We start from the raw sequence: 72,089 nt of genomic DNA on the forward strand, positions 1-72,089 counted from the left end.
TCCGACTTTCCTAACACTTCCCAGTATCCAGTGTTTTTCTTATACGAGCACACTTGTATCAATCTCGCATCGACTTCCAGGCCCCATCGTGGCTTTTGGTCCCAGCTGAGTACTTAACTGTCTTGATGTTCCCCTCCGTCACCCCTCTGATTCCACTTTGGCTCAGTTAATGTTCCCTGAAGATGATGGCAACCAGGGAGCCTGTGTGTGTGTGTGTGTGTGTGTGTGTGTGGGTGGGTGTGTAGATGATCTGGCTGCTGTAGTGTTTGGTGACCAGCGCCCTGCAGGAGGTTTCCTCTGTGCGGCTCGCCCTCTTTCATTCTCTCTGCGTTCAGGGTTTTTCACTTTGGGGGGCTGGAAGAAAGATGAAAAAGAGACTGGAAAACCTGAGAGGACAATGAGTCACAGCCGAGGACATTGAACAGGAAAATATATATCATTTTAAATAGTAAAGTCAAAAATAGGTTCCGTTTTTCCCCCACGCGTCATCTTCTGACCAGAGCATGAGAGGAACATTAAGGATCCCATCGTTGTCAAAGTTAAGCATCATTCAGTCACTTTTCTTTCATGACATTTCATTGTATATATTTTTCCACCTTGTCTCAATACAACAAATTATATAGATGCATAAAGCAACTGATGGACCAGGTCAGGGGCGTCCACGCCGGTCCTGTGAGGACCACAGCCCTGTAGATATATTTGTGCTGTGTATAGTTTTAGCTATTCTTTGCCATAATACCAAAAACTAGCTGGTAACAAACTTTGAATACAAGCCACTGCACCCAATATGTGATGGGTTATATCCATAATGTATTGATGCTAATGTCCAGTTGTGGAGATAATCGTCACCAATGGGAGACGCTTCCATCTACTAACTTTAATCTTTACATGCGTTTATACGTGTTTACGTGGAACTCATTGTAGAAACGCTAAAAGCAAAAGCTTTATTTAAGACTGAAATTCTAATCCCTGAATAAGAGCATTTTCTCCTAATTGCTCTCATTTTAGCTGCTTAAAGTTAATTGAAGTTGTTTTTAAAGCAAATGTGTGATTCTCTCAGCAATAAGAAAACAACCCACTACACAGCTGCTCAGTCCAAGTCAGCCCACTTCATAGATCCTAGCGTGTATTTACAGTAAACTCTACATTACTCTTCTGGTCTTTACCCTGGTAGCTGTTCCACTAAATGAAGGGTCTTTATAGATGCCATAACAGGCTTGATTTTCCACAAGAGTCAACGGGACCTGTCAGGATGTTTGGGGGGCAATTGTTGTTCCTCTTTCAGGGGCCGACGATCCAGAGGTAATAGGATGTTGGCGGTGAAAAGGAAAGCAGCTGGTGGCTGCACTCACACTCTGGTTGTATGGATGTATGTCGGGCTGATTGATACGCCACCCATCCTGCATTTATGTGGAGAGGTGGAGGAAAAATGGGAATCTGGGAGGAAGACTATGGGAGATGATTATCATACAGGGAGATGCATTTTAACAGGAGCAGCGGTGTCCGTGAAGGACGGCCTTTGAATTGTCTGCAGATGTGAACGTTTCTAAATCGGGCAACATCTGGTTTAATTAATCAGTTGAACAACATTAATTAAAAAATCACAGTTATTCAGGCACCAGTCAATATCCCAGATAAGGTGGTCTGTCAAATAGGAAATAGGGAATAACAGGAAACAGGGAATGCTGATACACATGAGTTTTACATGTGCTTACACGCACCAACGATAGAGTAGTTGAGAGGCAACCTCTAGGGGCAGGGGTGGGGTGGGGGGGTATATATAGACTGCGCGGTATAGTTAGGAGAATGTTAGCCCCCATATTTCCATCGGTCCACCTTTTGTAGAGACACTCCTCCTGTGCAGACAGAGACGGAAGAAGGAAAGAAATTTCTCCATTGCCGAGGCAGTCAGGCAGGAGACAGGAGAGAGGAAGAATAAATCAGCCCCAGTCTGGTCTCCAGTGACCACCCGCAGCCAGAGAATAGTCTAATAAAGCAGAGTGGGCTGGGGATGGAGAGTGTGAGCAGAGGCTCGGACTTTAGAGGAATAATGTCCTTTTACTGTAAGTCCCCCTGCAGCCAGACCCATGGCATTTTATTCAATTTCATTTTTCCCGGCGCCGTTTCGCTGCCACGTAGATGCTGGTGGTGGGAGCTGGTGAAAAGGTCGGTTTGCCATTTTACCAGCGTCTCTCCTTCCCGCCACACGCAGCTTCCTCGTCCTCCGTGCTTAAGTTTCTACCCAGGGCCCCTCCGATCTCTCAGGCCTCTCGTCTAATGCGAGGGTTTTTTTTGGAGGCAGCCGTTCTTTCATGAAAGGAGGAGAAGCACAGTGAAGCCAAGAGACATTAGCAGCCTCGTGAGCCCATAGGGCACATTTCCAAGGTAATCTTCCCCAGGATGTCCAGGGCCTAGTGATGGTTACCAGACCTGCGGAGCCCACAACACGCATGTAGGTAGCTCGTACAGACACACACATACACACAGAAACAAACACACAATCCATTTTTATTGTATTTGGGTCTGCTGCAGTCTGTGTCCTTCCCTCTCTTAGCGCCACACACACACCGCACTCGAAAAACAAAAATCCATATTATCGACCAGCCAGTGTCACCACAATTATTCTTTTGAAACAGCCATTGAAAACGAATTACATCTGCACTGTGTTTTCATCCGATTGCTCTGGGTGAGCAATGCTTACCGGCTGGGTCGGGTTTCCCCTTCAACCCCCCAGACCCCTCTCCCTCTAGGTTCACCGTCTGTTCCAAGCTGCTTCTAAAGGCTGGTCTCGGTGTACCACCACCGGTTCTGTTGGATGGTGTTTGTAAGAGAAGTGTTTAAAGGATGGCACAGAGTTAAATGAGCCAATCAAAGCTTCAAATAAGTTATTTCTGCATTGTTTATCATTTCCGAAGGACTCGCTCCAGTAAGTTTGTTTTGAGCTCATTGATTTGGCCACGTTTACCCTCAAATGTGGTTTATTTGCATATAGCCAACAGGATTAATTAGTCTTGAAATCCATAATTATTAAGCAGACAGGTTGAGGCCACACAGAGTTGTATAACTATACTTGATCCTGACAAATCCAGAATATAAATCTTACTGTAGAATTGCGATGTCTGTCAAGCCTTGCAGCTCCATCAATTGAGTTAAAGATCTTTAAAACCCACATGATTCTGATAAAATATCAAGGTTTGACGTCACTTTCAGCAGGACAGCTGGGGCCGATGTTCCCGTTTTATTCTTATGACATTAGGTATATCCACAGTGTCTGAGGAGGTGCCTGAAAAAGTCTAAACAACAATAAAAATTCAGCAATACATTTGGTGTGAAGTGATGTTTAGATAATTGATGGAATTTTGATGTTGTGTTGGAGGCAACAAGCTAATCAATTATTCTGGGGAAACCAAACTGGGCAGAAACACCACTGGCCCAGTATGATCCCAGCACTGCTACATCTAACCGTGTTACTCCATCTAACGGCATTAGCACTCTGAGCTGCTGTGCAGGAGCTGCATCCCATCCCCCACCCCCCCGGTCCGGCGGTGCCATGTGACAATGGAAGAGGGAAAAAGCAACTAATATCCAGCCAGTCCAGTTGGTAATTAATCCTGGTTTGGATTCCCTCAGTCAAGTACAGCAAAGGCTAGAAGGCAGGATCCCTTTGTTAAGCTCTGACCACACAAGTCACCTCACTCACCCTCCCAAAGCGGGGAAACGCCAACTTTGGAGTATTAAGAAAACCAATAGCCTTGTTGACATGAACACGGAGGCCTAACCCCCGCAGCCTCCTCATATGAAACATTGATTTTTCTGTCGGGCTGCAACACTAAACCCATTCATTCTCTATGGCCAGACCCAAGATTTGTGCAGATGTGGACGCCTTACAAACACGCTCATGCACACACACACTTGCACACACACACACACACACACACGCAGGCACGCACAAGACAAAGATCAGGCTCAACTCTCCTATAAACTCCAGCCTTTACCTTAGTAAAGTTGTCCTTCTTGATTCTCCATCAACCCATCGATGAACACACACACACACACACACACACACACAGGAGATAGTTATACATGATTATCTCTATCTCTTATTTATTTTAGTTACATGGTACATGATTGTCTACCTCTACACAATTTTAGGACCTGGGAAATGACAAATAATCTGAGTCTTTAAGCAACTATTTCTCTTTTTCCCCTTTTAATATCCATATTAGTCTTACTCTGTGCTTTTGAATCACTGAGTTCTAAATTTCCTGCTTCCCTATTTTTATCTGTTTGTTTTTTTCACACTAACAGCAATAGAAGACGCACAAACCTATTTACACATTCTATATTTGGATTGAAGCCTCACAAATTATACATTCTTTATGACAAGTAGGCATAAATGTAGCAACATAGCCTGGCTGTCAGGGTGATGAAGAAAGAGGAAATACATGGACAGAGAAGGGAATAAAAGAGGTAGCATGTGCTCCAATAGCATCGGTACATTAGAACCATCTGAGAGCCTCACGGTTTCCCCGGCTCCCTCCAGGAAACGCTGCGAGATGTTTGTTCACAGAGTGTTAACGAAGAAAAAAGGGGGGAAATTAAGAGAGCAGCACTTTTTCAAGGCACCCGTTGTATCCAGTGTCATTAAAGATTTATAGGAGGCTTCCCTTAGCATGACATGCATCATGAGTGGGGAGGAAAAGTGTTGCTGAGCAAGGTGAGGGGAAAGAAAAGTCACAATTCCTTTTGCTTCATTCTTTCACTTTTCTGTTGGGTTTCTTTGGATAGCTCGTGACTTCAGTGGAACTTCAAGCAACTGATCTGAGACTTTTAACCTGCAGGCACCTGCTTGGGTCACAGAGGTCAACAATAAAATCCCAACAGAGCACATGGGAGAATAAAATTGCATTTGGATGCACATCGAACTTCAGCTGATCCCTGTGAAAATGCACTTGAATGCTCACAATGGCCATTTGAACACACATCAATGCATCAGATCTTTGGATCACACCTAAAAACCATTAAAAAAGTGACTTTGACTTATGTCACGTGTGACATCACGTGCCCAGGTGGAGACTGCAGTGGGACCAAGGATGCTGGTTCACTCCCGGCCCCCACTGCCCAAGCGTTTTTGAGCAAAACCTGAACGTTTCCTCAGAGCTGCAGCTTTGTTGTTTGAATGTCTGTGATCGGTTAATGCTCCTGTGGGTCCCGCTCAGCCACCAGTGCATGAATGTGTGACTGTAGACGGGTAATGTGAAGCCCAATGAGGGGTCAAAGGTGACTAGAAAAGCACTAATAAAATCCATTTACATGCCGTCTCCCTACTCAGTGAGGGTTAAAAAGATTTTATAGCACGTGTGTGTAACTGACCAACGACTGGAAACAGTGAGCAAGAAACCAGAAGTAAATCGTTTTATATAGTTTATGAATTATTCTGCATATAATATATGGATTGGTTATTTCATTTAAGGTTTGTTCAACCTATTCGACAAGTGTGTGTGTGACAGAGCAGACGGCCGGCAGACAGTCTAGACTCAAAGACAGGGCGTAGGAGGTGACTGATGACTACCATCGCATCAATATCAGCTCTTCATAACAGCAATAACAGACACCCATAAGCACAGAAGATGGAGCATTCCAGAATATGACACCAAAAGCAGGAGCAGAGCCACCAAGCACAGACCCAATGTGGAGTTATCTGTCATCCTTTAGCCTCCAACTCACCTGCTGTCACCATTTCTACCATTCACAATCGCTCCTCAGAAGTTAAAACTCAAATTATGTTTAGCAATTAGGTTAGGAATGATCTTTGCTTCTGACTGCATCATAATTAGAGATGTATAGAGATTTTTTTATTTATTTTTTAACCTCGGTCAGCTTACAGCTGCTCGTTTTCGAGCAATTTCATAAAATCCTGCATCTAAATTACAATTTTCTTTTCTTGTCTTTGGTCTTGAATGTATTTATTTATTTATTTATTTATTCTTTCCCCAGTTTCTGATGGGCCACTGAACCCTTTCCTGGGCTGTGTATGCACCAGCAAACATGCTGATACGATCTTAAAGGTCATGTTCTTTTCACGTTGACAGAGGCCTTCTAAAAACTCTGACGAGGGGTCCCTCTAAAGCGCAGTGCTCTCACGCTGCTGCAGCAGACGCAGTCATTTATGTTGAGGCTGAACTGATTAATGGTCTACATAAAAATCCCTTTTTTCCTTTCCGACTGGCATTTCCAGGAGTCAGCCATGCTGAACGTGGATGGCCCATCGGCCCGACTCTCCCACTTCCTGGTCTTACTCATTGAGACATAAAAGAATAAAGTGATTATCACTTATAAGCTGCACTTGGGTCCTCTAGAGCATCCAATCATGTAGAATTAGTTAAAAGCTCCATAGGTGGAGACCATATCAGTATATCATTAAAAACTATTGAGTGCAGCAATTGAAAAGGAACACGAGCGGTTTTCAGGGAAGTGAGTAAACACTATTAAAGTGCTTTCTATTCTTTTATTGGGTGTGTTTCAATTTGTAAGATGAGTATCAACCTGATGGGATTGCTACGCTTGTAGTCCGTCCAACGTGTGTCGGAATCTCTCGTGCTTGTCCGCGTGTTTGTGTGTCTACGTTTGTGTCAATAGCGGACTCCGTCGACAGCTCCTCTCTGTCTCGCCTCGGTTTTAAAAGGCAACTATAATGGCCAGTAAGGACAGCCTTAAGAGGCACCGGCAGCTTGAAGCGCGATGCAACCAAAGGTCATTGATCCCCCCTTCCTCCGGTTTTAAAACAACGCATCAAGATTTTGGCATTTTGCGAACGCGCGGGCCAGCTCGCCGACAAGCTGACCTTGACAGTGAATTGGATAAATAAACCTTCAATTTAGCCTCTCTCCTCCTCTTATTCCCCAACACAGCTCAGCGGCTCAGGCAGCGAGTCCCACCGGGAGCATTCACCTATCCATATCGCTCAACACATGCTCGGCACACCGGCGCTCCCTCCCTCGTCTCCGGCCTGTCTGGCAGAACTGCCCTCAGCACTGTGACAAACACAGCATTAAAGATAAGCTAATAGCCCCCTTGCGCTTCCGTCAAAGTCAATCCTCGCACCACATCGGAAATTTAATGCCAGTTCCATCTCTCAAGCCCGTCCATCCCATTTCCTAACCAACGCCGTAGCCTTCTGCTCGGTCTCTGCCTGCCTTCATCAAGCCACTTTTCCCCTAGACACAAACATATAGGGCAAAGCTGACACCCGTGCAAACACACACTCCTCCATACTCTCAGATGGGCTTCAGCATCCCAGGGGAGACACAAGGAGTGAGAGCACCACTCCATAACGGGTAATGACATGGCATTTAATGATACTGTCCAAAATGATCCGGGTCTCTGCCGACAGCTACAGCTTCTCTACATGGAGGCTGTGCAGTTGTGAGGACTCAGATAAGCTTGGCTGGGCCTGCTCTCGCATGTGTGTGTGCGCGCGCGTGTGTGTAGACGTGGTTTCCTAACACGGCAGAGGCAATACTGTATATTTCACCCATACTGTCGCTTGAGAGGATGTGACACATACCTCTGCCGCACGCCGCTGTCATTCCTTCTGCCACCTCGTGTCTCCGCCCTCATCTCCTCCTTCCAGACCTGTTTCTCACCTCCTGTTTGTGTTATATTACTTCTTTGTCCTCACATATAGCTGCTCAAGAATGTTTTCTGGTTTTGGGTAAAGAGATAAAGAGCGATTTTCAGTTCAGATCAGTTGGAAAACACGTTTTCATTCATTTATTCCATCTTCATTTTTAATCTATAGCGCAGAAAATAATTTGTGATCTTGAAATTCCGTGCTTTCCCCACGTCAGCCCGGTGCTCTCGGAAATGCCTGAGCGCTGGCTACATGTGTGTCACACCTCGGACTGTCTCTGACAGCCATAATGACACCTCAGGCTGTAGAAGGGAAAACACAACTCCACACTAAAACCTGTCTCGCTGTGATAATGTGCGGTTTGCTGTAAATGGACTGACAGGCAAAGTAGAGACCCACGTAGGCGACTCAATCGGGTAATGAGATTGAACCTACAATGTCAGGTAATAAGAGTTTAGGTGCAGCTAACAGCTACCTCGCTACATCGCAGCCAAGTCTATCCTGCAGTTGGTTAAGTGCAACTTTCTCATAGAGGAAAAAATGCTTGAATTCTGAAGTGAATCTGGCTGCACAATGGGCGATCAGAAGGTCTTATGTAAATACACGCATTAACAAGGTGTGTGTGTGTGTGTGCAGACATGTGTACCTGTTTGTATTACTGTGTGTGCACATGTACAGCTTCGTGGCAGTTGTGTGCCTCCAGAGTACGACGCCCGGAGGGCAGCCTGGGGGCTCGCCTTCAGCGTCTGTTCTCACAGCAGGCAAGAGCAAGTCACGTCAAGACACACGTGCACACGCACGTGCACAAGCCTACAGAGTGGGGGCAGTAACCACCTCAGACACATGCAGGATATTACAAACATTTCCAGAGAGATAACCTGGAACAGAATACCAAAATTCAGAAAAATCTGTTTTGCAAGGTGCAGAATATAAAAATACAAATATTTCTGCCTTTCGGAGTAAAATAGATGGAGGCAACATCAACAACATGTCTGAAGGCCTCATATCACAATTTATTCATCTGGAACGTAAATACCACCATTACATATATGTATAAAATAGAAGGACTGAAGGTTTTATCATTACTTATTGGGCTGTCAATCTCATCCCTCACTTTCTGTCTTTCATTCATGAGAAACAACGAATATATTACGGGCTGAATTATGGGCTGGCTGACATAAATGAGTGGGGCTCAAGACCCTGTAATAATTTAACTACAGCCCTGGTCGTGGCTGTTGTGTTGGACATCCTTCTGTCTTATACAAACTAAGCTTAAATACTGCTGATGTTGTGTTTATGTATTCGGACGTCTTTGTGGATGACCTGCGTATCATTTTACAATTAAAATTGGAATCTCTGTGTTTAAAGAGTCATTTATAATAGGATGTATGTTGTTATTGTCATATTGTCAAATTACTGAAATGAGTAGATAATTGAATTAGTGTAGTTTAGAGTGGAAAAAATAGTTGCACTATTTTTGTCCTAAATCATTTCATTCCAAGTATTCCATCATAAAAAAGCACGACAACTATTGTAATCCAGATATTATACTCAGGTTGCTCCTTCCTCTTTTTTAAGTTGCCCCCCCTGGTTGTTGCTGGCAAGTTTGGCTTTAGTTGGTTTCTCTACTCTGTTTCTTAATTGGTCTTAAAGATGCCGAGGGCTCGTGTAGCACACACACACACACACACACACACACACACACACACACACACACACACACATACTGGCTCTCAGTTGCAGAGGAGACTGGCTGACGTGTGTGAAAATTTGCCGTGGGTACGGAGAAGAGAGGGTGGGGAAATGGTCGGGTCCTCTGAAGCAGATTTAGCACCATGGAAACTGCAATCATAGCAGATATTCTGCTCTTAATTACTGCCTGTTTACTTTGCCCTCCTCCAAGCATTTAACCCCCCCTCCCCCTCCAGCCGCCATACCACTACCACAAGCTACCTACCCACCCTCAATCACATTTTGTACTTCCTCACTCCTTCTCCTCCTCCAACACATATTTGGGGACATGGGCTTTTATGAAACGATTTAAAAAGCTCGAAGCGCCTAAAGTTTCCCTGAAACACAAGAGGATGAGAGCATTTGTGGGTGGAGGTGCTGAGACTGTGGAGCCACACGGGTTCCATATTATTTCTCACATTTCTGCCTCCTTTGGCCTAATCTTTTTTTTAAATCACACATGATTTTCTTTCAATCAGAATCATTTAAATCACTTGATTTAAATCAGAAGTTCTCATCCATTAGAGATGAATTCCATCTAGATTTTTACATCAACGCTGGACTAGACTTGAGTGAAGGATTCACATCACTTTATGTGTCCCTTTGGGGTAATTCCAAAAGGCATAAAATGAGCTTAAGAAGACGCATCTGAAATCCAAACCAGCACTCAGAGAAAGGCACAATCACAGATAAAACCCCGCTGGGTGGCTGCGTCAGAAGAAAGTGCTCAAAAATAAATAAACTTAAAACAAATTCCCTTAGTTTTTGGTGCTGCATTTGTTTTTTTCCATCACCAGGGAGACCCATCGGCTGTGTTGACCCTTCTGCCCCAATCTTTTTCTTCGCTGTAACAATGGCAGCAGCTCCTTGACATTGAACCTTATATCTTCGGATAGCCGGTTTATTTCCAATTCAGAGGTGCCGCAGTTCAAAGAAAAATGACAAACGCATAAAAATTGCCAATTCTGGCAAACCTGAAACCGGACCCGGTCCACAGGATAACTTCAATTAGACGACCCTCAAAAAGATGGCAGCACGTCCACCAGAACCTGTGGAGGGACGTCATGTACGCCAATGGGGCCAAGGCGCCTATGCTGATGCTGCATAGCAACATTTATGGTGTGGGCAGGAGGGGGTGCCAGGCTATTGAGGCTGTGTGTGGTTCAATACACACTCCAACAACCCACCAATGACTAAACAAGCTGTTTGGTTAATTCATTATTCCCTGTTTTGTTCAAGTTAGAGTTTATTTTTTACACAGCAATTCCAGTTTTTGTCATTATGAGTGGTGTGTGTGTGTGTGTGTGTGTGTGTGTGTGTGTGTGTGTGTGAGGGAGGGGGCCAACAGATATTCCCCTGTCCCCTGGTGTGTGGATGCTGTATTAAAGCCATATTTCGTGTCACTCTCGGCAGATTTATGGGGTGTTTTAAACAATATGACCTATGTGTTAAGAAACAAATTGCTTACACGTTTAGAATCCTTCAGGAAACACTTTAGTCCAGAGCCTGAGACTTTGTTTTATAGTAGATCATTATTCATTGCACATTTTGACCAGTGTTAGCAGACACTGACTGTCAATAACCAAAGATGGTGGTGAGGGTGAGCAGAAGGAGGCTGGAGAGCCACAGGAAGGCCAGACGTCCATATATATCATTTAAATGTTCAGACAGAGTCTAAAACCTTCCATCAACATGATGGTTTCATGTTCATTTTTATTTTTAAAATACCTATTTTCAAGGACAGAAAACACAGAATTCTCCGTAGTTGTGCTTCATCAATCTTACATGCAATAAAGTCTATTATAAGTTGCTTTAAATGTTTCTACTTTATTCATCATAGGCAGCTAAAAGATTCAAACTTTAAAATTACTGTATTCAATAGATGTATCCTGGGTTTCTCTCTCTTAATAAGTAAACTGAGATATGTCTTAATAAGTCCGTGCTTTATTTGAAATCATCCCTCTTTATCACGTTGGTCAGCGGGGAAATTAGAAAGTTTAACCCAAGTTTAAAACGCACAGTGTGCATTTTTCGCGTAGGAAATCCCAAAGATGATGTTTGTGTGTACAGCGCTCAGTTCCTGTGTTTAACCATTGCACTAAAGGGAGTCAAATTACAGTCGAGTGCTTAAATTAACCCTTACGTTTTGTGCTGAAAGTTAAATTAATTTGTCAGAAACGAAAGAGCCAGCCTGGACAATAAAACAAACACATTTGTCAGACCCAAAGAGGAGGACGGGATGGGCAGGCTAACACGGTGCAGGACGCACACGAAACCACAGATTTAGTCCCGGTTTTGTAGTCCGGATAACATGAAAAATGAGAAATCAGTAAATCTGGGCAGCAGAAGGTAAAAATGGAGAGGAAAATTCTCATGGAATTGTCTCTCGTGCAACGTGGGACAAGTTTCAGCTTCAGAGCTACAAATTTGAATGTGAAAGCCTGTATAAAGGGAGCATAAACAGTGTGAAGGCTTAAGCGAGTAAAAATATATGTTTGGCTTTTAACTGTCAGGCTCGGAGGAAGCAGGACAACTGCAGGACTTATCAAGCTATGACAGCAACATTATGGGGCATTCTTTACAAATGTAGGGGTTGATTGAGTTTAATTAGCCACAGAACCTTAAAAAAAATCCTTTTTCTTTGGTTGTCATTGTACATCTGTAAACATGTCTCTCACAATGCTACATTTGGTTCCAATGATCTTATTTTACATTCCGCTTTTTATCACGTAGAGGACGACGATAAAGGTTTGTTGTCAGATGTTCCTTTGTCTTGACTATGGCATAATTATTCAGCGTTGCCATAGTTAAACATGCTTTAAATCCCCGACTTATCTGAGCACAAAGGAACCTCTAGAAGGCTCTCTCCAGCCATCACGTCCCAATCCCCCTCAGAGACACAACACTTGCCTGTCTAATATCTATGACTTCAGCCTCCCACTCTCACACCCCAAAACAGCAACGACTGATGTCAAACAACATTCAACACCACCCCCCCAACACATGTCCTTAAGATTGTTCCAGCCTGACACTGACACCAAATCCCCGAGCAGCACCATTATGCTCACTGTCAAACGCCAACACCGCCTCTTGTTTTCAGCCGTTTGTTTGGATCTCCAGCACGTCAAAGGCAGAGTGAAGCTTTGCAGCACTGAATCAAGCTTTCGCTGTTTGGACCGCCGAGAAGGAAGAGGTTGCCCCGGGCTACAGGTGCCCTGGAACCCACCGGGAACATAAACACATAGAGAAATGCGTCTGGCCATTTCTTGACTTCGAATTAGATTAAAAAAAATTCATTTCCTGTATCAAAATCGTAAGCAAAACTCGTTATTTGGGCTTCATGTTGGGGAAATTTCTATCAAATACCAAAGCCAAGACCTGGAATGACCCAATCTGGTTTTAAAGCGAGCATAACAAGACCCCCTTCTGGACTGTAGGAGACCTCCTACGGTACTTAGGAACGCGTGTGGACCTTTCTGCTCCAGCATTACACATCAGACCACATTTGACTTGAGGAAATAGAAAAACCTACAGAAACATTCTGTTGTGTTCAATACAGTGTTACAGTGGTTGTCTGATCTTCGTCCCCGAATGCAAGAAGCAAAAGTGTCCTTGAGCAAGGCACCAAACCCCAAAATCAATCCCCTAGTTGCGTCTTCGGGGCATGAATGTGCACGAATGGTTATTCCTAAATATTGGTTAATCTACCATCAGTGTGGAGGTGGAGTGTAAAGAACTTTAAATGGTTAAAGAAAAGCTTATAAAACCAGGTCATCTCAACAAGGACCACAGAAAACTAAAGAAAGAAATTATAGACAAGAAGAATGTTGGAGTTCTGGGCTCTATGACCCTCTACTCACAAAAAGAATTAAAATACATGAGACTGGAATTGGACTGAATGTATATTTACAAGCTATTGTTCTTTAGACAGATGAAAGAAAGGTGGAGCTCTTTGAAAAGCCTCGTCTCTTCATGTTCAAAGCAGGATAATTACTCTTTTAACTCTTCATTATCGACGCCCAAGAAGGGCAAAGAGCCGAACCTTCCACGAGTCCTGAACCCCTTGGTTGATTTCTGACTTTGTCTTGATTTTGGGTATCGTAACGAGATCTGAGTAACGTCAGACATTCGTGATCCCAAAAGGTTCGTAGCTGCAGCTCAGCGGTCGCCCAGGTGCTCAAGCTCTAGGGGCTTCCTGATTGGTGGAGGTACGGAACCAAAAGCCTTCTGAGATGAGAGTATTCTGGCTGTAACAGAGGGATTTAAATGATCGGGATTCCTTCACGTTTCAGGACCACACGTGATTACTTTAAATGATTTCTGAAATATAGGCTGGCATGATTTTTGTAGATTTTAAATTGGTTTTTACAATGATTCTGTTGAAGCAAAGTCTGTTTTTATTGGCTGAGTGAATGTTTATTACTTTGGTGAGTTTCAAGATGCAGAATTTATGTAACTACATATCAAATCAGTGTGAGCCACCTAATCTCGTTTAAAAACTGCCTGTTATCAATTATTAAAGTTTGAGGATGCTGGACTCAAGTTGAGTAATGGAAATAATTTAGCCCCCCTTAGTTTGAAAAAGAAGCATCCATCCATCCCTCCATCTATCCGTCCATCCATCATCCACCCACCCATCCATCCATCCATCCATCATCCATCCATCCATCCACCACCCACCCACACACCCACCCATCCACCATCCATCCATCATCCGTCCATCCATCATCCACCATCCATCCATCCATCATCCATCCATCCATCCACCACCCACCCACCCACCCACCACACACACCCATCCATCCATCCACCATCCATCATCCCCCATCCATTATCCACCACCCACCCATCCATCCACCACCCACCCACCCACACACACACACCCCTCCATCCATCATCCATCCATCCATCCAGCCTCATCATCCATCCTCATCCATCCATCATCCATCCATCATCATCCATCCATCCATCCATCCACCCACCCACACACACCCATCCATCCATCCATCATCCATCATCCATCCATCCATTATCCAACCACCCACCCATCCATCCAACCACCCACCCACCCACACACACACATCCATCCATCCATCATCCATCCATCCATCCATCCATCCATCATCCATCATCCATCCTCATCCATCCATCATCCATCCATCCATCCATCCATCCCCCCCCCACCACACACACCCATCCATCCATCCATCCATCCATCATCCATCCATCCATCCATCCATCCATCCACCCACCCACACACACACCCATCCACACCACCCATCCACCACCCACACACACACCCATCCATCATCCATCCATCATCCATCCATCATCCATCCATCATCCATCCATCCATCCATCCATCCATCCATCCATCCATCCATATATCTGCTAGTGGGAGGAAAAACTATGGATTACCTTGAAACTGACACAAATTTCCCTGAACAATCATATTTTCCTGAATATGAGTTTGAATATTTGAGTTTGAATACGTTCCAGATGTCTCACTGTGAGGGAAACACTCCCCCACCCTCTCAATTGCTCCCTTTCAAATGCAGCCAAACTTTTGGAGTCGTATTTTTTCCCCAGTTTATAAATCACCTCCGCATTCACTCCATCAAAACGAGCAGAGATCTGACACATGTGGCACCTCAGCGGATCCTCCAGGCTGCAGAACATTCAGCAGAGGCCTAATGACAGACCGACAGATGGACGCGTTCTCTCCATCAGACCGATATGAGTGATGGAGAGACGGGGGGAGACGGATGGTGGAGATAACAATCAGCTGAATGACAGACTACAGGTGTTTGGCTTTGCTAGACAACGTCTCCACTGACTCTTCTGCCTGTTAGTCTGAGGAACATTTGGCCATGACAGGGGGGAAAAAAGGAAGAAAAGTAGGAGGTGGAAGATGTTTGAGAAAGAGTGAGGGAAAAGGGCTTCTCCTGCGGAACATCCCTCCCTCTGTTGTTAACATTTGGCTGAACTTTTAGACGGGACCCTCCCTCGTGACCCTTGCGTAAGGTCAGCGCGAAGACTGGGACGAGAAGGAGCTGTAAATGAGCATGTCGGGGAAACGTTCAAAGGAAAGAGAAGGTGGACAGCTGTGATACCAGACCGGCTTTGGTGTTTGAGCTTTTTAAATGTACAGACGATTAAAAAAAACGACATGAGGAAATGTTTATGTGCATTTATGAATCAATATCTGCAACAGGCAGGCAGACGGCGATTAGCATAAAGAACAATGGACGCAGCACAGATCCACAACCTTGAAACATCAAAGAGAGGAAAAGATAAAAAACATATTTCATCATCAAGGGAAACATATTTCCACCGTTCTAGAGAACCAGCCATTGGCAGGTGCCCTCAAATAGTAACCATTTGGAGAAAAACAGGTTCTAGAAGTGGTAGACGGGTCTCTGCTCACCCCAAAAGAGGTTTTCGGAATTCTTGGGTTACAGCCAGGAGGAGTCTGGTCAGAGATTAACTGGATTAACGCCACTAATGGACACATTGCTTTGACAACTGTGGCTCCAGTCGTCTCATCGGGCGAATCGCATGGCTGCTGCGTGCTGCTCGACACAAACACCAGGGTGATTTAACTGGAGTCCGCAGAGCCAGAGCAGGAGAATTAGGCGCCGAGATAAAACACTGACCCCCTGTAAAGATTAGAGTCAGGACGAGGAGGGGAGGCGAATACACTTAATCCCTTTCTTCCATTTCTCTTTGCTCTGCGTTTCTCCTCAGAGTGATAATTATGCAGAATACCAGAGCTCACAATGGATAATCTGGTAATAGAATTGCCGGAGCTCAACTTAACACCAAAATGTGTCAGAAACGCAGCGAGAAATAAAAGAGAAGAATAAAAACAGATGTAAATGAATCCTGCTGTCTCAAAAGCTGCAATGATGGGTATTAAATTGTAATTTTACATTTTCCTCCTTCAGATTTTCAATAAAAGCGTCTAATAGCTGAAATTATATTTAGTAATACCTCAGGCATTGTGGACTCTCTCTCTCTCTCTCTTTCCCTCTCTCTCCATGACCAAGGTTTCAGATAACAGTCCTGATAATCCCTGTTTTAAACAGATGCTCCTTTCTCTCACTTTCATTGAGGAACCTGTTTCAGAAGATGCCAACCGTCATTCAATCAGGCAGCCACACGCACGTCCCAGCTGCCTTCCTCCCTCCTTAGCAGGCAGTTGTTTTTGGAAAACGTAATCCATCAATTCTCAAATGGTGACGCCCCACTTTTCCACGCAGGAATTTCCTGACAGGATCCGCAGGCAGAGTCCATGGAGCCGAGAAGATTCCGCTCTGCCCATTCAAAGGTCAGAGCATCAACAGATGTGAAGGGTTAAGGGACAAAACCTCCACATCCACACCGTGAGCCCCCTTGGATCCAATGATAAGGTTTATATTAAAATATCACATGCATCATTTAGATTCAATATGGCTCATTTCATATGAATTTATTCCAGCTTTATGAGCTGAATGCAGTAAAAATGGACAGTTTAAAAACTACGGCGGACAGAAGGATGGTTGAATGACACATATTCATAGTGACGCAGCAAAATAAAGTTAGGATTATTATTTCTCCGTGCACAAAGCTAATGAAGCCTTTTGATGCTCGTGGCTGATGGAAAGAAAAATAATGAGTGGGAAATTGAAAACACGGCCTTGTTTTGATTGTAGTCTACGTTTAGAAGTGCTGCGCGCGTAAAGATCGTTTCAGCTTTGAGGTTTTGTGTCTGATATTACGAGAGATAAAGAGGTGCACGTTATAGAGGAAGGGAGGGCGTCACCTTCAAAGGCTGCTTGGCTAATTAGCCTTTGCCACATCAGCAGTTTTAAATAAAACCTTCTGGTTATGCCTCCTCACGCAGCTCTTTGTTCCAGATATGGGAAACAACTCATGTAATTGGATGCATTTTAAATGACTTGAGGTATCTGGAACATTTGGTTGTGTGCACATTCTTTTTTAAAAAAAGGTTGGGTCTGTTTGTCTTTCTCTGTATTTCTTCATAACTTCGATTTTTAATTTTCAGGAGCCGCTCTTGCATGTCTGAATGTACCCCCGCATCAATCTGAGGATTCCAAGATCTCTCATTTAATCCAATGTCCTGACAAGAATAGCTTTACAAAGCGGTGTGTGTTTCCACTGAGGGACTGAACAGCAGCGTGCTGCTCTGCCTCTGTGTACAGGCACGAGATGTGAAGCAGCCCGCTAATCACACAAATTATTGCTTCCAATTAGCGCTGTGGTGGTAATTAATTCCCCCACTAGCACATCATTTAGCATGTTTTCATACCATGGCACCTGTTCTCCCCAATCCTCCCGACCCTGTTTGTTGTATTTGACTCAGACTGTTGGCGTTGCAGCCTTTAATGAACAGTTGACGCCGCGCACGGAGGAAGTTTGGGTCAGTACAGAAGGAAGCCCAGATCATCCCCACTGAGGGAGCTCAGACAAACAATGGCTGCACGCCCCTCCTTCTTCCACCTCGCTAATATAGATTAATAAAGTGATAACACTCTTTGTTAATTGATATGAGCGTGCAGTACTAATTACTGGGCTGTACGACAAGCTAGCTATTGAACCCGTAAGGGGGGCAGCGTCAGAATGGACTGGATGTGCAACACCACCATGTCCTGGAGGGTGAATGGGGGCCAGAGGCCAGAGAGGGGGGGGAGAGAGGGGGGGGAGAGGGGGAGAGGAGAGGGGGAGAGAGAGAGAGAGGGGGAGAGAGGGCAGAGAGAGGACGAGGAGAGAGAGGGGGGCGAGGAGGGGGAGAGAGAGGGAGGGACAGAGAGAGGGGGGAGAGAGGGGGAGGAGAGATGAGAGGTACCAGAGAGAGGAGGGACAGAGAGAGAGAGGGGGAGAAGAGAGAGGGGAAGAGAGAGACAAGGGACAGAGAGGGGACAAGAGAAGGAGGGGGAAGAGGAGAGGAACAGAGAGGGGGAGGGGGAGCGAGTAGGGAAGGACAGAGAGAGGGGGAGGAGAGGGCGGGGAGAGAGAGGGGGAGAGAGGGGGGAGAGAGAGGGACAAGAGAGAGGGACAGAGAGAAGGGCAGAGGAGGGGGACTTGAGAGAGGGACAGAGAGAGGGGAGAGAGAGGGACAGAGAGAAGGCAGATGAGAGGGACGAGAGAGGGGAAGGGAGAGAGAGGACAGAGAGCGGGACAGAGGAAGGGGGGGGGGGGGGGAGGGAGAGGGACAGAGAGGGGGTGAGCGAGGACTGAGAGAGGGAAGAGGGACTGGCGAGAGGGGGGGATAGAGGAGGGACAGATGAGAGGGGGGAGAGAGAGGGAGATGAGAGGGACAGAGAGAGGGACAGATAGATGGTGAGGAGAGGGAAGAGAGAGGGACAGAAGAGGGGGAGAAAACATGGGGTTTGTGTTGACAGTTATTGTCATTTGTACTTTGGGTCATTTTATCCAGGAACTAAATGTGTAAATAACCCAAACTGCATGTGAAGTCAACTAAAACTGGTTCCTTAAACTATACATCCGAGTTTTCCAGACCAATATTAACATTTCGGAGGAACATTTTGATTTGCGGTAAAACGTGGTCTGTTCATGACACTTTGTTCCAGTTAGTCTACATCCAACATTCCTAAATCATTAAACGCCAGAAAGAGTCCGAACACTTTGTCATCTACACGGTGACGCAGCTTTTAACAATCGGATTTCTTTTTATTTTTATACTTCAACGTTTTGAATCGCTCCAGTTCCTCCACCTGACGTCCAGGATGGCTGCCCTCAGTGGAAGAGCGTCCAATATCGTGCTATTGATAGTCATCTCCTCTGTGCTGTGACAGCGTCGCCTTGAGAGGGAAATATCAAGCCCAAGTGGGCAGGAACGTGGAACTTCTCCTTTTCCTTCCGAGGAACTTTCCCAAGTCTGTTTCCTGGCACACTCTTCCCCCTACTGGTGTGAATCCATAAGCATTGAACTGCTTATTCATTAACATGTTGATATCTGTAATCTATAATTCATGGAAGCATCTTTTAAAATTGATATTCAGCAATAAAAAAGCTGCTGTATTTTGATCCTGCAAGGCTGCACGGAGAGCAAACACTTGATGTGCAGCTGCGTGGTCGGAATTTGCACCTTGCCCGGGTGATTTCATCGCCAGGAAAGGGAACGGATGCGGAACCTCTGAAAGATGAAGAGACATCAGGAAAGTTTTCAGGACACGTGTGTGTGTGTGCCTTGTTTTCCTGTAAACTAACACACAAGCGTCAGAGGGTCCAAAAAGGAAGAGAAAATGGCTGCAGGCTGGATGAAGGAAAAGTTGGTCCTGTTTAAACTGAACAGGCAACATTTCAAAACTATCACGGCAGCAGGTCCATCGCTAATAAGCTGGACGTCCCACGACGGACGAGGATGAGGACGAGGAGAAAGGAGGGTGGCGTGGAGGAACACTGGAGGAACGTCCTCCGAAAGTAGGTTTGATGAGAATTAGCTGCACTAGAAGACGGTGATTTTTGACAATGGCTATGAAGAATTAATCAGGCCAGCACTCAATAATTCATCAGGCTTCCCAAAGTCCCCCATTAATTTTTGATCTGCTTCATCCTGTCGTTATTTGCATGAAATCACAGGAAAGTTCTAAATATTGTTGTTGTGGCGGCAAAGACGTCACCAAGTGTCTCGATGTAAAGCTCAGTATGAACGGCTGCAGGTGGACAACGCTGGGTCTGACACGGCTGCTAATGCTACTGTTACTACTGCTGCTAATACTACTGTTATTACTACTGCTGCTGCTGCTGCTGCTGCTGCTGCTGCTGCTATACTACTGTTGACTACTGCTGCTGCTGCTTGCTACTGCTAATTCTACTGTTGCTACTTGCTGCTGCTAATACTGAAACTACTACTGTTACTACTGCTGCTGCTGCTGCTGCTGCTGCTGCTGCTGCTAATACTACTGTTACCACTGCTGCTAATACTACTGTTACTACTGCTGCAGCTGCTGCTGCTGCTGCTAATACTACTGAATACTGTTACTACTACTGCTGCAATGCTACTGTTAATCTACTGCTGCTGCTGCTAATATACTGTTACCACTACTGTTACCGTACCACTGCTGCTAATACTTCTGTTACTACTACTGCTGCTAATACTTCTGTTACTACTACGCTGCTAATACTTCTGTTACTACTGCTGCTAATACTACTGCTGCTGCTAATACTTCTGTTACTACTGCTGCTAATACTACTGTTGTACTACTACTGCTGCTGCTACTACTGCTGCTGCTGCTGCTGCTACTACTACTGCTGCTACTGCAGTAGTAGTACAACAACAACAACAATAATAATAATAATAACAACAATAATAATAATGCTTACACAGGCTTCCTTTAGTGACTGTGTGTTATTTCCCAACATGAATCATGGATAGAAGATATTTGACACATTTTATAGAAACCATTTGTTTTTAGCTTTGTTTGCATTATTTGTGTGTTTGCTGCACACTGACGCCGGATATCAGCAAACACGTCTCAAGTTGTTTGCGTTTAATAAGCTCCAACGCTGCAGCTGGAAATTGTTGCATGCTCATTGTAATTATTTTACGCCTGCGCCGGATTCCTTTGATTTATGTGCTAAATGTGTTTTTAATAAAAGTGCGAGAGGAGATGGGAAGAAGGAGAGCTCCAAGAAGCTGCTCGGTGAGATGAAAAAGCTTTCACAACAGGACGAGATGTTGAAGATCCCTTTTTTAACGCACAGTTGTGTAAAAATAAAATCCACTGTCCAACGCTCCAAGGAGACTCAGGCTCCTGCTGTCTTTTATCAGAGACAGAATGGACCCCCTTGATTGAATGTAGCAGCCGAGTGGTCGTTAGGGTCTCATATGTAGCCTAAAGCAACACCGTGCGCTCCCCTATGTTAATGGGCACATGCCCTGGAAAAATTAGCATGGTGCTCTCTGGGGTGGGGAGATCACCTTGCTCTGTGGTGCTCCGCTGTTGTTCTCATTAAATATAAAGAAGAGGGATTATCGTCATTTTCAAACCTGACAGAATAGAATGTAAAAGTGACCTGACAACGTGAAGGTTTTCAGCACATTTACACACGTTTTTATTTGTTGTTTGGATTTCATGTTCACGTGGGATTTTTAAAAATATGTTCTTTAAAGAAAGAAAAGGATTCACTTATTTTTCTAGGCTATTTCTTTTGCTGCTTTATGATCCTGAATGATAACTTCTTGTATTGAAGACATATTGAGCTATATTGTTCACAAATTATTGGTTTGAATTCATATTTAAGACCGAAATGTGTACCTTTAATGAAACTCTAAACAGAAATATATAACAGCATTTTTGACAAAAAATAACCTTAAAAAAAGGTGTTACTGATGTTTAATGTCACGTGACCTTTATTTTATTTTTATTTTTTTGCAAAATATTAGGTCAAAAACATGCCACTAATGTCAAGAATTGAGACTGGCATTAAAATAACCACAGATAATTAAGTAAACCTCACAGACTCCGCCTTCTTTGGCCCTAAATGAGTGGAGTGGGTGGAGCCTAGCCAGAGGTGGGTGTTCAAGGATTCTGGGAACTCTGGGAAGTGCAGAGCAGCAGTGTCTGTTCCTCATCTCTTCATTCTGATGCAATTAAACTTAAAAGCCTCTGCGTGTGAGGGCACCCACAGCCTCTTCATGGTGCACGTTTGGACAGATTCAACATGCGCTGCCTCAAAGGTCATCATTTCTGGTGTAAGACAGCAGCTGGGACCCAGGCTGGTGCTCCCACAGCAGTCTTTCTAATCTATAGTGGTTTATTCCAGGTAGACTGTAAATGGAACAGTACCCTCTACGACCAGTAGAGGGCAAAGCTCGTGTGAGATGGTGCGGACAGTGCACGAGTGTGTCTGTGCAGTAATCCAGGTGAATAGAGATCAGTCTCTGAGTGAGGCTGCAGCCACTCACTACTGTCACCGGTCACGCCGCAGGATGGGTGATTCAGTTCTTATAATCCGTTCAGCTGGGCAGGAGGTGAGGAGGAGGTGAGGAGGAGGTGAGGAGCCTCCTTAAACATTAATAAATGTTGTCGCACTCATAAAAGTGAGTGAGATATTTTAAAGAAAGAGCCATTTGCTACCATACTTATGGTATTTTACCTGTTGTTTACCTGTTGTTCTTCTTTTTGGAAGTCTGCATTTATAAAATGTCGGTTTAAAGTACTGCGGTATTAGCCTGCTAAATATAGGTGGAGGCTGGTCGACAGTAGGAAGACCCTGATCTGCATCAGCCTTCTATAGATCCTATGTACATAAAAACGCGTAATGCATGAAGGTACATACCATAACCTGGTCCAGGTGGCTCCTCTCAGGCTCGATTGATCAGCTAAAATCATACTGAAAACAATCTGCTTTTGAATGTCTTCAGTTCACGCGTGATGATTCGGTAATAATCATGTTATAAAGACTCTGGGGGGAAAGGAATCATTGTAAAATAATCCTTCAGGACCAGAGGAGAAAATGGTGAACAGGTGAGTCGGGCCAGTTTGGACCAGATAACATCCAGTCTACCCACTCTGATCACATGATGCTACGTTTAACAACAAATATAAATAAAGTAAGTTATCACTTTAAGCAAGTTGGCACAATGAATGAGTGTTTCTATCGGGTCACTTTCTTCCACCCGAGTCGTCATCCTGAATCTAACTTCAGTTACAAAGCGATGAATGTTTCGAAATTTCACAAGATCTCAAGGTTAAGAAGGTGGATCCGTTCTCTCCTTTGATTTGACCTGTAGGCCAATTACTGTATTTCTGCCGAAGTCACAAAGAGCTGAATGAGATGGCGATTACAGTGAAAACACACACAACAACACACACAGGCTCTCACACCACACACACACACACACAACACACACACACAGGCTCTCTCACACACACACACACACACACACACACACGCGCAGCAGCTGCAGATCAGTCTGGGACTGGCTTGCTGCCGGCAGTTTCTAATTGCTCTCAGAGGAAAAAGAAATGCTTGGAAGAAAACTGGTGCAGATCTGCTTCCTCTCTCTTTTCATCTCATGTATTCAGCACTCCTTGTTTTTTCCTTTTTCTTTATCTTCGCCCATCCTTCACTTCCTCCTGTACCGCCCGCCTTTTCTCAGCAGCGACTCCTTCATTCAGCCTGATGGCAAAGTTAAAGGAAAGGAGTTGGGGATAGATAGATAGATAGATAGATAGATAGATAGATAGATAGATATATGATAGATAGATAGATAGATAGATAGAGAGAGAGAGAGGAGAGAGAGCGAGATAGAGAGAGAGGTGGGTGGGTTGTTGTTTATTGATTGCTGGCTGGATGGCTGGGATATATAGATCGCTCGCTCGATCGCGATCGCTCGCTCGCTGCTCTCGCTCGCTCTCGCGCGCGCGGCGCGCGCGCGCGCGCGCGCGCCGCGCGCGCGCGCGCGGTGGGTGGGTGGTTGGGTGGCTGGCTCGCTCGCTCGCTCGCTCGCTCGCTCGCTCGCTCGCTCGTCGCTCGCTCGCTCGCTCGCTCGCTCCTCGCTCGCTCGCGCGCGCGCGCGCGCGCGCGCGCTGGCTGGCTGGCTGGGTCGTTCGCGTCGCTCGCTCGCTCGCTCGCTCGCTCGCTCGCTCGCTCGCTCCTCGCTCGCTCCGCTCGCTCGCTCTGCTCGCTCGCTCGCTCGCTCGCTCGCTCGCTCGCTAGACTCGCTCGCTCCTCGCTCGCGAGCGCGAGCCATCGCGGGGCCGAGCGAGAGATAGTGAAGAGGGCCTTTATTAAACTTGCTGCTAATTGAGATAGCACAAAAATAATGGGGAGTGACACTTTAATGAAGACATGCTGCGTGCCACCACTCCTTCCTTCCTCCCTTCCTTCCCCTCCACCACCAACAGCAGGAGGAGGTGCGCCGGAGAGGAGAAAAAGAACTTGCCTGGGACAAACGGAGAAGGGAAAAGAGTTTTATTGGCAAAAGAACACAACGAAATAAAGACAGGATTGATATAGACTCGCGTCTCGGGCTGCAATATGTTTCCAGTGGCATGTCAAAAGTAGGAGTTAAACAGAGTTATCGGGGGGATATTGTTCCATCACGGTCTAACACAGTTAGATTTTATCAAGGCCATCGCTCGCACGCTTGCAATCGAGTGTTCTGATCCTCAACGTCTGCCTCCTGCCTGAGACAAAGAGCAAACACGTGATGTAGGACAAGCAGACGGTCGCAGGGCGGCGCTCCTTCATCCAGTGGGAGGTGAATACATGAAGCATGATAGCGATGATGGGGCTGGATCAGGAAATCTGCCATCCATTGTCACACACCTGGATGGCAGATTCTGCTTGCACTCAGGCCGATCCGCAACGCACACGTGCGCGTGCACGTGCACGTGCCTTTTCTCCTCCCTCCTGTGGATGAATATAAAATCAGAAACAGGTATAAATATTTATGAAATGCATTATTCTTTGGCTTCTGTGCTAAAGCAGAGGTGAACATGATTTGCCCCTGTCTCACTGTGATTTCTACTGTCTTCACAAAAGCTGGGCCCCAAGCAAAATCTGGAGCTCGCACACACACACACACACCACACACACACACACACCCGCCACACAGGCACACACACCCCGCAGTGAATGAATCCATATCCAGGAGCTTAACTAAAGCACGGTCTCTGTACAGGTATAAACATCTGTTACGTTCCCCCACAAATATTTCTTGCCGACCCGGCATTAATTACACTTTAATTATTGATTTAATGACTGTTTCTGGTGGAACCTGTGGAGGCTGAACAACAGTCATGGACACTGTGGTTCTGCTCATTTTCACCAGCCAGGTTACGTTTTGGGTGTGTTTTTAGCCTCAGGATTTGGTTCAGTTGTCTAAAAGTAAAAAGAAAAAGGATTTTACTGTTTTCTTATTCATGTCATAGATAGTCAGAGATGATCTAAACAGAGGCCCCTCACATGGACCCGCCGTCTGGCGGAGGATCACAGGGATCACATATGCTGAGGAACAGCACCAGAATCCTTGGTGTCTGTACTGTGGTACCGGGACCAGCAAGTGTCTGAGCTGGTACGGAAGCCCGATAGATCCCAACGGATGTAGTTGGGTTCACTTTAATACAAAGATCTGGCTGTCAGCTTTGGAAGAGCTGTGACCACGACTTCAGGACCGAGGGGGACGTTGTGGACAATAGTAGGACATTGAAGCCTCCAGCTGGTCCAAACAGCTGCAGCCAGAGTTCTGACAGTTATTGGCAAAAGAGATCTCCTGACTCCTGGACTGGGTCTCCATTGGCTGCTCATTTAATCAAGAATAGCTTTTGAAGTCCTTCTATGACCTCCAAGGTCCTCAGAGGCCGAGCTCCATCCTACCTGGAGGAGCGAAGAGCGCCGCTCTGCTCTCAGAACGCTGGTTTACCTGTGCTGCCCTGGAGCTTTCACAGGAGAATCAGCTGGTTCCACAGGCTGATGGCTGAAGGCTCCTCTCCCCTCCTCCTCCCCTCTCTCTCTCCTCTCCTCTCCTCTCCTCTCCTCTCCTCTCCTCTCCTCTCCTCTCCTCTCCCCCCCTCCCCTCCCCTCCCCTCCCTCCTCTCCTCTCTCCTCTCCTCTCTCCTCTCCTCTCCTCTCCCCTCCTCTCCCCCCCTCCCCTCCCCTCCCTCCTCTCCCTCTCCTCTCCTCTCCTCTCCTCTCCTCTCCTCTCCTCTCCCTCTCCTCTCCCCCCTCCCCTCCCCCCCCCCTCTCCCCCCTCTCCTCTCCTCCTCCTCTCCTCTCCTCTCCTCCTCTCCTCTCCTCTCCTCTCCCCCCTCCCCCCTCCCCTCGACCTCCCCTCCTCCCTCTCCTCCTCCTCTCCTCTCCTCTCCTCTCTCTCCTCTCCTCTCCTCCTCTCCTCTCCTCTCCCTCTCCTCTCCTCTCCTCTCCTCTCTCCTCTTCCCCTTCCTCTCCTCTCCTCTCCCCTCCCCTCCCCTCAGGTCCCTCCCCTCCCTCCTCTTCCCCTCCTCTCCTCCCCTCTGCCTCCTCCTCTCCTCTCCTCTCCTCTTCCTCTTCCTCTCCTCTCCTCTCCTCTCCACCTTGCCCCCCCTGGCCTCCCTTCCTCGTCACCTCCTCTCCTCTCCTCTCCTCCCCTCCTCTCAGCTCTCCTCTCCTCTCCTTCTCCTCTCCTCCCACCCATCCTCTCCATCCTCTCTCTCCCTCCTCGCTCTCCTCTCCTCTCCTGATCTCTCTCCTCCTCTCCTCTCCTCTCCCCCTCTCTCTCCCCTCCTAAGTCGCTCTCCTCTCTCTTTCCTCTCCTCTCCCTCCTCCCTCGCTCTCCTCCTCTCTCCTCTCCTCTCCTCTCCTCTCCTCCTCTCTCCTCTCTCCTCTCGTCCTCTCCTCTCCTCTCTCCTCTGCTCTCCTCTCTTGCCTCTCTCCTCTCCTCCCTCTCCTCCCCCATCCTCTCCTCTCCTCTCCTCTCCTCTCCTCTCCCCCCTCGTCCTCTCCTCATTCCTCTCCTCTCTCTCCTCTCTCCTCTCCTCTCCTCCTCTCCTCTCTCCTCTTCCCTCTCCTCTCCCCCCTCTCCTCTCCTCTCCTCTCTCTCGCTCCTCTCCTCGTCCTCTCCTCTCCTCTCTCCTCTCCTCCTCTCCTTCTCATCCTCTCCTCCTCCTCCTCTCCTCTCTCTTCCTCCTCTCCCCCCTCTCCTCTCCTCTCCTCTCCTCTCCGCTCTCCTCTCCTCTTCCTCTCCTCTCCTCTCTCTCCTCTCCCACCTCCCCTCCCCTCCCCCCCCACTTCCATTGTTGAGGTGGAGGTCTTGACCTGTGGTAGCAGGTTTGTTGGTGCTACTCACTGCAGAAACCCATGGAGTCCCAGAGGTCACAGAGGTCAAGGAAGGGAAGGCACATGCTGACCTTGACTAAAAATAGTGTGTGAGGACTCTTGGCGGGGTTCTCTTATCACTGGGACTGAGGTCATTAAGAGTGTTCAGCAGCTCCACAGTGGCAGGGCCCCAGAGGTGGTGAGATCCATCCTTGTGTTGCTCCTCAAGGCTTTGGGTGGTTAAGGTTTTATCCTGGCTGCCATGACTGGATGAACCCGTGTCCCTGGAGTGGTGGTTCCTCTTTTCAAGAGAGGAGGACCAGAGGGTGCGTTCCAACAACAGAGGGCTCATAATCCTCAGCCTCTCTGGGAAGGTCTAGACCAAGGTGGTGATAGGAGAGGCGGCCTGTTGGGCTGGCTACACACCTGATCACTTGAAGCCTAATTTAGGGTTGAATCTTGCCTGATTGGTTAAAAAAGTGCTTTATATTTGATTGATGCATCACGAGAGCTCGTCTGGGCCACCCAGACTCAGACGCTGTGGCTTGTTAATGATTAAACTTTAAAATACTATTATTATTATTACATTAAAAAGGTGAAGTGAACATCTCATTGTTGTCATCTCTCACAGTACCACCAGCTCCAGGACGGTTCTGCAGGTAACTCCTCTCCTCTTCTCTCCCCTTATCTCCCTTTATCTCCTCTCCTGTTTGTGGACACGGTGAAGCGTTCCTGATGCTATGACGACCCTCATACGCTCCAGAATTCCGCTCCTCCTGCAGCACTGAGGATAATCAGCTCTGTAAACCGCTGAGAAAATAAAGTTATTACCTTGTCTTTACCGTTCCCTTCTAATTCTTATGTCCTCCAGTATGATGGTAAAAAACGAGGCTCCTTATACAGCAAGCTGCAGCTTTTTGATTGAAATGAGTGATTTTTTCCAAGCTGAACACCTGCGTAAAACAGATGATAAAGCTGTTGAAGTCATTTACTGTGACTTTACTATGATGAATACGAGGAGCACTTTCTCATCATGCAAATGTGGCTGTGCAAAAACCCTCCCCTGCTCTCCAGAGAGAACTATTTTTACAGCATTACAAAGAAAGATTAGCTGTAACTGACTGATCTCCTTATTGGTGGGTGTAAAATCCGCCCGTAGTGTTGCCATGATGCTTGGTATTATTTGTTTTGTGTAAAACACTAGATTTAATATGATAATGTTGCAGGTCCTGGGTACGGGCTGCTGTGCCACCAAGCAGCCATGGTTAGATTGATAGACACACATCATCATTATTGCACAGTCTCCACTGTCATATAGCCTGCAGCTTAAATGTCTCTGTCATTCTCTCTGTTCAAGTCTATCCCCTCTACATCTAATAGCTCCTCATTTCCTCTGCCCATTGCCCGCCCCTGCAGGCCACATGTAATACTCTGAGTGACCCGGCTGGCTGGGAATACACCAAATCTCCCTCCCTCTCTCTCTCTCTCTCTCGCACACACACACACACACACACACACACACTCAGGGCAAATATAGCGGTCATCCTCATGGTTCATCTCCTGACACTAAATACCACGTGTCGTCCAGGACTGGGGGAGGAAGGAGCGTCTCCAGTAAACAACAACGGATCCAAAGCTGCATTGCTGATACCTGCTGTGATGGCAGAACCTGTCCGGGTTAAAGTATTTGTAATTAGAAAACTAGAACCGTTTATCTACTGATTATCGTGGCTTAAAGAAGAATCGGAAAATCAGGTTTGCTGACTGTAGAAGGCTTGTTGTTAAGAATCAAGGAGCTAAGCTAAGTTAGCAGAGCAGCGGAGTTTGGTGATGACGAAGGTCCGAACAAAACACAAGATTTAACGCTGTAGCTCCTGTTAATTAAACCTTATTTTACTGTGGGAGACAGGAATTCATGAGACTACCTTACATGACACATACTTTCTTGGATTAAAAATGTCTTTTATGTCTGATTTTACGGGAGAAAACATTGTTTTTTTTTCATTTGGATTTGAATAAACTGCTCCAAATATTTGCTTACAACATAACTTTTAAAATGAGGAGAAGAATAATAAGAAAAAACTACGTGCCGCAGAAATATCGCCTGTAATAAATTCCTGATTTTCTAAAGTTTGGAGACAGCAGTGATAAACTATCATCACCCAGATTCTGATATCATCACACACTTTAAGCCAGTGTGATAACGATGCAGCAAGACAATTCGCATGAGGAATATGGCTGTTCCATCACCGGCGCTATCTTGTTTCATCATTGTCATAAGCACATTTCTCATTTGCCATTTGAAAACATATTACCCCTGCATGCTATCATAGGTTTGATATCAAGAAGCTCCACTTCGCCGTTCCGATAGTTATGAATAGTTGCACTGGGGGATAGTACATTGTTCCCTCTATACCCAGCAACAGTATTCGTGTGTGTGTGTGCGTGTGTGTGTGTGTGTGGTGAGGGATGAAGCAGTGCATGTCATAAGTAACTGACCTGGGACTCCCCCATGTTTAATCTGAGAGCATAAGAGAACTCATCTGCAGGCTGAATATTGAGCATGCATGTGAATACACACACACACACACACACACACACACACACACTTAAACATCCATGCCAGTGTCAAGAGAATGAAAGTAGTGTTAGCCTCTGGAAAATCCTTTATGTAATGAAAAAAAGGCCCTGTTTCCTAATAAATTACCCTGTGGGATATGAGCTCTGTGTTTCCAGCCAGTCTTTTCTTCATCTCAGAAACTACTCAAGGTTCTCCATCTGCACTCATGCAGTGTTCTTACACTTTAAACTCTTTTTCCCTTCCTTTAAAATATGCTGGGAGTGTAAATGGACTCGGTGTAGCATCTAGAATGCGTTTGCCCCTGGAGACACTATCAAATATATATTTGGCTCGTTCACAGAATCTTTTAGCTTTCTGTCAACACTCAGCTGGATGGATGGATGGATGGATGGATGGATGGATGGATGGATGGATGGATGATGGATGGATGGATGGATGGATAGATAGATAGATAGATAGATAGATAGATAGATAGATAGATAGATAGATAGATAGATAGATAGATAGATAGATAGATAGAGATAGATAGATAGATAGATAGATAGATAGATAGATAGATAGATAGATAGATAGATAGATAGATAGATAGATAGATAGATAGATGATAGATAGATAGATAGATAGATAGATAGATAGATATTATTTATTTTATTTATTTATTCCTCTTCACCATAGCAGGTTCGCTGGTCTCCCTGAGATCATTAGGGGGGTTAATTAAAGACAAGAGGATTATTTTAGTGTCCTGCTGTCCTTCACCTCCATCATTTCCACCCTTCCCTCCCTTTGCTCTGTTTCTTGAACTCCTGAGGAGTGTCTCCTCCCTCACTCGTTCTCTCTCTATACATCTGCATGTGTGTGTGTGTGTGTGTGTGTGTGTGTGTGTGTGCATGCTTCCAATGTGCTTTATTTTATCAGCAGAGCTGTTTAATATGTGCAGCCATGCGTTGGTTGCTCACGTGTTTCTCCCTCTGTCTGATCAGTTTCTACAAATGTATAGATCATTATCAAATAATCCATATTTTTCTGATTAGATTAAACACAAATACAAAGATATTAAAGTTGGTTCAAAAAGTGGAAATGCCCCCGATGGTTGAGACCTGCACACAGGTTATGGTTTTTATTTTACTGCTTAATTTTGAGGGCTTCCACCCACACAGAGGAACACAGATTCATGATGGGATGGATTTGCTCTCCTGAAGACAAGAAGTGATGCTGGTGCAAAGCTACCTGTGCACATGTAGCATAGAACCGTGCATGTGTTCAGCCCCGTTTGCTCTCAGATCTGCCCTTTGCTAACGTCCAGTCTCAGGAAAGGGAAATAAAAAAACGGGCATGCTGATCAGTCTTCACCGTCTGTAGCATGTCCCCAACTCATGTCCTATTAGGTCCTTGTGCTTGATTGGGAGGACAATTTGGACTGTTAGAGTGCAGGACAAGATGAGAAATAGACACTGTCCGAGCGCTGTTAGAGAAAACACCCTCCTTAAATAAATGTGGTTTATGGACTGGTATATACAGTATATCTATATCTCTATCTATATATATATATATATATATATATATCAAATCAAATCAATCTTTATTTATATAGCATCTTTTACAATCAAAATTGTTTCTAGACCCTCTCCAGAATCCCAGGGCCTGACCCCCAACAAGCAACAGTGGCAGGAAAAACTCCCCTTTAACAGGAAGAAACCTTGAGCAGGACCAGGCTCATGTAGGGGGACCCTCCTGCTGATGGGGGGCTGGGTAGAGAGAGAGGAGAGGAGAGGAGAGTAGAGGAGGGGAGAGGAGAGGAGAGGAGAGGAGAGGAGAGGAGAGGAGAGGAGAGGAGAGGAGAGGAGAGGAGAGGAGAGGAGAGGAGAGGAGAGGAGGGGAGAGGAGAGGAGAGGAGAGGAGGAGAGGAGAGGGGAGTTTTCTATATCTATATATATAGACTGTTTGTCTGTTAGCATTGTGGGTGTGTGATGAGATATGAGATCTCAAGAACACTTACTGAGAGTCTCTGTGTGAAAACCATTATACAGTAATAGAAACTGTTTACTAGAATATTGTGGTACTTTTAATAAACACAATCTGAATGTTGAGATTGTGTTTTAACTGTTAAATTATATGTTATGTGTCGAAAATCAAAAAGACAAGCCAAAGTTTAGCACGGTGGGGTTTTAGCTGCTGTAAACCAGGATGTGTGTAATTGCTCTGAAGGTGTACAGATGCTGCATGCGGAGACTGTCAGCAGCATGGCTGATCCTAGCAGCACACACACCCCAGGGAGTACACACACCTTCCAGCTAAACACACCTGAGATTATCACTTTGTATATTACAGGCGTAGCAACGTCACTTCACTGCACCGTGGTGCTGCGTTCCTTTTATTATACAGGGTAATCTTAACCTCAGTCTAAGGAGTTTTGTGAAAATAAAGTCCGCCTGAATGATTACAGTGTCCTCACAGGAGCAGAAAATACCACACAGCCTTTAATCACTGTCTCTGTGACATCAGCTGTCCTCAAACAGTCAAAATCCCAAAGCCCTCCGGCGCTCCATCCATCTTGAACTTCCAGCTTTCATCAATTACATCGTCCACAGTGTCAGAGGACGAGAAGAGCAGACAACTAATCACACGCTATTAAAGTGTTGTCCTTTCTGCCTTCTTTGCCCCTGAAAAAAGAGGACAAAGACAACAAAGAAGTCCACGCTGGGGTGTAGTTTGTGCTTGGTGGCGTGCTGTCAGATGTGTGTTAAAGGTTCTGTCCAGAGTCAATCACGCAAAGACTCTTAGACATAAATCCACCCGTCCATCGTCCATCCCACCGTCCAACCAGCGGAGGCGTCTGTGTCTGCACACGCTGCTTTCATGCTCCCACACACGGGTCATTCGCATCTCACACACTTTGATAGCCAGGAGGTGTTTGTTTCGCTTTTAAACCGGCGAGACGCCATATGTGTGGTCATTAGTCGAAAGAGCGTCCTTCAGCCGCACCAAAGGACAACGTGTCAATGAGTAGATTAACTAGCTACCGGTGTTCCCGGGACTTCCTGAAGGACCTTGAAATATAACAACTTTGGCTTTATTTTGCTCCAATCAATTTAATGGAAATCACACACAAATCACAAATGCCCTGATGGATGCGTGGCTTAAGGGGAAAACACACAAGCATTTGTTTTGAACGGGCAATAGAGAGGGCAGAAAAGACTGACATGTTATTGCCGAAAAGTGGGGAAATAATTGGAAAAGGGCTTTGGTAAAAAAAAAACAGAATCAATTTGTATGTTTACTTCAACTTATGGTTCAACACAAAGCACTTGGCTGAGCTCCACGTGAGGTTTTTAACCCCTATTAGACTAAGGCCCAGCTGACACCGTGTCCCACTGCAACTGCGGCAAATTGCCAATTTAGAACCTCGTGTCTGCCCCAGTGCTCTCTGTGTCCATTACAGGAGAGTCACTGGTTTGGTACCTTGTCTTTGTCAAACACACCCACCCACACACAGAGACACACACATGCCTTCGCAATAAATGCGCTCGAACACGATCATACTCGGATTAGATTGCGAAAACAAAACTGCATAAAGACTTCCAGTGCAAATAGATGCTGGCAAATTGGCCACTTTATTTTGTGGCCTTTGAAATGTACTTTTTGTTATTATTTTTTTTGGAAATTCTTGTCTGGGTCATTATGTATTGATTAAGCCATCATTTGTGGGCTGGTCACCTTATTCTGTCGTAAATCTTGTATTTCAGCTGTTGACTGTGTCACTACTGGTCTTTAATGGGGTATTTAGTGTTCTTATTACAATACTGGAAAATGAAAGTTTAAAAAAAAGGATTAAAACTGTATTGCAACCAGCGACTTAACATTTTCAGAACAACGATTGAACAATAGTGTTGAAGCCATCTAGAATCATGTGACATAGTTGATTGCTGAACTATTGCACAGCCGGCACAGTGTAGGTTGAACAATGTTGTCGACCTCATGCACAACAACCTTTAGTGTTGTTTTAATGAGTCACTTTATGGTCCAATTCCATCCATCCATCCATGTTCTATCAAGGAGGAATAACTGGTGGGCTTGGAGGGAGCAATATGCCCCTGAAAGGTCACCAGAAAATCACAGGGACCACAGCGCTCGCTGAATAACTCCCCTTTTAACAGTCTCCAAACAATGTGCACGTGTTCGGAATGTGAGAGGAAACGGGAATACTTGCATTGTCTTAATTGTAAGCTAATTGAACTAAACATGTTGGTTCGGGGTCACTCACGCATGTTTCCCACACATACAGAGGGGCTTTGGCCGGCTCCTTTTTTGGGCCTGTCGGTGTGTATGGACTGAGCCATTTATCATGTAATCTGTGGAGAATGGACGGGGCACTATCAGCAATCTGCTATTGATCCACGCCTGGGGCCCCGGCTATTGTTCATCTGTAACCCCGGACTGGCACCCAGCATTAATGAAAGAATCTAAACAATACATAGCAATCAGACACCCCCAAAATCACCCGTCAATTTACTCTCTGTCTTAAGTGAAAGAGGACAGCAGCGGGTGGGGTTAGGGGAGATGGGGATCAGAAAGAAAATAAGTTTTTTTTCTCATTTTCTTCTCAGAGAGAAAAATACAAACTTTTGTTATTATGTTTCTCTTCAAGAAGGTGTGAGCAAGAGAAGGAAAACACATTTATCATGTCAGGCCTGGCTCATATCATCCCTGGCCCTGAGCACCAGTCAGAGCAGTTGATACGGAAGCCACCTACTGAATATTGCTCAACAGCAGGCCAGAAAACACAGATGTTGGGTGAATCCCTACATCTAAGAGCTCCACAGACCTATGAAGATGTTTTGTTCCCAATATTGGAAACAAGCTCATTAGTGGTTCAAATCTAAACGAGGCTGCCCTTTGCACTTTGACTACAGAAGAAGCAAAAACCAAACAACATAAAGAGCATGTCAAGGATTGCAGGTGCCCCCGAGGGGAGGCGGGCCCTGACGCCCAAGGGGAGGCGGGCCTGACGCCGAGGGGAGGCGGACCCTGACGCCCGAGGGGAGGCGGGCCCTGACGCCCGAGGGGCGGCGGACCCTGACACCGAGGGGAGGCGCAACCTGACACCGACGAGGGAGGCGGACCCTGACACCCAAAGGGAGGCGGACCCTGACACACGAGGGGAGGCGGAGGCGGACCCTGACAGCTGAGGGGAGGTGGACCCTGACGCCCGAGGGGAGGCGGGCCCTGACGCCCAAGGGGAGGCGGGCCCTGACGCCCGAGGGGAGGCGGAACCTGACACCCGAGGGGAGGCGCAACCTGACACCCGAGGGGAGGCGGACCCTGATACCCAAAGGGAGGCGGACCCTGACACCTGAGGGGAGGTGGACCCTGACACCTGAGGGGCGGCGGACCCTGACACCGAGGGGAGGTGGACCCTGACAGCTGAGGGGAGGTGGACCTGACACCTGAGGGGAGGCGGACCCTGACAGCTGAGGGGAGGCGGACCCTGACACCTGAGGGGCGGCGGAACCTGACACCTGAGGGGCGGCGGACCCTGACACCTGAGGGGAGGCGGAACCTGACACCTGAGGGGAGGCGGAGGCAGACCCTGACACCCGAGGGGAGGCGGACCCTGACACCCGAGGGGAGGCGGACCCTGACACCCGAGGGGAGGCGGACCCTGACGCCTGAGGGGAGGTGGACCCTGACACCTGACGGGAGGCGGACCCTGACGCCTGAGGGGAGGCGGGCCCTGATACAGTGTCATCATAGTCTGGAGGGACTACATTACCCATTTTCCCTGAACATTGTTGTTTTCTGGGAGGTGCTACAAGACGTAGTTGGGGGAGGATGGTCTGAGCTACCCTTCTGCTATCAATGCCTCTGTAACCCTGACCTAGATAAGCTGAGGACAATTGAAGAGAACCAAGGATGTTGAAACCAATAAAGAGAAATCATTTGTTTCAATGAAAAGTCCTCAACACGTGGAGGGGATTGAATTGTTTCTTGTTTTTGGCATATTTGCATATGTGCTCATGTTGGGATCCTCCAATCATATTAGAGGCAGAGTCAAGGAATTAACAAAACAGTGTGAAGATCATTTGTGACGCAGGAAAATCAACAGGAAGTGCGCTAAACTGAAAGCATAACTGACCCACTGGGACTGGAAAACAACCACGTTGGGTCAAGAAAGCCTTGAAACACAAGAGTGGCCCGTCAGAACAGGGATTAGGAGGTGAGTGAGAGCACAATGAGACTCTGGTGAGACTGGACAGGAGGGAGCACAGAGGAACTTACAATACAGCGTAACTAAATTATTCTTCCTTGTATAAATCCTCACCCCCTCTTTCACTCACTGTCGTTCACTTTCGAGTGTGATTGTCCATAGCATCGCCATCTGCTGACTGGCACAAAGTTAAACATTAAGCACTCTAGTGAAATGAATAAATGCGTAATTAAAGCACGAGCACTGCGCGTGTGACAGTCGGCTTGCGCATCACCACCGCGGCAAAGTCCTTATTAAAGTCAGGCAGTTGGAGGCAGGTGCACCGACTGACAAGACAGATGATTAGCCAAACAGATGCTCCGACAGAAGGTTTCAGTGGAAAATGCCTCCACGTTGGGTTTAATGAAGGCAGCATATCTCAGCCGATCTGATGCAAATGTGCTTTAATCCTCTGGTGTGTGTGTATGTGTGTTGTTCAACATATACCAATCCTGTTGCATCCTGACGGCGAGGGTCTTTGCGTGTTCAGAGGACCATCAGCAATGTTGATCTGCACTTGCTTAGATAATGTGAGATATTAGGTTGAAGGTTTCTTGGTTTCGGTCTACTCCCGAGTACAAACTGGCATCTGGGGCACGCGGACCTGCACAGAGGCCTTCTGTCAGCCTGTAAAAACCAGACAGACAGGAAGTAGACAAACAGACAAGAGTCACTGGGTAAGTCAGACAGTGAGAGGTAAGTCAGATGGATCTGAATCCTCCCCTGAGGGCTTCAGGGGGGAGAGACTGTGGGAGAGGCAGCAGGCGAGAGATAAGACTCTCACTTGGGCTGCTGTCGTGTAATTCCCTCTTTAATACAGCCAGGCCCTGGATCTCAGCTCAGTCCTGATCTGTACAACCTCTCCTGAGACTCCCGAGGCTGTCACACTCCAACCCTGCTACAACTCAGAGCCCATGTGCGCGCCTACACACACACACACACACACACAGAGTCAAAAGCTTAAGAACCTCTTTGACTCATGTGTGTCATTTTTCATGAGGAGCTCAGGCAAAGTGAGGCTAAAGCCAGACGGGTTCATAGAGGGAGAGAAGATCAAGGCACAGCAAGCGCTACATCTATGTGCTTACAGTATAAACATGTGTGTGTGTGCGTGCAGACACACACATGTGTGAGCCATGTCATCTCTGTTTGGTGGAAGAGACCAAACACGAGCCTTTTTCTGCAGTCGGTGTGGAGACAAAGAGATCCATGCCGACTCCTCGTTGATGTTTTATGCAGAAAGCTGCGTTGTTTGAAGAGGCTGCTTAAACATCTTCACTTTAAAGACGACGATTCATTAAGTCCTTAGCTAAATCCTTAACATCGAATCGCCTCCTCTAATGAGGACGCATAATTACATCAAGCCAGCGGGTCGACCTTGTTTGAACTTTGTACCATCTGAGTTTTAAATATGCTTTGCTGTTCTTCTGAAGACAATTATTGGTACCACCCCCGTGGTCATACATGCTGTATACTGCAGGACAGATGTCCTGACATGCATGTCTGTCCTTCTGGCCTCTGTTGCAGTCAAACACAGGTGTGTTTCTTTTATAGCGTGGATGGGACGGCCTAATGCCGTTCTGTTGGTTGCTTCGGCAACGTTGCCTTTTGAGAGACCGCTGGAACATGAATGTGTGTTTGTGAAATCATCCTGGATTCATCTGACTTTGAGGGAATAAGGGATCAATAGATGGATCTCAGTCACCTGACTGCAGAAGCTGTGTGCTGTAAGTCTGTCGTAGGGAGGAGAGGCTCCGGCTGAAAGGCAGAGCTGACTATGCTCGCTCAGGCTGTGTTCCCCCTCTCCTCTGTGTTCGTGAGCTCAGGGTAATGGAAAAAACAACAACAATGTGATTAGAATTACAAGCAGTTGAAATGAGTTTTGTCCAGAGTGTGTCTGGCCACAGTCTTAGTCTGGGTCAAGAGCACCGACATCTGAGAGCAGCTCCAGTTGAAAACGCTTCCCCGCGAGTTGGCCCTGTATAAGCAGAGCGAGGGACAGATGGAACCTTCCATCTTAAATGAGAGTCAATGGAAAAGCATGTAAATCAGACAGCTGGTGTTGAGTGCACAACCACCAGGCAGCCAGTCACAGAGCTGACAGCATGACAGGACATGCTCCAGCTACCGACGTGTGTCGATAGATGGGGTTAGAATATCATGTTTCGAAGGATCTCTTAACCCACTTTACTTTGATCTCTACTTTACGTTACCAGTTCCTGATACTCAACTAACTGGTCAACAGTCAAGGATTGGTAGTTTCTCCCCACCTGTATGTTTTGACCTCCTCTGTGCTACTCTAAATTAACGCTGTGTGTCTGACAGCCTGTTCGGGATGGATTCATCACACTCCTGTTAGGATGTTTAGAGCCACAGTATAACCTTTGTGTCATTTCTGGCCAATCCTGTATGAGGAAATAAGATTAAATCAAATAATAAATCATATGAAATCACATACGAATGGCGTTCTTTATGTTACTAACTTCACAGATAACCAGATAAACCCATCTTTAATACTTTAACATTTGACTAGCATCAGATATTTATACTAGAAATGTCCACCAAAGCATTTCTTTTTAGCCAAAAGGTTTTTATATGGGTTTTGTTCTTTTAAATCTATTTGGACCTTACTATAAAAGCTAGACAGCAGTTTGTAAATATCATGTTTTTTATCTTCTGTTGCTGTTTATATTTGATCAGAAATAACGGTCTTTGGTTCAGAAAGGGACGTCTGGACAGTGATAAAGGTCATTTAGATTCCAGGCAGGTCTTTCTTTTATTCAACAGGAGGCAACGGTGACGCCTTTCGCGGCATCTGCTGCGACATTTTAAACATGATATTTCCTCTGCTCTCAGCCTCCGACAACCCGGATTTAAATCCCACATCAGCTTTTATTGTCTCGCCCATCGCAGACACTTAACGTGGTTCCAAACGCTCCTCACGGAGGCTCTGAGGGAAATGTGAAACCTAAAAACGGAGGCACCACAAAAGCACCAACGCAACCAGAGAATTAGATTCAGCGAAAGAAGCCTGAATGTTTGTGCGAAACGAGAGGCACCATTTTCGATTGCTGGTCAGGAAAAAGGTCAGAGGGCAAGTGGTCAGTCAGCGGTCTATAAAAGAAAATGGAGTGGATTGAAAATAAGCTGTTATTCACATCAAATGCGGAGAATACTCTATGTAATTAATGGAATATAATCTATAATGTGTCTATAATCACTTATAATCACTTTATAGGATCACAGTAACCATGTAGTAAAGTCGGAGTTCATCGGGGGGAAAAATCAATCTCTTATATTATTTAGGATAATTAGAATATCCGTTGCTTTACACATTGGACGTGTTTATCTGCCATGACACACAAATACCTGTTTATTTATGACTATAAATAACACTGTCTGCCAGTCAATGGCCAGAATCCCCAAAGTCTGCATCTTTAATTAATGTGTGTGTACTTCAATAACCGACGTATGCCGCCTCACGCACAAACAGGATTCCAACTTTTTTCCCTCTCAACATTCTCCGCCGCAGCTTCCATAAGCAGTTTGCATTGTGTTCCTTCCTTCCTGAACATATATTGAACCGTGGTTGTTCTCAGCGCAGGGTCGTTATGTCCACATCCATTTTTCATTTGCATATAGAGAGTCTCCCAAAAAGCACGCTCTCCCCAATTTGCTACTCTCCTGATGTAAACACAACACACTAGAAACTGAATTATTTCTGACCTCCTCTTTGGTTTTCCCTGTTTCTGTCTTCTAAAAATGGGACACACGGCGTATAGACAGCGCTCGGAATTTTCGCGCTCCCACAGGACAAGGTGAGCGGGAATTACCCACAGGACCTTGCAGGAATCCTTCAGGATGACACCGATGGCCTATGCAGCTCCAATAAGTGTGTGTTTTCTATGTGTGTGTGTGTGTGTTGAACATGTCTGTCCTTTAAAGTGTAATACTGCATTAAAATCTGCTTCACAAAGCACATTCTAAAAGTCAGACTCGTCTTTTTAAACAAACCCAAACAGACATCCAGTTAGGCTGCAAGTCTGCAGGTCAGGGGTGCTCCTTAAAATACATAGCCTCTCTCTCTCTCTCTCTCTCTCTCTCTCTCTCTCTCTCTCTCTCGCTCCGGATCTCTACTGGGGGACACGTGAAGGTTGACCCATGTTTCTTCCATCCTCCACTCTCCACTGCAGGAACAGCAGGGTCGGGGTCACCGTGCTTTGACCCACAGATATTTGCTGTTTGAAAAAGATAAATGTGGGATCGGCAACTGTTTAGTCTTTTTGTAATACAGCTCGTGCACCTGATAATCTTGCCGTCGCTGCTTTTAAGCATTAAAATGGGTAAAATCTCATTTTACATTGTGATGGGGTCCTCGAGTCAAATCTGAAATGTAACGCGGCGCCGGGGACAAGGTGCCTTCAGGGTGCCGCACACGCGTGGAATTTATTACTTTTCTTCTATTTTTCTGAAAATTACTAGTTTCCCTTTCAAAAATCAAAAAGGTGCAAAGAGGAAAAAACAATGTATTATTAATCCTTATGAATTTGAAGCAGCCTCCAAACAAAACGGGAAAATAATGATAAATAAACGCTAAATAATTTACCGCGGCGCTCCAAGAGACATGTGTGAGTATTTGGTTAGGTTTGTAGCCTTTAATCAATTCAATTTTTCGCTGTAAAAGCAGATCTATAATTGTGCATCGACCCACTTATGCAGCATTTGAAACATATACTGGTTTGTCTGCATTTTAATATTCTTCTGAGTACAGTCAACAGAATGCGACCAACTTCTTTTGTGGGGGGCAAAAATACTAATGTTTATAAAAACGTTGGTACAGTAAAACCCCATTTGGATACAAAAAAAATAGAATTTTTAGCGTTGAGTCCTTGGAAATGTCCACCAGCACAGCCTCGGTCGGCTTTCACACACTTTTAGGTCCCCCAAAGTTCCACACGACTGCACACCACCGTGAATCTGTTCACATTTTAACATCCTTAGCCACAATTTGGCTCAATTCTTTGCCATCATCAGACGCGCGGCTGCATTTCTTGGATGCTCAGGTGAAGCGGGGCGGAGCTGCGGTCGCACCGTCAGGTGGCGAGCAACTGCCGGTCAAGCTGGAGGACGAGTCCTGTCGTGATCCGTGGGGCTCTGGATCCTGGTCCACCGGGAAGGGAGGCAGCGAAACAAGCAGATGATTCTGCTGAGCTCCTCGAAGACCTCCTCGTTCCCGCCGATGTCTGGAGTCCCAGAGGTGACCTTTGCAGCTGAGGCTGAGGAAGCTCCTCGGTGGCCGAGCAGCAGGGGTGGATGAGATCTGCACCAAGGTCCTTCAGGCTCTGAATGTTGTAGGTCTGTCTTGGTTAACTGGACATCATGGACAGTAATTTGTCTAGATTGGCAGACAGGGTGACGGTTCCCCCTCTTTAAGGAAGGGGAACGAAGGGTTTGGTTCCAAATACAGGGGGCTAACACCCCGAAGCCTCCTTTTTGAGATCTTTTCAGGAGCTTTGTAGACTTAAACTCAGTTCCTCAGCATCAAAGCAGATTAGAGGGTTGATGGACACCTCTCTGGTTCTAAACACACGTCCCACTGGGAGGAACTGCTGGGGAAGACCCAGGACATGCTGGAGGGCCTCGGGGGCAGGGACTGGGGTGTCCAACACTGGGAGGGCTGTAGAAGTCATCTCTGGAGGAAGGATGTTGCTTAAGCACATTTATTTGTCTGACACGAAGACGACATGACACGTCTTTAAGATGTTGGATGCTCACAGTTTGTGCTGTGAGTGTGCGAGCTAAACGTGTATGTTTAAGCTTCTGCATAACCTGAGCTCTGTTTGGTTTCCTGTCATGTTTCTTATATGAAACAGAATGGGTGATGAAGAGAAAGAGCTGGGGTTGGGGGGTGGGGGGGCTGCTTCCTGTAATTGTTCTCCCTGAGGGGTGTTAAGTTGATCTGTTATGAAAAGCTACACAAGAACAGGTGCTAGCATCTTTGTGTTTTCCACAACCTCCACCCACCTCTCAACGGCCTCCACGCTGAGGAAGAGACAAAGCGCGCAATAATTACACGGAAGCGACACAATGCAGCGGCGCTTCTGCTGCGTAGAGGGCTGAGCTGTGGCTATCACTGTGGCAGATAAATTCAACGCACAATTATTCATCCGGGGACTCTGGCATGTAGATTAATGAGTTTGATAACCTAGCACTTTGCGCTGAGTGCTAGCGCAGCTTTGTCACCATACACCCCTTTTTTTTTTTCTTTGTCTCTGTGCCTCATTAAGGAAGAAAGAAAATAGTAAGGTGGTGTTCATCAGTAGGTAGAGGTGTTTATATCCAGCGGTGCTCCTGTGGTTGTTGTTCTGTACATACTACTACACACCTTATTATCAGGTAATGTCACTTGAATAAAGGTCAATATGGAGGCAGACACGCATACAGGTGTAAACTCACATTTCTGTGGTGCCATAGCAACATTCGTGCAGAGGTGTTTGTTTTGTAGTTGCAGCAGTGAGAATTATTCAGAGGAAAATAAGCCTCCTCTGTCTGAGAATCTCCATAGTCACCATCTATGGGTCGTCCCTGCCGAAGCACAACTCCGGGGAAGGGGGCTGGAATCAAGATTCAGTGATCTAAGTGGGTGAAGGGAGATGTTCAGGAGAGCTTTTGATAAAGGCAAGGAGGCGATATGCAAGCCATCCTGGTTTTAAAAGGAAACTGAATTAGTAGCTGCATGATGTGAAGGATCCCATGATGGTCATAAGGATGAAGAGCAAACTTTAGTGGACAGAGAGGTGAAATGACAAAAATAAGACTGTGTGTGTGTGAGAGAGAGAGGTAGAGAGAGACAGACTCGGTGTCTTTGAAGGTATTTTTAAAGCAGCCAGGTTAAATCTGATTAGTTTTTGTTTTCCTTCTATTCTTTTTACTCTTCAGTTTAACCTGTGATGGCTAAAATGTGGATAAACTATCCTCATAAACCCTTTGGTTTGTTATCTGAACAATAGATTTCCTCTCATTGGCCTGGACCAAGGTTTAGGTTTACATGGATGCCATATCGAACTATTCATTCAATCTGAATAAAGTGAATTATCAATAAGAGAAGTAGTCCACGTGAGGTTGTTGGTTCCAGACAAACCCAACCTAAACCTCTCTGATCTGACCTTCGTAACATTCTGAGAGCCTCTATATGTCCCACAAACACATCAGAGCAAACAGTGGACAAATAACAAGATAATTGTAATAAAAGCTGGCCAAGCATAAAGTAACCAGGTGTTAATGGACGAGATTATTTCCTTATGAGGGCGGCATTTGTGCCACCTGAATCAACATGCATGCACACATTGGCAACCCCACACGGACGCACAGCTCCTGTCAAACAGACAGCATTTAAAGCGGTAAAGTGCAGTATGGTCAGAGTGGCAGGACGACATCCCGAATAAAATGGAGTGGTATTAATATTAATACCAGTAAAGTGCCTTTATAATCATACAGTGGTCTGTCAGCTGGGCCGAGTGGGGCTGCTGCCATGTAACACACAAACAGCAAAGTGTCGTTGACTGAGAGCCTCACGCACATAAACGGTGCCTCACACAGACAGCATCAGCACCCAGTCGCAGCAATGTAAACACGGGTTCATGTGGGGGTTAACACACCAGCAGCAGCGAGGTCATCCACATTTGCCTTTGTTTGTTTGTTGGATTCCTTGGAATGGGAATTTTATGTGTTGCACGTGTGTGTCGGGGAGGACGTTTGAACAGATTCACAGACACGTGGGGGCAGCAGCAGAGTCACAAACAGAGACGCCGTCATCAAGCTACCTTCAAAATGACATTCTAACACAAATACACAACATCGGAAATAGCGTGCAACATATGAACAACTCGTGGCACATTTACTATGCACACACATTAGACAGAAGGGAACAGGAACAGGAACAGGAAGTGTGTCAGGTCTTCCTAAGACTACGATAGTTGTGGGGGGAAAATACAATATCTATAGAAAGTTTGAGATAAAAATCAGCATCACACAACTGAGAAATTCCAACGAATTCTGGGAATAGTAACAACCAGAGAGTTTAATCAGAGGCGGTGCAGTAGAACGTGCACTGCTGCTGCACTATTATTGTTACAGCACTCATCAAGCAGACTGCATGGATACCAACCATGATCACCTGTGGGAGCCAGGTGCGCCCCTGGTTCTACGATTTCCAGTTTGAAATGTGGGAGAAGCTTTTCAAGGTGTCGATTCTGCTGCACCACAAGTTCCTCCTGCTGGATAAAAGCGAGTCACTCAAGAGGCCTCAAAGAGCAGGTGAACATCAGCTGTGATGCGTCTCTAAATGTCTCCTCGGGAGGCTGTAAATATTCTATTAGCCTGCCTGTCACTGACCAGAAGTGGGAAATCATAATGAAGCATGAAGGAAAGATCATTCTCTATTCATATGACAACATTAACCTCTTTCACAAGCACACTCAAATATTTATTAGAACTGAAAAATCATTCAATAGCGTCGGTGCTAATGTAAAACGGAGCTAAAAAGGATGGCTAAAAGGAAGCGCAGGACAGGAACGCCTCCTAATAATAATAATATTATCTAGACTGGACGTGGTGGAAGCATTTTTTATTGCTTCTTATTAAATCCTGGCAAAACAATTATAAATCTTGTGTTTTTAGCTGGTTTTACAAGTAACACAACTGAATTAAAGGAGCCCCCTGGGCTTTCCAGCTTTGCTAGCGGTTAAAACCTGGACATTATGATGCTTAAACTATCAGATGAAACCTGTAATCAGATTCATACGTTTCCTTCCTTTCTCGAGGTCGTTTCTCTCACGATGAGAGATGCTCCACGTGAAGCGGAATCAATAAATAAAGCAGGAATTGAACCTGTAGTGATGCCGGAATGTGGGAATCATCGGAACCTGTGGACGGGGGTGGTGCTGTGAGGCTGCTCTTCCTGTGGGCCCACCGGTGCCCCGACTGATCTTTACCTTAAAGTACAACCTGACAACTATGGGTCAAGGTCAAGGTCACCCTTATATAGAGTGTAGTACAGACAACCTGATCAAAGTGCTTTACATCAGATAAATAATACAATAATGATTATCACCCAGATAGGAAGATGTCAGCTAAATGGGCTCTTTTAAAGCTTGGAGGCACTTTAGGAAGTGAAGGTTCCTCATTCCAGACGAGGCACTTTGCACTCACATGTAACCACACTAATAAATCTGCTGCATTTTCAAGGGTTCCCACAAACTTTGGGAGCATTAAAAGAGGAGCAAAGCACCATTGTTTCTACAGCCAGGAGACACACACAGACTTAATAACATACTAATAATGTAATAACTTTTGGGTGTATACATAAAGAGAAGGGACGGTTCTTTTTTAATTCTATACATTTATGAAATAGAACACAGTAACGGAGAGAGTGACCTTTAGTCTGTAACCAGAACTTGTGGACAAAGACGCTTCCCCCGGTTTGAAACAAGAAATCTCGACATGACTGGCCTGAGTGTTGGTGCGAAGACAGCTGGAGGGCTCAGGGGGCCTCTATGATCTGATATCTTTTTAATTAATGATAGCCCATTCAGCCACTTGAAGAAAGAAAATAAAGAGGGAAGAGAGGGAAAGACCTAAGTTTGGACAGTTCTAATTAATGTGCATGGAAGCAAAAAAGAGCAAAAAGAAGTGAAGCCGTCTTCTTCTGAAGGATTCATTAAACCCACCAGTCCATCCTAAAGACATCAAACACTCCTCTTCCTCCTCTTCGCCACTGTTTTTTACTCAAACTTGGACCTTTTTTTTAATCCCAGACTGATTGGAGAGAATGGAAAAGGTGGAGTTGGGAAGAGAAAAGGAAAGGATGGAGATAGTGAAAGTGGCTGAGGACCGGAGAAAATTTCAAGGAGAAAAGAGGGAGAGGTGGAGGAGGAGGTGTGGTGGTGAGAGACGGAGCCCAGAGATGCCACTTCACAACAGGGGGAGATGAATGACTTTTTACCTCTGGACACTGGGCCTTAATGAAACCTCCAGAGGCCAAACAATGGCGTCTACAACCAACACACACTCACACACACACACACACACACGGATGGAGGGGAAGCGTGCACGGAAAACTGCACAAGATGCAAAAAAACATAACTGGAACTCCAACACAGCTCAAGAACACACACACGCACACACACACACACGTAGAGTCTCAAAACTGTGTGTGAAAAAAGGATTTTGGCAAGATTCTTTCAGCATCTTTATTTTTTTTATTTTAAATGTAGAAATGTAGTGTTTGGCTATTAGTGACAAATCTGCCACTAATGAGGTTATTTTACTCCTGAATAGAGATGATTTAGGACATTTCACTCTGTCATTTACTTCCAAAGCTTGTTAATTGTTCAGGTGTAATTAATGATCTGCTGCACTCCTGACACCAGGAACGGAGGCCTTGATCAAGAACTAATTAATTTCCTCTGATTTCTGAATAAGCCCGTCTTTCCGAGGAAGGCGAGGACGTCGTTTTTTATCATTTCATCTAAAATGCTGCTGGGCGGCGTGAGGAGAGACGATCTTCTCAGTCACTTCCGTCTGGGAGCGACGGGAAGGCTGTCAGCTGGGAAAACATGTTTGAAATATTGAAAATTGGTTTAAAAGGAGAAAACAGAGCCGTCTGGATTCAAATCTACCTTTAATGGGCTGTTAAAAGGGATACAACTCTTTAAAATTCTAATTTGTGGTTATTTGAACAACCGTCCTTGAAGGCTGCTTTGCTAAAACTCCACTCAGATGTTTGTCTGCTGACAGGACTTGTCCATTTGAGCCAGGAGAGGTCCAGAGCGTCCCGCTCCTGACGTGTCCTCCGCAGCTTCGGGGACGTTGACCTTTGTCTCTTTTAGAGCAGACAGTTATGAAGTTTTGAGAGTGTCGTGATTGATTCCTTCCAACTTCCTTTGGCTTTCCCGGACTACATTTACAGAGTCCATCACCTCAGGAGAGTGATTTATTGGCACTGCTGGTATTTCTGCCGCCCCCCCACCCCCCACCACCACCCAGTCTATCCATTCCTCCGTCTAATACCCTCAATTAATGCATCAAGGCAAGCTCTGGGTTATCGTCCCTCCTCTTCCCTCTCCTCCTGCACTCTGATGTCCCTCCATCCCTCTTCATCATTCTCAATTAAAGGGAGCAGCATGGGTAGCTCTTATCTGTTCTTATGAATATGCAGACCTCTCTTATCCGACTGCCAAAGCCATATAGGTAGAATGCTTTACGGGGCTCCCTGACCTGCATAGAGAATATTCTAGGGCTTTAGCCAGTTAGACATTAGAGCTTTTATTTTTGTGGGTTGTACCATTACAGTTGGTTTAAAGCTGAAAAGAGGCCTCCAGAGATCTGTTTTTGGTGTATATTTCTAACACACAAATAAAGATTTTACTGTAAAGGATCGAATTTCCAGTGTAATTCAGCTCTGAAATGTTGCTGCACACCTGGAGAGGAAATATTAGAGTATGCGTGAAATCTGAAGTATAAAGGATTCTGTGGACCCTTTCAAATGAAGCCCCCCCAAAAAGATGAGCAGACAAGTTTAGTTTTAAGCGCAGTGATTTGATCTGCTGCCAGTTTTAAAGAGCTGGTGAAAAGAGAAGCCTTCACATAAAAAGCAGACCAAAACAGCGTCTTCACAGTCATTCTTTATTCCCCCTCTAATTTTGCACGTTAAAGGAAGGATTTAAAGTGTTAGATCATTAGTTTTGTCTTTTGTTCCAGCACATCAGTTGTCCTGCGTGAAATAGGAGTTTAAAAACGGACATTTTACGACAGAAAGCGAAGCTGCGGTGGACTTTTAACCGCGGCCAAGGGCGCCATCTATTGGACGTTACTGGTACTAGACTCACGCTTTCCGCGATTTTTTAAAAATGGTGAAGAGACTGTAGAAAAATGATAGAGAATATAAGTGGACAACGACAATTAAAATAATGAGAGAGAAAATTAACATCTGCGTTAATTAGGAAATCAAATTGTGTTAAAATGAACAGTATTTGCACATGTGCCCCATTCCCCGTGTAAGAGCAAAGTGAGCAGCGCTTCACCACATTTTTGTAGTTAACCTTGACACCCGACTAAAGCCCGATGCCCCCGTCCGTCTGATCGCTTTGTCTTATGATCCCACGGAGCAAACAGAGGACTGTTCCGTGTCAGAGAGGATCCACGGTGGAGGAGAGAGCCTGCGGGCTCGGTGCCACTCACATCTGCAGAGGTGTCAGAGAGTTTGACATATGTGTGATATGAATGTGACACACAGATACACACACAGCCCTCATTTCATCGCCAAGGGCCCACCGTTGGCTACTCCCTCATTTCACACACTTTAGCGTTGTAGCCCGAGGCAGCCGGAGCCCCCCCACACACACACACACATCAGAACAGACTTTAATGAGCAGCACACACACATGCAGGGACACGTTTGTGTGTTTGTTTGGAATATAGGCCAACAGATTTCCTCTGAATCACAATAATGAGTTATGATTCCATCGGTGGGGAAACGCGGAGCGTTCTGGACGAGCATGTGCCTTGTTTACCACCCAAAGCCCACGTTCCACCCATGAAACTAATCGAATTCACTTGCTCTTAATGAAAATTGTGAAATACTATATGATGATTCAATTTAAAACTGGTCGCCGGAGTAAAGATCTGTAAAGGGTCCATCATTTCATTTTTATGGCTTCGCTAACATGGTCCAATTGTTGAGTTGCTATTTTAACAGCATCAAGAACACAGTCTCATAAACAAGGACGGCATATGAAGGTGAGGAGAGGCAAGAAACCCTGTTCCATTGGAGCATGCGCGACACGTTCTGAAGGGATAAAAATGCCAAAAACAAATGTATTCGTTTCCCTCTAATCGCTAACCTCTATAGGGCCTGTTAGAAATAGTTAAATCTATGGTTAAAAACACAAGCTCATCCCTCATTGTTTCAGTAAAGTGGACCATGTCAACATCAGCACTTTGGATCTAATAAATATGGTACTTTTTAAATTAAATGACAAATAAAAATCCCTAACTGAAATACGATTGCTGTTCTATGAATAGAACAATATAGCTTGTTACATATTGGATGATTATATTGTTATTATTACTGTTATATAGACACTTCCTGTTCTCCTGTACAGTAGGAAAATCCTGTTATCTCCTCAAGTCCTAGAGTCAGATGGATTATCTCCAATGCTCACTCTTTAGAGTCCCCACGATGTCTGAATTCTGGATTCTGCCTTTGGATTATTGGGATCCACTGGTTCTGTGGTGAAACTGGCATTAACCACAAGAGAAAGGTGTTTTTCATGTGAAAACTCCCATCTTTCCTCATCACCGTCCTCATCAGGCCCTCTTTCCTGCATCATTTCCTGTATAAACATCAAACCCTCCTTTAAGGTGGCTCTCGACTCTATCCCGGCGTATTTCCACCACAGAAGAAGAGACAGTTGTCCGTCAGTGGTCAGCTCTGCAGTCATGAACGCTCCTGACCCGGTGTGAATATGATCCACATATTTCTTCAGCTTTAAACTCAGCCCGGCTCTCTTCCAGCCTTATTGGACCATTCACTCACACATCGTCGCCCTGCCTGCCACATAAAAGTCCCGAACCCTGACCTGCGCACCGCGTCCTTCATCGCCGGCTCTGAAAGCATCCTCTAATATCAAATGCATATTTCACTTTTCTGGCAAATGACCATCTAAAAAGGAGCAAGGCGCTGCATCCAGAGCCGTAATTGTCCGTACTAAATCACGGCGTGGATGAATCTGCGCAACCTGGGCAGAAGAAGGCTCAACAAAAGGCGACCCTCTCCTCCTCCCTCTCCTTTACAGCCTAATGGAGGGTTTGCTATTATGCTAGGAGTCTTAAACATGTCATAAACACCTCTAATAGGGTCGCTGCTGCGTGTCTGCGGGTCATTGGCAGCAGCCGCGGGGAGAATCGTGGCCCGGTGTGATAAAATGTCCCCCACCTGGAGCTTATGCACTTAGCGTCCCCAGTTTAAGCAAATCATATATCTTGTATTCCATAAAGTGCGAAATGGAAAGTATTGACTGTACGTCACCTGGTAAATGTCAAATATTGACATTTACAAGGACAATTATGGGAATCGAGGCAGAGAGATTCAAGAGTGGCCCTGTAATAACGGGGTCAAGGTTCAGGTTGCCCCTGGAAACGCAGCTAATCCGCTCAGACGCCGCCACGGAATGCGATGGTCTTTTTTATTCTATTCCGTTGCGATGCCAGTCTTATAACATCGCTATAACCGTGCATGTTGTGTGTTTCTGTGTGTGTGTGCACGTGAATACAAGTGTCCAGCTTGTGCGTCAGTGTGTCTGACTCATTAGGACACATTAATGCTGATTTCACGGGGGCTAATGCCAATGTCTCCATTTTATCCCAAATGAGGGAGGACATAATGACAGCACGCACACGTGCACACACACACACACACACACACACACACCACACACACACCACACACACACACACACGGGGGAGATGGAGATTGAAGGCTTCTTGGAAAGACGTGGAAAAAAATAGTCCACATTAAAGAAAAATGATTCCGTTTGAGCGTGTGTGTGTGTGTGTGTGTGTTTTTCCTCTTTTTCATCTGCAGATAACAGAATTGCAGTGTGACAAACTCAAAATGTCTCGCTTTCAGCCCAAGGCCACTTTAATTGCATTAATTTATTCTGACAATTGCACAACAGCAGAAGAGGAGTGAGGGCAGCGGGAGCGGGAGCGGGCCTCCCTTCCACCGCGTCTGCGTCCGTTTGTTATGAGAGCGTTCCTGTCGTTCCTCAGCAATGATTCCATTAAGAACAGCAGTCGTGTCTGGCTGTAATCAATCATTACCCTCTCACCAACGCCCCCCAATATCACCCAAACCATATTTCCTCTCTTGAGGACTCCGTATTTTAAAGTTGGGAACTGTTGTCTATAAAAATATCAGAACTAACCACATTCACTGTGTGAGTGTGTGTGTGTGTGTTTCTTTCTTTCTTATCTACCTTCCTATAAAGGTCCAATAAGCCCATTATAAACCAGAGGTACGTTTTTATATGGCTTCCCCAGATGTGAGAATAAATCATTATAATAATCAGACTCTTGTCTGGTGATTTAATGAAAATTCCCTCTCTTCTACCACCGAGTGCATCTCCTCTGTCCAGCCTCTTCCTGTATTAATCTGAGGTCAGGATCTGAGGAGGAAAAGTAATGGTCCACATTTATTCTCACCTATATAACTTCTCTGATCCTTTTTGGATTCCGGTGGGTGATTTTATGTGAGTTTATGCCAAGCCGGGATCTTGTAAAGTCAGGCTTTAGTTTACGTCCCGTGAGTGTGGACGGAGAATGTAAAACTCTTAGAACGAGACCACATGTATAAATACAGGCAGTTTATACTTTACATGCTTTCTAAATGACCTTTAGTTTCATTCTTTGAATAGAATAAAAGTTATTCCAGCCAGTGGAAAGATTTTGAACACAATTTTACAATGAAATACCTTCAGGTTTACAGGTGCGTAAAGTCCTCCAACATTAGACGTTTCTTGCTCTTTATTCTTCCGTCCTCGTGTATTTTTCTATCTACGAACACGTGATTTAAACCAAGAAAAGTACCGCAGCCCATCAAGACATCAGCGCGCAGCAGCTTTCCTGTGTACTTAATGTCACACCAGAACCAGAACCAACTGGATCAGTGTGTTGGGGTCATTGCTGCTGCTGCTAGATGTGATGGTCGGACAGGGGCCCCTGCTGCTGTAAGCCGATTTGTTCCTTTATTTCCCCTGACCATACACGCGCAGTCACAAGGCCTTTATACATGGTTTTACACACACACACACACACACACACACACACACACACACACACACACACGCACACATAGCAAGAGCATAAAGGCCCTCCCAGAGGACAATCTGTTCTGAATCGCATTACAGCCATTTCCCATTCTGTAGGTGCAGACCGGCCCCAGCAGAAATCAAATATTTATCATGTTGTGTTAACCCCCACTGCTGCCCTGCACACACACACACACACACACACACACACACTATGGGTACAGTGGCTGAGTTATGGCCTAATACAATAATGAATTCAACGAGCGTGTGTGTGTGTGTGTGTGTGTATATATTGGAACGCATCTGTGTGTAAAGCTTGAAACGCACAGAGAAGCTCTGTGTTGTGTTGCATTGTGTTGTGTTGTGTTGTGTGTTAGCGCATCACATTTTGCTCACCTGTTGATTCCATTGGAGTGTCGCCGTGCTGCAGCTCGGGTTATTTTCCTCCTCCGTGTTTTCTCTGCCTGTCAGAGAGATGAAACAAGCGCACGTGGCGTCACTGGCTCTGATTCGTAATTGACTAATAAATGCAAACAAAAACACACGTTGTGGATCGTCAACAAAAACCGTCTAATTATTGCAGCATTAGTCTCCGTTAACTGACGACCGATGTCTCGCCGCGTTGGCTAATTAAGGTGACATTTGCAGCAGTTTCTGAGGTCGTCTCACAAAGCTGCAATATCAACGCTCGTATTTCCGCGGCTCCTCTGACCCCCAGGTCACCGCGGGATCGACTGAACAGGAGGAAGCAGGAAGTGACCCAAGACGGTATCAATCCGGGCTTGTTTGCCGTTGTGCTAGCAGATCGTCCAGCTCCTCTCTGTCCTGAACCTGCGTGAGTGGATTCGGGCCCACTTCCTAGTTATTATCCATAAACTGCACACGTGGTGAAATGTAGGGGTGTAATGGTTGGAAGGTAAGCTGCCCCCCCCCCAACGGTCAGGACGCCACCAGCCTGCGACGGGTGAGCCGTTACTGGACCGATTTTTTGGCGTAAATCTTTTGACTCTTTGACTTTGGGGATAACTTTGACTTTACGAGGTAATATTTCCTCTTTTTACATTAGGTGAATATTGCACTTAAAAGTCCACCAATTAATTATTTGTATTGGCTCAATAAACAGGACTTTATAGATGACATAAATCACCCAAACAAAAACACGCTTCACACTGTTAATCTCACATATTCCACCATAAACCAGCATCTATAAACAAGACATTTTACACCAAATGTACATCGCTGAATACTTTAAGTAAATGTAATAAATGTGGCAGGCGGAGTGTATAAATCTCACATGCTGTGTGTTGTTAATTTGATACATTAGGCAATATTTTGTTATAAATAACTGTTTATTGGCCTGATCCTCCTGAACCAGGGCCTAATGAGACATACTTAGCAAGTTTTACGGGAGGCGCCGATCCGCACGCAACTTTGCAGCATCGGGGACATTTGTTAAAGAAATTATTTAAAATAGCCGATCATCAAAAGGTCGTTAAATTTGTATTTTAATGTAGTGCTTTGGGAGGTTTTAAACAGGTAATAATTAATTTCATTTCCCTATTTTTTTCTTATTAGGCTTTTTTTTATGGAGGAGCCTCTCTTGAAATCTGAGTTGTTTTTTTAGCTGAATATTATGTGGATTAGAACAAATGAAGACTTTATTTCAGGTGAGTGACCTTGTTTTAAAAGTAATAAAATCCAAACGAGATCCACCTACGTGTTGGTCAGATTCAGCCGTGATCAATGTGACATTGATTTTACCAGCCTGAAGCTCTTTTTCCTCAGCTCTTTTTGTTACTCGTTTAATTAATTTAAAAAAGAGTTGCAGTTTTAAATGGCCAAAAAAGGAGAGATATCATTCATGTGCTGCACAAAATACAGAAAATATCCACAGAAAATATCCAAAATGTAAAAAAATATCAGTGATATTTCAGACTACTGAGATTTTCACTATGTACCTGAAGAAAAATGAATAAGTCCCATCTCAGCTCACATAGTAGCCCAACAATAGTGGCCAAAGGGCCTCCCAGGCCGGGCCGGGCCGGGCCGGGCCGGGCCGGGCCAGACCGTGCTCCTCCAGTCCCTCCGTAATAACTCCATTCATACGTTTGATATGAGCCAGTTAGGTCACAAAGGCACATTATTTTTTACTCCCAAACCAAAAGCGTTTTCATGCTGCGCTGTTTCGGTCGTTGCTGAGGAGGTCACATCATATTTCTCCAGCAGGTGACCCATGGCTGTAAGAAATCACAGCAGAGAGGAGGGGAAATCGGATCAGCGAACACAATAAAGCAACGACTGCAGAGAAAATAACCTGTGTGTGTGTGTGTGTGTGTGATAGCGTAAAAGCAAGAAAGACTGCAATACGTATATAACTACCAGTTGTCATTGTGTTTGTTTGCTCCTGCGCTATAGTAGAAGTAGAGGACATACATTGTCCAAAAACACAAGCAGAGGGGGGGCTGAGTGTAATTCTGCTTGCCCCTGGGTGTGTGCTGGTCACTCAGGGAGTGTGCTGGAGGAGTCACAGTGCTCAGATGAATCACATCAATTTGCCACGGAAACAATATCCCCCCACCTCGCCTTGTCCAACTCTTTTGTGATCGTACTTCTTTCTCCACCATTTCTGCGCCTTCAGTCCTTCATCACATAATATAGGAACCACATTCAAAGCCTGATGACCCCCCCCCCCCAACTTTTTCACCACACAGCTACCCTGGACCTACAGCTATACCTCTTTTCTTTCTCTGTGTATGGATCATTGAATGTATGCTCATAGCTAAACAACTGCATTTATTAATGAGTAAATGGAATACATTCACATGCCAGTACATTTCATATATTTTTGAGATTTATTAAATATTTAAAACATTTCAATTGCTCATGCTCAAAACTTAAACTTCACTACAAAAAATGCACCATTGTTTCCAAGAGAACTACTGGAAAAAGTCAACTTTAATTCTCGCCCTGTATCTTCTCTGGCTACTGTGCTGCCACTGCCACCATGCGGTGAAGCGTGGTAGCGCACTCCAGCCGTACTTGCCAGGCTATTTCCATAACAATAAATTCTTTATTGATTCTTTTTTAGCTGCATTTTGCTGTTGCTCTTGTGTTACATAATTTACACTGGAGGTTGAGACCCAAGAATGTTATTGCAAGCGATTCCCACTGTATTGTTCTTGCAAATGACCATAAAAACTTTGAATCTTGAGTAGTACTTCAGAGAAATTTTATTAATTTTGCTAGAAATGCTGACACAAAGGTGGGATATAAAAAAGTGTTCATCTTCAAAAGGTCAGTAGGTAAACACCAAATATGTGCTGTTATTGTTGTTATTTATTTTCATAAAACAGTGTGTTTTCTTGGTTCCCTGGTAGATGCCACATTTCTGTCGGGGAAGTAGTCTGAGCTCATAGATGCCGACAAAAGAGGGGATGTTTTTTCTGGATTTGCACCAAGGAAATGGTAAAGGGCAGGTGTGGGTTTACGTTTGCCCCCTGACTGTCTACCAGCTATATTCCCAGGATGTGGGCAGTATCCACCTCAGGATGTCAGGAAGTTACCCTCCCGAGGGACTCACGAGGGAAAAAGTGACCAGAAGGAACCATTTTAGAAGTGGTAGGAACCTGGTTAAGAAGTGGTGCAGCACACAAAACACCTTTAAAGTGCAAAAACTTTTGTCTTTTTCTTCTTTTTTTACTTTTCCTCTGCTCAGAGCAAAGGGTGGTTAGTCCGCGTTTCGTCTGGCTGACTTAAGCAAAGTCAATCAGAACTTTTGTTAATGATCCTGTGGTTTTGTCCTTTAATAGACAATCCAGATCAGCCGTGCGGAACCTGCCATAAACTGGCGGACATTTTTGCTTTTCATTTCTCCTCATTACAGCCTCGACAACATGTCTTCGCCGGCCCTCATTCGCACACAGTCCCCACTCACCCCCTCAGTGGGAAAAAAAATAATAAACCCTGAAATAATAGCTTAAACTGAATTATTACTTTAATACTTCACTAGAAATAACCAGGTTCCAATCATTTGAAAGGAGTAAGCTCAGTTGCCCGAGGCTACGCTGTAATGTGTGAGTGAAAGTATATAGGCTGTCACTTCAGATTAGAGAACAGCCTCAGCGTGGCTCTGACAGAGAGCCAACAGGGTAATAGGAGGTGGAAGGATCACGCTTCATAAAAATCCCACATGAATGGAGATAGGCAATGAATCTTTACCACAGTTTTAAAATATTACATTATTCTCAATCACTCCATGTGTGTGTGTGTGTGTGTGCTCTTGTTCTGGCTACATATTGAGCACCAACATACTCATTCTACTAGCACACTGAGGACATTTTGGCTCACATATTCATAGGGCTTTTTGAGGGTTAAGACCTGGTTTTAAGGTGGGGTTTGAACTGGGTCAGGGTCATGGTGGTAAGGGTCATGACTGCAAGCATTCGTGTCGCTCTGCAGTTCCTCTCCTTCCTCTGTGTGATACGCTGCCTGACTGAGGGATCTGATGTGATGTGGCTCTATTTTCCATACGACAGACCAAATCACGCTCCTCTCCACTGCTCTTGCAAAGCCCCACACATCCTATTTTACTCACACAGGCCTTTATGAGGAGGAAACAATGACGTGGTGACACTTTTCCTGGTCTCTTAAACATTGCAGAGCTATAGTGACACAGAATGGCTGCTTATAGTGGAACAGACTGACCTCCACATCCACATCTGATAGCAAACAGTGAGAGCCAGGACAGGTGGTTCACATTATTAGCATCACAAACAAACTCAGCGCAGACCTCTACCAAGAAAGTTATTTTCACACATATTGTGACTTGTGTTCATCATTTTTTGAGTTGTATTTGCCAGAACCAGAGAGATAAACCCATAAGTAACTTAGGGGAGGTAATTAATATGGTATAATCTTAGATAATAAACAGAATTTAGAGAGTCATACAGAGAAATCCAACAGTTGACTTTCTTTTTTACTGACATAGATGCAAACGATGGCCTTGTTTATTTTAAGAAAGCGGCGTTTTGCCTTGTAATTTATTCATTTTTGTTTATTTAACCTGATGTTGACAAGTTGTAACACTAAGATATTAACGCTCAAATTAATACTGCATTCTAGAAAAGTCCCTTTATTACACTTTACAATTCATATAAATTATTTTACTGAAAACCGAATCATTAAATTAATCTATTAAGGCAATGCACTTCAAAATGTAATTATTGTATAATTGTATTGTAATATGGAAGATAAATGGTCCGAAGTCGATGTAAATTCGTTGGTGGAAGATGGATCACTCTTTATGGCTTTCTTTTAACGCTGCTTTACTTCGCAGTAGATTAGTTGGTGCAGCCACAACACTTCCGACGTAAATATGTCACAATATGAACATTAATTCTGCAGGAAATCTGGACCTCGCACCGTTGACATCAGACGATATTTAAGTCTATTTCTCCGGCAGTAAAGGTGAGGTCAAATCGTCGCTGCGGAGGATAAAAGCAGACATTGTTGCTGAGTCAGCGTTTAGCAATAACTACTGTCATTCTTGGTTGTTTTAAGCAGATCTGTTGACATTAATCACAGTATGTTTGTAGTTCAAAATCTCGTTCATCAGTTGCAGACAACCTGTCAATCATCTGCGTCCTCGTCGGTCACCTGACCCAAGCTCGACGTCACGTGACTCGTGTTCCATCCTCGCCATTTTGCAATGTGGGAGAGGGAGGACCATTTTTATGGCTGTCGCTTGAAATAAACCCGTTTTATGCGCTGAGGACAAGGGACATCGAGCTTTGACGTGTTAGTGAGTATGTGACCATTCGAGTCCCGCCACGTGCTTGTTTTTGTCACTGATTTACCGAGCACTTTGTCAGGTGTCCTTGTACATTCTTGCGTGAAACTGTTAGCACCGTGGCAGACTCGTGTGAGCTACCAAGCTAACTGTGAAGTTAGCCGCTAACTCCAGCCTCATTGTCTCTTTTTTTTAATGAAGTTTCGTTCCTTTTCCAGCCGTCGCGGCCGCTCCAGTACATCGGTGTTTACGTGGATATTCGTCCAAGCGAATGTTGGGTGTTTCAGGGGAAGTTTGGAGCAAAATGTCCAGCTTCTTTCAGCCGGATGGAATATTTTTAGACAGCGAGAGAACAGGTGTTGCTTCGAGACCGGTGGGAACCGCCCACATCCGGTCTCCCTGGCAACGTGTCTAAACCGACGTTAACATTTAATTTCTTTATTTTGATGAATTCTCGCTCGCGGTGGTGGAAGAGGACTTTCTCCATGACTGTCCCGGCCACATCCTTAAATAAAGAAACGGGAAGTGCACTTGTGGTCAGAAATTGGGAAGTTCGAGAGAATATTGGATTTTTAGAGATAAAATTAGCTCAAACCACCAGTTACATAATTTCCTTCCAAATGAGTTTGTAAACAGATGCACGTGGCCTCGCCGTCCTCGTGATAACACGCTGTATGACGACATTTCTGGAATATTCTATACATTTTAAAGAATAAATATCTGTCTGGCTGCCACAGTGGATCCCTTGGTTGAATTAATCACATTTGCATGTGAAAGGAATGAACATGAACTTGCTTCTAGTTCAGAAAAGTTAGAACTTGGAGCAAAAACAGAGAATAAAAGTCCATCACATGATTTAGTCAATACCAGAGGCATAAACATTTAATCTGAACAAAAAAGTACTGATATACACACAAAAACACCCATTCTTTCTTTATTTCCTACATTATAATACAGACATAATCAGCCTTTAGTGTTTTCCTAAAACATACTTTTGTTTAGAATAGCTGAAGGTTTTAGTTTTACTCTTATAATTATGAAAAGTATTTTATTGTATATTATTGATGATTTATAGAGATTTTCAACTTTAAGATGCACCAGTGTAATGTTTGTGTTCAGCAATTGGCCTGTTTCCATTAGTTTTACCTTTTTAGCCGTATTTTAATAATCTTTGTAGTTCTTAGTAGATGTAACAAAATATTTCGTAGTACGATGAGTTGGTTATTCTGTTTGATACTTGCACATTATGGAAATGGAGTTAAACACAGTTTTGGAGTTCACAAAAACCAGGTAATTTACATAGTTTCAGTCATTATTTGTGACTAAATGATCACATGCAACATTAGAAGATGTTGGATTTTTTTCAAAGCAGTTGCGTTGAAATTGATGCTGAAATCACCGGCAGTTTTTACAGGCTCCTTTCTTTGTCCCTGCCAGGTGATGGAGGAAGTCAGCAATGTTGCTGTGCTCATCACGCACGCCTCCAAAACCGCCTCTTCCTCCACGCTGGCGGCGCTGGGACCCGTCTCACAGTCGCAGGCAGCAGTGGAAGACGAGGCCTCGCAGCAGAGACGCGCGGCCGACTCGCTCATCCAAGTTATCGAAAAGCTCAGTAAGATTGTGGAGAAGCGACCCCAGCACCAGTTCACCCTGGCTGGACAGAAAAGAGCGATCCTCCTGGTATCTTCAGAGGCGGGGGGAGGAGAGACGGCGCAGGACACGAGGGGGGGCGCATCGGGCTCTCCGTATAAGAAAATCAAGAAAAACTGCGAGGAAAATGACTGTGCAGCGGTAACACTCGACACCAGCCTGGTTGATGATGCACTTTCCTACCCAGTGTCGGAGGGCATTAACCATTTGAAGATTGCCTCCTTAACCACAACCGAGGAAGCAAACCACCCTAAGAGCATCGGTCATAAGAGGACAGCGACGTGCTATCAATGCAGCCTGTGCCCCTACCTGTCCCAAACTCTGCCGCTGCTCAAAGAGCACCTGAAGCAACACAACGAGCAGCCCACTGACCTCATCCTCATGTGCTCCAAGTGCCACTTCACCTCCAGAGACCAAATCCAGCTGGAGGCGCACGTCAGGCAGCACTTGACCACCAACGACAAGAAAGGATCCACCCTGTCGGACTGCGAGGACACGGACGGAGCGCCGAAAAAACCAGAGGGGAGCTGCGCTGAGATCGGTGCCAGGAAAGGATCCGACGCCGATGCTTCCGAGGAGCTACCGCAGAAAAAGAAGTGGTACAGCCACGAGGACTACGGGTTGTACCGCTGTCTGATCTGCAGTTATGTGTGCAGCCAGCAGCGCATGCTTAAGACCCATGCCTGGAAGCACGCTGGCCAGGTCGACTGCTCTTACCCCATTTTCGAGGACGAAGATGGTGCTCAGACGGGGAGAGAGGCCCAGGCTGCCTCTAATGCCCCTGGCTGTGAGGAGAAAATGGTCATCCTCTCTCCAGTTGTTCAAGGTAAAAGCCAACAGACTTTGCTCCCTGAAGTCAAGCTCCAGCCCCACGAAGCTCCGCTGGCAGCAGATAAGGAGGACAATATCGTGGCCCAGCCTGGTTCTTTTCCCAGCGATGAAGGAGCGGAAAAGGATGAAAGTGTGTATGATTTCAAAGAGGAACCTATGGTGGAGGTGCAGGTGAAAACGGAGGTGGAGTCCGAGGTCAGCGGCGCCGTCACACACGATAGTTTACTGTCGTCCGCTCAGAAGATCATCAGCAGCAGCCCGAATAGCGCCGGACACATCAACGTGATCGTGGAGCGGCTTCCTTCGGCCGAGGATTCGGTCCTGACGACGAACCCGCTCTTCCTCGGCCCGGATGAGGGGTTGGACAAAAGCTTGCTGTATGCTGAAGAGGCGGAGCGCCGCTGCGTCGAGGCCCCCGAGCGCGAGGTGGACCCTGGCGGCGGCGGGGAGGGCACAGTTGGAACCGACATTAAATCAGCCGCTATTAATAGCGATTCCTCGAGTGATGAAAACATTCCCCCAGCTGGTCGCAAGAGGACACACTCCGAGTCCCTGCGCCTCCACTCCCTGGCCGCGGAGGCCCTGGTAACCATGCCGATGAGGACCCTTCAGGTGCCCCCGGCCAGCACAAAGTTAAATGTAAAGAATTCGACAGCTCAGAACCAAAGCGTGGATCAGAAGCAAGAAGAGGGGGCGACATGTGGGCAGGACACTTCGGCCGGAGCTTTACTGCAGTTGGAGCTTCACAACAAAGGGAGGGAGAAAGAGATCCGGTCCTTGGGTCTGGCAGAGGGGGACGAGGAGGGGCCCGTCACTAAAGCCGGCATCAGCTTGTCATTGCTGACCGTCATCGAACGGCTCAGGGAACGCTCGGACCAGAACGCCTCGGATGAGGATATCTTAAAAGAGCTCCGAGACAACGCGCAGTTCCAGACTGGGGCGGTGGCTGGGGTTTTCGCCGGGAATGGATCAGCCGGTTACGTGTGTAACCTCCCTGGGATGGATGGGTTGGTGGCCTCCTCTGACGGGGGCCTCGTGGACTACATCCCGGGCAGTGATCGGCCCTACAGGTGCCGCCTGTGCAGATACAGCAGCAGCAATAAGGGCTACATCAAGCAGCACCTGCGGGTGCACAGGCAGAGGCAGCCCTACCAATGCCCCATCTGCGAGCACATCGCCCTGGACAGTAAAGACCTGGAGAGTCACATGATCCACCACTGCAAGAGCAGGTCATACCAGTGCAAACTTTGCCAAGAAACCTTCCACCACAAGGTGAGCTCGTGTTGATGCTGTCGTCTTTATATACCGGTACTCGGTATATTGACTCGGCAAACCGTCAATTCAAACTATTAAAAAGAGCAGGGAGGTAAAAATGTAGGACTGAAAAGCCGTAATTCCCTTAAAAAGGACACACCGTAGTGAGGAATAAACCATCCGAATCGATTTTTCCATGATTGAAGGGATTATTCTGATTGCTAGATGTTTAACGCACATTTAAGGGGGATTTAACTCCAGTTAGCTTTGCTTCAGTTTATACTTTATGGACCTGACGGGGACCCACACAGCTCCAAAGACCTACCGGAGGCTGATTATTCAGACGGCGGCAGCTTCCTGTTGATTTCATGCTGCTCTGTAGTGACCCACTACTGAAGAATCCACAAATGTGCCCAGGTTTCTGGTAAAGTTTGACAGATTCTCTCCACAAACTCTAGTTCATATAAATGTTCCCTTGCGTACGTCGCAGAGCCAAAGCGCCACCATAAATACGGCTTTATTACCCCGTATGGATTGGAATGCAGACTTTCTTCCCTATTGATTTTGATGATTTGTAAATAGGGAATTTGGTTTGTGTATCAGCAGCTTGGCTTCATTACCGTGGATCCATTCACAATGTTGGGACTATTTTTATTAATCACTGCATTGATGCTTTTCCCCCTCTAATGAGGAAGTCCACAGATGCACAGTCCCATATATCATCGTCCCAGTATAAAACTGTATAATTACACACATCTGCCATGAAGGGAGGTTAGACTGGTGGCGCGTTTTATACTGAAAGTGATGGTCCTTCAAAAACAGTGGGACCTCTACTTATGAAATTAATTACGTAAGTAGAGACACGTTTTCCATGTAAATGCCCTAATCCGTTGCAAGCCCCCCAAAAATTCGGACATAATTTTTTTTATAAATCATAAAAATTCATCAAAACATGTAACAAATACATGTTACAATTAGATTACGGCACAATAAATTTAGGAATTCAGTTCAAGGCTTCTCCGGGAACAAAATGAACTTTATTACAGGCTAATCTTACATTAGCCGCCATTAGCAACGAACGTTAACACTTGTGGTAACACCGCCATCTAATGGACAAACATACGAGCACCCACAATAAATCCCGGAGACGACGAAGACGACGCTGGGATACGCACAAACCTGTACAGGTTGACGTCCCTCCTAGCCAATGGGATGACAGGAAGTAAGTAGAGTGAGAAGTGTGCAGTGATTAAACCAGATGATGTAGAATTTATATGGCAGCGAGTTCTGAAATCGTTTGGCCTGAGAGGAACTGTTTCCTTTAACAAAGAAAAGTAGATTAAAGTTGGTACGGGATAAATTCACCTCCTGTATGATATTGTCACCTGTTTCTGCCTTAATATTAATGAACGATGCCCAATGTGTGTATTTATGTCTCCCTCAGAGTCAGCTAAGGAGTCACGAGAAGGAGCACGATAACCTGAGCAGCGACACGGCCGCCTTGACCGCCACTGACGGCATGACCATAATAAAGGAAGCGGAACAGGAAATCGCAGGTACGCCACCGTTAATGTAGCCACCTGAACATGGATGGCTAAAGGACTAGCTGCTGCTAACCCTTCACGTCAGTGCTGCGGCTTTAACAGCTCGGTTTCCCGTCCCAGATTGTGTTCTGCAGAAGTTGTTCAAGTGCGACGTCTGCGACTACACCAGCTCCACGTACGTCGGCGTGAGGAACCACCGCCGCATCCACAACTCCGAGAAACCGTATCGGTGAGTTATTAACAGAAAGATTTTATTTTTTTAATCTCAGGAATGTGACAGGTCGGGCTGATGTTGTACCTTGTCCGGAGGATGGAGCCAACACACATGCCCACATCCACCTTTTGTCATTTATCTTTCCAGTTCCTCAACGACGGCTAGAAAGAAATTTGGAAATCTGCAGCTACTGTTGAGTAATGTCCTTAAAAATCATTTGGCAGCACCCTGGGATATTCTAAATGGCTCTGGCCTGGGTTTAATCCCTACTCTGTTAATATAACCCTACCTGTGAAGTGGAAACAGATTCCTGTTGCGAAGCATCGATCTCCTTTAGCCTCACTTCGATCGATCAAAATAATCTTTTATTTTTGCCGCCATTCACCCTCATTTTGAACATTCCAAGCACGTTTGTTCTCATCGTGTTCCCCTCAGTGCTTGGCTGCTGAGTTGGTTCTAACAAAAGGCAGTTGTGGTTTGCTTGAGAAACCTGAACCTATAGATTTGAAATAATGTTTTTCCCAACTCGGTTCTTGGTTATATTCCCATCGGACACTAGATGGCAGCATATGTCCAGAAGGGGCTTGAATATAAAGCCTTGCTCTCCTAAAGTCTCCCATCTTTTTTACCACTCTCTCTATGTCAACACAATATTTACAGAATAGAGCTGGAAACCTGGTTTATAATATTGTTTTGAATTCACCAGGTACAAACTGTGTAGCCAGGAAGGGTTTTTCTCCTGTGGTAACGACATCGCCCTTATTTTCTGGGTTTTGATTCAGATTAATTCAGTGTACCTGATAATATTTATATGGGTTTGTGTGTAGCCGGTGAGTTTTCAGAGTTAAAAATTCCAAGGCTTCGAGCTGACCCAGCAACACCATTCGAACCCTAAACACAGTGGACGTGATTTTGGATTCAGTCCTGAAGGGGACTGAAAACCAGTGCAGGGGGGACAGCACCAGTGTGATGTGGTCTGTCCTTTTAGCACCAGTGAGCAGGTGTGACAGGGAGGACTGAATAAAGCCTGCCTATCAAGAGTCCAGCCTTGGTGTAATAAAAGCCTGGACAGCTCTTTTCAGATGCTTGGTGGAGATGCGGTCCAGCCAAGTCTTAATGTCCCTGAGACTAGATGGGAGAAGCAGCAGAGTGTCCTTACTGCCAGGACAAAGGAGCAAAGGAAACATTCCCTCGTCACACGGGGGGACATTGGATATTGTGGAGGTGGAGAAATGCACCTGGGTGTTAATAGACCTCAATAATCAACTCAGGATACTGGTATTTATCTTGATACTGGTATCATGTGCATTCGATATCCAGAATTCCATCATAACCAGATCCGTGTCAACACGCCGAGTAAAGGGAGACGGTGACGGATGGGTGGAGATGCAGAAACATCGCGATCCTTTCTTTTTCATCACGTTTGAGGATTGTTTCATGTCTTCTCTCTGTCCGACAGGTGCTGCAGCTGCGATTTCGCAACCACCAACATGAACAGTTTGAAGGGTCACATGAGGAGGCATCCTCAGGAGCATCAGGCCATGCAGCTGCTGGAGCAGTACAGGTGAGACACCGCGGACGTGTCGTCCTGGGGACAAATGGAGAGCAGCAACGATCACGTCAACGTCCTCAACGCAGCAGCTCCCGAATCGTCACACCACCAACTATCAACATCATTTATTCATGTTTTCGAGATTTGAATATTGAAATTTGACATTGGGGAGTCTGACAACTGGGCCACAGGAAGGAAACACTTTAAAGAGTGCTGAAGACTCGGGGATTAAAGGTTAGAAGTGGGTTTAGGCCAGGGGGGGCAAACATTTATTCGTGGGCCACAATGGGTTCTACATTTGACAAAGGGGCCGGACCAGGAGCAGATGGATGGATGGAGTGCTTTGGTAACCTCACCTCATTGGAGAAAAAACACATCTTGGGATATGGAGAAAACATGTGCTTTAATTTCAAATGAAATGAAGAGAAGCATTACAACAAAATATCTGACTTTGGAATGAGTCTTAAAACACTTAAAATCAAATGAATAAAATGTGCCTTTTTAAAAAAAATTAATAACCATTTCTATTTTAAAGCACTGAAAGTTCTGTTATCCTTCAGGATATCACCATCACTCTCCTCCTGACTGTCTTTTTTCTAGTGGGAAAACACCAGAATTGCAGTGAAATATAACATTAACAAGGTTTATTCATTTAATTTTTCAAGTTTGGCGGGCCGGATTAAAACGTTTAACGGGCCGCATGTGGCCCCCGGGCCGTAGTTTGCCCATGCCTGGTTTAGGCTAACATTAGAAGAAGAGGGTTGGACTAAACCTGAGAGGGTCAGTGTTTGAGTGAGAGCAAATACGTCTCTATTTTTACATTTGGACGATCGTTCCTTTGAATAACGCCTCTGTTGTTGCTCGTCAAAGGCCGTTTTATTCTGTCTGCTCGCCTCCTTCAGTGGTGGCGAGAGTTTGAGCTGTGATGTTTTCAGATAGAAGTTGGACTGTCAGAATTCAGTTGGGGAATCTTAATCGGCCTTGATTTCACTCCTGTGACGTTCCCGTCTCCTCCAGGTGCTCGTTGTGTGGCTACGTGTGCAGCCACCCCCCGTCACTCAAGTCCCACATGTGGAAACACGCCGGGGACCAAAACTACAACTACGAGCAAGTTAACAAAGCTATTAATGAGGCCATCTCCCAGAGCAGCAGGTAAAAGCTTTTCCAGCCCCTGTCCCCTGTCCCCTGTCCTTTGACGCTTTTCTGGTCTTGTTTCCAGAGGAAGCAAAATTAGATTTTACTTTCTTAGACTTGAAAAACCCTTTAAAGATCAGTATGAAATGAAAGATGTTGAGGACGGCGTTAAGGACAAACGTGTGGTTTTTGCATCAGTAATGGTTGGACATGTTAGAGACGTTCTCTTGTCAATAAAAGGCAACTGTCTGAGATTGAGAGGAGATTTAAAACCATCACTTTTAACCCCCCCTCCCCCTCCCCCAGGGCTCCGCAAAGGTCTGCAGGCATGGACGTGGTGGCAGAATGTCCCCCAGCTGTCCACCCGTCAAAGGACAAAGCAAAAGCCTCAGCAGAAGCAGCTGTCGGCGTGTCGGTGGACGGTCCCGGGTGTGTCCTCCCGGGCGCCACAGACCCTCTAGAGCCCGGCGTGTCTGTGCAGTACCCGACCCTCAGCCAGGCTCCCGCTCCGGGGGCCGGCATGGAATACTGCGTCCTCCTGTTCTGCTGCTGCATCTGCGGCTTTGAGTCCACCAGCAAAGAGCATCTGATGGAGCACATGAAGGATCACGAGGGCGACATCATCAGCATCATCCTGAACAAGCAGCAGCAGCAGGCGGAAGCGCCGCCGCGTCTCCAGTCAGCAGAGTGAGACCACCATCACAGCCATTCGCTGCCAACAGTCTCCACAACGACCCCTTACCTCAAGGTGATGTGTTTTAAAGGCGCCTCGTTACCATAGTAACTATGGGTGGCGCGAACACTTCCAGCTGCGAAGACGGATTTGGCCCGTTGACCCGTTAATATTTATGTCAGCTTTGAAGACCGGGTGGATTTTGTGTTCCAGGGGTGAGGCTAAGATCTGACCCAAGTATCTTAATATTTTTATGTCACTACACAGTAAACAGAATGAGTTCATACCTCAGTAAAGCTCTTTTTTTCCCTGCAGAAATGGAAATTTTCCAGAGAACTGCTTGGCAACGAGGCAGCTGTTGTAGTGTTACTGTAATTAACGTATTTAATCTGAGGCAGTTTTTAGCCAAGTCAAAGGTCTTTGTGCAGCTTATGTTTAATATTTACTGTAACACTTCCTTTTATGCATGTTAGTTATGTGTCTTTACATTTCAAAGAAGCAAATGTTTATTTTTGTTTTGTTTGGTCGTTTTTACAGGGGTATTCATACAGGAAAGACTGAATGTTGTCACCAACAACAACACAAAAGTGTGACAGATATTTTTCTAAAATTTTCTCAGAAAAAGGGAAACGGTGAAAAAGTGGAATTGTATATTTCATAAGGAACGGTGCCTAAATAGTTAAGAGTAAATATACTGTGCTGAGCGTGAAATACCTGTTTTGGCTTCACGGTTGTGGTGCTTCATTCACTTCAAGAGTTGTCATGATGCATAATATTTCTGTCTGACATGATATTTTTGTAATAAAAAGACTTTTGTCCATGTATTTTAAGTCAAAGTTTCCCCTCGTCAAGCACATTATTGGGACATTATTCTGTCCCACAACAGCTTAAACCACCTGACCTGGAGCTCTCTGCTTCTGCTGCCCATCCAGTGAGGAAGTGACTTTGACCTTCAGACACCGCCCTGAAGGTCAAAGTCACGATTTTAGCTGAAGTTGGAGACCTGCAGCTGTGAGTAGAAGCGAAAAGAGGAGCAGCACTTTCAAACATGATTACATGTGTGAAATTGTGGTTTGACCTGTGATAAATGAAGAGCGACGCAGCAGTTTTTGGGATCACAGAACAGCTGCTATGAAGAAGGTGCGAAACCTTTTAACTTCGTATAAAAACAAGCCCAAATATTCAGCATGTGCACATATTTTTTTAGATAAAAGTATCAAAACATGCTATCTGACCTTTTTAAAAAATATATATATATTTAATAGTCATGTGAAAGGAAGCTGAGGGGAATAATTTGATATTTCATTTTTGGGTTAATTCCTCACAGTTCGAAGATCAAGGCTGCGCGTGTTCAAACCAAAGACGAGGGGAGGAGATACCTGCTTCTCCAGATGTTTCTGCTCGTTTGGGAACCAGCATTTCAACGTATGAGCTTTACCTTCTGGTTATTTATTTCTAGAATCACACGTCGCTCCTTTGCCGCTGTATTTTTGATAATAAAGACAAAAAGAAGACAGCCTTTTCTCATTTGTTCACCCCAAAGTTGCGCAACAGAAGGTCCTCAGGTGGCACCAACAGGTTCAGGCATCTATCATCATTATATATAATAAGTTTCCCATCATGCATCTGTGTGTGCGGTGAAAAAAACAATGAAAATAAGGGATTACATCATTGTTGTGCAGTTGAACTGTCTCACAGTGGAGCAGGAGATGGTTGCTGATTTACCCCTGGAGATATTCTGGAACAACCTCTGTCTTAAAACAGCCACGTGTTCAAGACAAAAAAAAAAGAACCTCACAAAAATAAAGCTCCTCCAGTGCAGCGACAGGCCAATTTTCCAACCGCCTGAGCAAAGAAGACGTGTTTCTGCAGCTGCGACACAGAGACAACACAAACTAGCACAGACTGTTGATGTTCTTCAAAGGCTCCTTTAAGTGGAGGGAACAGAAGACCGGTCGTAACCAGGCCAGGCGCGTTTAAAAATCACTCCAGTCACAACTTATACCAGTTGTTGCCGTTCAGCTCTGGGTCCGGGTTGCACAGCAGACGCCAGGAAAAGGATTCTTCCCCCCAAACAGGTGAATCCACCTGGGGGGAGTCAGAGATGAAGCCTCGCTTTCATGGCTCTTTCTGCAGTCTCAGCCCTGCGACAAGACGAGACGTTTAAAAATGAGAGCAAACAAGCGGCCAGATCTGGACTGGGAGCGAGTGTGACGATCAAAGAGGAAAAAGGCCACGGACCGTTGCCTTGGCAACAGCAAAAAAGGCTTTCTCCTCAAACACGACTTTATTTTAAAATCCAAGTCCGCTCCTTAAATATTGTTTGCAGCAATCTGAGGGGCTCACTTAGACAGCTTGTTGACCTTTTGATCAATTTGTGAGTATTTTTGAGTGGAAGTTTTTGATGAAAATTGCATTGCAAAAAAACCCGACCACGTTGGAGAACTGGCTGAACGGATTAAGCAAACATTGATTTTTGGATATAAAAAATCAGCTTTTACTGTATTTCCTTCCTCCTGCAAATTCCTACAGCTGTGTTGATCTTCAGACCCGGTTCTGGTTTGGGCTCTGATGAATGCAGTAACCACAATCAGCAGCTCATGCAGGAAAAAATGGTGACTGACTTGAAGGACATTAGTTGCACTGGTGCACATTCACAAGTCTCCGTGTAAATCAGATGTAGTCAAACACACCTGCTGCAGTCAGTAAACAGTCATTTACACCTTGAATCTTTATGAAAAGTATGAGACGATGATGGAATAAACTAATAAACTGAGATAAATCTCCCATCTCCTCACTAAGTTCCCTGATTGAGCAGCTCTTGAGTCCGATTATCCCAACGACACAAATGTACTTTTCAGTCGCCTCTTCTCTATTTAAAAGTGCACTTTTATCTATCAGGTGTTCAAGGAAATGCATCTTAAAACCCGACAAAACCTCAGCCGACAATAGAAGAAATCTGTCTTATCAAAACACTGTTGGGCTTCTTGACAAAAAAATAAAAATAATGTTGGGAGACGGCTGCTGTCAGAGCCAAATGATTCATGTTCCAATCAAAATGCGTTAATTAAGCTGTACAGATTATGAATCCATTAAAAACACCTCTAAACAAATTAAATATCCTCAAGATGAATCAGAAATATAAGCTGCGGAAGTTAAAAATAAAAGTTAGAAGGTCAGAATTACAAGATAAAAAAGATGGATTGTGAATCTTTAGAGGACTACTTTAAAATTGGCTTTACAGCCGATGAATCAATGGAGTCGTTCGTTAAATTCGCACAGAATCATAACGAGTTAATGCAGACTGAGAAAAAAAGAGGCTGAAGTGAGATGTCTGGTCGGTGACCTGGTTATAGGTGGATGCAGCACAAAGCTGGTTGAATAAAATTGTGACTGACTGAGAGAAACGGTTCACATATTACTACATTTATTGGATGTGAAGGTGTTGACCTGAGGTCAGGAAACAGGCTTTATGGACCAAGTTGCAGCTCAAACTTTGTCTGGCACATGATGGATGGATACAACTGCTACGTTCCACTGCCACACATGTCACATACAATCTCATAATTTTGACTTTGTATCTCATAATTATGACAATCTAATCAGTTCGTTTTTCGTTTGGCATAATTATGACTCATGTTTGTATATTTTAAGGTCATTTATTTTTTTCATTTTTGCATTTCATTTTATGTTTTTTTTAAACATTTGAATTAGATTATTCCTTTTTTTACTCTCATTTTTTTTTACCGAACGATAAATCCAAAATCTTTTCAGAAACTTTTATTTTGAAGGCAAACCTGCGCTACTTCCGGGGTAGCGTCCTGGTTAAACCCGGTGCATCCCGGGAAAAAAAAGCGGATTCTGCGGGAGGAGGGAGATAAGAGAAAACATGAGAGGAAAAAAAGAATGGATAAAAGAGAAAAATACGGATGTAGATGAGTGTTGTCGGACAGGTGTAGTTTAAGGTAGGTTCTGAAGAACATCCGGTCGCTTCCTTTGATGATCAGCCTTCTGATAAACACCCCAGTGATGATAACAGGCTTCTACAAGTGCACTCGATGCAGCACAAAGCATGTTCACCACCTTTGCAATGGTGCCAGCACAACTAGCACCACAGGAACAAGGAGCTTCTGTAGCCGGATGACCGAAGCCCCTTGTTAGCTTCGAGCGTGTGCGTGTGCGCGGATGGTGGTCAGATACTCACGTCTCCTCCGTCCTGTCGCAGGGATCGCAGACATGACGAGTGTTCGACAGAGGAAGGGCAGCAGGGGGAAGGAGAGCCAACCTCCAGCCGAGCCTCATGCACAGCCAACCATCTGTTGCTCTGATCACCCGCCCGAGAGCAGCAGTTTCCTGGGTGAGTGGACCTTCATCCAGCCGCTGCAGCTCCTCAACCACCGGGAGGGGGGGGCGACATCTTTGCATCACCATCCTCCTCCTCCTCAGTATCATCAAGCCCTCACTGTGTTCTCTACAACACACTAAAACAAGGCCATCCTCCTCCCCTCTCCTTCCCTCCTCTCCTCTCCTCTTCCTCTCCTCTCCTCTCCTCTCCTCTCCTCTCCTCTCCTCTCCTCTCCTTCTTCTCTCTCTCCTCTCCTCTCCTCTCCTCTCCTCTCCCCTCCTCTCCTCCCCTCTCCTCTCCTCTCCTCTCCTTCTCTTCCTCTCCTCTCCTCTCCTCTCCTCTCCTCTCCTCTCCTCTCCTCTCTCTCCCTCTCTTCCTCTCCTATTCTCTCTCTCCTCTCCTCTCCTCTCCCTCCTCCCCTCTCCTCTCCTCTCCTCTCCTTCTTCCTCTCCTCTCCTCTCCTCTCCCCCTCTCCTCTCCTCTCCTCTCCTTCTCCCTCTCCTCTCCTCTCCTCTCCTTCCTCCTCTCCTCTCCTCCTCTCTCCTCCCCTCCTCTCCTCTCCTCTCTCCCCTCTCCTCTCCTCTCCTCTCCTCTCCTCTCCTCTCCTCTCCTCTCCTCTCCTCTCCCCTCCTCTCCCTCCTCCTCTCCTCTCCTCTTCTCTCTCCCTCTCCCCTCCCCCTCTCCTCTCCTCTCCTCTCCTTCTTCCTCTCCTCTCCTCTCCCCTCCTCTCCTTCCTCCTCCTCCTCTCCTCTCCCCTCCTCTCCTCTCCTCTCCTCTCCTCTCCTCTCCTCTCCTCTCCTTCCTCTCTCCTCTCCTCTCCTCTCCTCTCCTCTCCTCTTGTCTGGGGTCAGGCCCTGGGATTCTGGAAAGCACCTTGAAACAATTTTGATTGTAACAGACGCTATATAAATAAAGATTGATCTGATTTGACTACAGCTGCGTGGTCAAATCCCTTAAAATAAATTTCCTTTCCTCATCCTTTGATTGAGCAGATGTGAAAGCCACTCGCTTCAATCTCGGGGACCGAACAGAGCTGTAACAGGCTCCACTTTAGGTGTATTGGTCAGTAAATGAATAAATATTGCTACGCAGGTCATCTGCAGGACCCTCATGATTCTAACTGTCCCCTGTCTTTCGCACGATAGCATTGTTTAATGTTAAATGACAGATTCACAGCAACAACTTGATGTTTCGCTCCTCCAGGCGACTGGTCGTGGAAGGCAATAATCTGGGCGGCGTTGGGTCTGTCGGTGTCCGTCGGCCTCGGGCTGCTGTGT

At 45.5% G+C, this 72,089-nt stretch overlaps 2 protein-coding genes and 2 long non-coding RNA genes across 6 annotated transcripts in view; 3 read left to right on the top strand and 1 right to left on the bottom strand.

Moving 5' to 3' along the window:
• Positions 1-2,301: 2,301 nt before the first annotated feature.
• On the top strand, positions 2,302-21,473 carry LOC130521778 (uncharacterized). The gene is made up of 4 exons (XR_008949446.1): positions 2,302-2,452; positions 16,627-16,776; positions 19,113-19,810; positions 20,990-21,473. It is a non-coding gene; the product is annotated as an uncharacterized LOC130521778 (long non-coding RNA).
• Positions 21,474-57,502: 36,029 nt separating this feature from the next.
• On the top strand, positions 57,503-67,291 carry znf507 (zinc finger protein 507). Of its 3 annotated transcripts, none has more exons than XM_057025570.1 (7): positions 57,503-57,627; positions 59,053-61,368; positions 62,795-62,906; positions 63,015-63,123; positions 64,568-64,672; positions 65,678-65,812; positions 66,101-67,291. In XM_057025570.1, the coding sequence occupies exons 2-7, from the start codon at positions 59,056-59,058 to the stop codon at positions 66,483-66,485; spliced, it is 3,159 nt and encodes a 1,052-aa protein (XP_056881550.1). In that variant the 5' UTR covers positions 57,503-57,627; positions 59,053-59,055; the 3' UTR covers positions 66,486-67,291. The 3 variants fall into 3 exon arrangements, with proteins under 3 accessions (XP_056881550.1, XP_056881547.1, XP_056881551.1); XM_057025567.1 differs by having other exon boundaries at positions 57,524-57,631; XM_057025571.1 differs by having other exon boundaries at positions 57,524-57,623.
• Positions 67,292-69,877: 2,586 nt separating this feature from the next.
• Positions 69,878-70,975, bottom strand: LOC130521779 (uncharacterized). The gene is made up of 2 exons (XR_008949447.1): positions 70,672-70,975; positions 69,878-70,328 (listed from the first exon to the last, which is right to left on the bottom strand). It is a non-coding gene; the product is annotated as an uncharacterized LOC130521779 (long non-coding RNA).
• The window catches only part of dpy19l3 (dpy-19 like C-mannosyltransferase 3), a 35,059-nt gene continuing 33,254 nt past the window's right edge, over positions 70,285-72,089 (top strand). Inside the window, exons 1-3 of the mRNA XM_057025573.1 lie at positions 70,285-70,432; positions 70,693-70,824; positions 72,016-72,089. The exon at positions 72,016-72,089 is cut by the window's right edge and continues 54 nt beyond it. Coding sequence (XP_056881553.1) covers positions 70,704-70,824; positions 72,016-72,089 — 195 coding nt within the window. The 5' untranslated portion in view covers positions 70,285-70,432; positions 70,693-70,703. The remainder of the gene's footprint in view (positions 70,433-70,692; positions 70,825-72,015) is intronic.

Source organism: Takifugu flavidus, chromosome 2 (genome assembly GCF_003711565.1).
Source record: "Takifugu flavidus isolate HTHZ2018 chromosome 2, ASM371156v2, whole genome shotgun sequence".
NCBI classification, from domain to species: domain Eukaryota; kingdom Metazoa; phylum Chordata; class Actinopteri; order Tetraodontiformes; family Tetraodontidae; genus Takifugu; species Takifugu flavidus.

Bases quoted from the DNA above. Each gene is read 5' to 3' on its own strand.
- znf507 (XM_057025570.1), top strand. From the start codon at position 59,056: ATGGAGGAAGTCAGCAATGTTGCTGTGCTCATCACGCACGCCTCCAAA. The intron at 61,369-62,794 runs GTGAGCTCGTGT...TGTCTCCCTCAG, and splicing joins AAGAAACCTTCCACCACAAG to AGTCAGCTAAGGAGTCACGA. The intron at 62,907-63,014 runs GTACGCCACCGT...TTCCCGTCCCAG, and splicing joins AGCGGAACAGGAAATCGCAG to ATTGTGTTCTGCAGAAGTTG.